Source organism: Salminus brasiliensis, chromosome 5, assembly GCF_030463535.1.
Source record: "Salminus brasiliensis chromosome 5, fSalBra1.hap2, whole genome shotgun sequence".
Classification (NCBI taxonomy): domain Eukaryota; kingdom Metazoa; phylum Chordata; class Actinopteri; order Characiformes; family Bryconidae; genus Salminus; species Salminus brasiliensis.
This window is the reverse complement of record NC_132882.1, coordinates 27,748,409-27,804,777: the sequence shown is the minus strand read 5'-3', so window position 1 is coordinate 27,804,777 and position 56,369 is coordinate 27,748,409. Positions and strand designations below refer to the sequence as shown.

The 56,369-nt window shown below is 41.2% G+C and overlaps 1 long non-coding RNA gene across 1 annotated transcript; it reads left to right on the top strand.

The window, feature by feature from the left end:
• Positions 1 to 2,066: 2,066 nt before the first annotated feature.
• LOC140555618 (uncharacterized) lies at positions 2,067 to 29,570 on the top strand. Its single transcript, XR_011979671.1, has 3 exons — positions 2,067 to 2,140; positions 3,462 to 3,547; positions 29,354 to 29,570. It is a non-coding gene; the product is annotated as an uncharacterized lncRNA (long non-coding RNA).
• The last annotated feature ends 26,799 nt before the right edge of the window (positions 29,571 to 56,369 follow it).

Below are 56,369 nucleotides of genomic sequence, written 5' to 3'. Positions count from 1 at the left end.
AGAGAGAGAAAGAGAGAGAGAGAGAGAATGAGTTTGTCTTTGTTCATCGAGCTGAGTGCTCAATGCTATACAACCAGAACTTCAATTACATTTTAATGGACTTGAGCCACAGAGTATGACAAATGCTGATCTGTCTAAAAATTATTTATCCTTTTTATCAGCTCAAGAGCTTCTCTACATAGAGAAGAAATGTAGGATTAATTTGAACTATGGGCCCTTACCCTATCACGTGAGCCATCAACAGGGTATTCAGACCAATGGATCTGTCAGAAATGAAATAGAAGAAAGCGCTGTGGGCGTAAATAACCGGTGACAAGCCGAACCTCACTATAACGTCAGTGTAGTTTCCCCTCGCCGACAACACCAAGGGGAAATGTTCACTATATGTCCAAAATGAGTGAATTCAGCTACTTTAAGCACCTGCAGGCGCTGACACAGGCGTTCAAAAGCAACCACAAGCATTTCCAATAGAATGAGACATTCTGGAACTGTAGCCAACACCAAGCATCTTCTGGAGGAAAATAAAGCCCCCCAGCTTTGTGGAGAGGTGGAGCCTCATCCAGTACCTTTGGGATGAGTTGGAGAGAGGTTTATGAACCAGAACTGATCATCCAAAATCAATACCTGACCTCCCTAATGCTCCCGTCGCTGAATGCAATGCTCAAATCCTCACAGCTATGCTCCAACATCTAGTGTAAGGCCTACCCTAGCCCTTACTGCACAATTCCCTTGATGTTGGATGAGCAGGTGCCAGATAATTTGAAATTTTTTTTGGAAGGTTGAACCAAACAGTTACAAGAGCTTAGCACGTGGTTAAGAGGGGAATGCATATTGCCTCTATACTGCATGTATGCCAACACCTTTTACAGTGACCTGCATATACACCCCACCCCCAGCTCATATTTATTCATCTTCTAACATCTCATCAGGGTTTTATGGAACCCTATAAAAGAGCTGCTTCACTTTATGGCGTGTGCAAGTGAGTGTGTGTCTCTGTCAGCGGGCACTTTGAAATTTCGTTCATGAACCCCTCTACCTAATTTCTGATCCCTAAATCACCCCTTCATCTTTTCATCTTCTTTACATATTTTCTGCTTCAAAATAAACAAATAAAAATGCTCCATTAAACTTTCATTATCTACCACAGATACCCCACTTTTATTCTGCTGTTTATTGGGAACAGGTTAGGAAAGTACACAAATATGTCCAAATATTTGTGGACACCCCTTGTCATGAATGCATTCAGCTACTTTAGGTTGTACCTATTGCTGACATAGGTGTGCTAATTCACACACACACACACACACACACACACACACACAGTTTAGCAAGTTCCTGTAGAGAGGTACTGCCAATGGAACAGGACCCTCCAGTAGATACACATGAACCTATTGATGCTATGCGTAATACCAGGCATGGGCTAAAGGGGTATAAAGCCCCCCAGCAACTTAACAAACCTCCACACACTGTGAAGATTCTGCATTTCGCATTTTTTTTCCTTGTATTTTTGAAGACGTATGTTAAGAACGGGAATATTTCATCTTCATGCTGGTTGCAGGATGTTGGCAAGAAGCTATAGATATAGGAGAGACCTAGATGGGCACATCACTGAAGCCACAGTGGTGCATATGGAGATAAGGAAAGCGTGTTTTTATGGGATATGGGATGTTGGAGCCCAACTAAACATAGTGTACAGTTACATTTGCATTTCCTACACTTTTAATGGAGTTTAAAGTTATACTGAAATTACTTTTTTTCGAATTACTTTACTTTGGGTGAGGAGCAACACCTTAAACTCCTCATCATTTTGGAGATTCTCTCCCTTTAGACCACACCATCCTCTCGCCTTTTTCTCCCTGAGGCAACAGAAGCTCATAAAATTCATACACATACCACTAAAGCACAACCCCCCCACCAAACAAACAAAAAAAATCTGTAAGATTTGCACAAAGATATTCATAGTTTACGATTCACAAGGAGCTCCCGTCCACTGGTGGCACTGTTTTGCCAAATAAACACAACCCAGCCTGTCATATACTAGAAAAGGAATTGAGGAAACAGTGGTGTCACAGCATTCTGCTTTTCTCCATTATGGAGCTTCAAAAAAGGGGATTAATGGAGGAAAACTCCTGCAGAAACGGTAAGACTTTCCCATTCTACTATGGTCTTGTTCAGCTAAGGGTAAGGTTTAGGTTAAGTTTAGGTTATGGTTATGGTTATGGTTAGGGCAAGGTTAATGTTAAGTTAAGCCTATGTTTAGGTTAAAAAATATTTTATTTATAGGTTATTTTGTAGTAGATTAAGTTTAGGTTAAGGTGTAGTAGGTAAGGTTTAGGTGTGGTAGGTTAAGTTTATGTTTAGGTTGAGGCATAGTAGGTACGTCTAGGTTAGGTTAAGGTTAGAATTTGGTTTAGGTGTAGTTAAATAAGTTTAGGTTGAGGGTGTAGGTTAGGTTAAGTTTAAGTGTAGTGGAGTAGGTTTAGGTTTATATTAAAGTTAGAATTAGGTTTAGGTGTATTAGATTAAGTTCAGTTTTAGGTTTAAGGTTAGAAATAGGTTTGGGTGTAGTAGATTAAGTTCAGTTTTAGGTTTAAGGTTAGAAATAGGTTTAGGTGTAGTTGAATAAGTTTAGGGTTGTTTAAGATAAGAATTAGGTTTAGGTGTAGTAGATTAAGTTTAGGTTAGGTTAATGATAGAATTACGTTTAGGTGTAGTAGATTAAGTTGAGGTTTAGGTTAAGGTATAGGTTAGGTTAAAGGTATGTTAGGTTAAGTTTATGGTTAGGTGTAGGTTACATTTAACTTATGTTAGGTTAAAGTTAGAATTAGGTTTAGGTGTAGTATTTTAAGTTTAGGTTTAGGTTGAGGTGTAGTTCTTCTTACACAGTGCAGTTTCCAAACTATACATGGTTTAAACGAAACATGTAACTGTAAGTAACATTACACAAAAATGCTAAGATGAGGTTTGGTATCCATTTATTCAAAGCATACAAACCGCTACAATCTCTATGATGAGAATGAAAAACTGTTCAAATAAGTCTATTTCTATGAAATAATAAAGCTGAAAGCTACTAACTTATGTCACAACCGGCTTGCCACAGTCCTTAAAGAGGAAATACTTGCAAGTGGCACACCTTTTGAGGCAGCTGTCTAGGTCTCTTAATAGGCATATCTATTATTTTATAGTATATCTATTCTTTTTGCAGTTGTCCAACAGCTGGGCCACTCTAAAGCTCCTCTTCATGGAGACACAACCACTCAGTCTTATGCTCTGCTCCAAACAACCAAAGCACTGAAGTGCTGTGCTGTCATTGCAGTGCAGCTGCTGCACTGTAAAGTGACTGTTTTCTCTTCAGCTGGTGTTTCCACACTGCCCTGACTGCCTGAATTATGGTGTAAGTGAAAGCTGGACAAGATTAAAAGTAACTTCTAACTTTTTGTTGTTGTTGTTGTTGTTCTCAGGCCCTCGTGACCAATCTACAATGAACTTGATTTCATTTAGGGTTCGCTTCCCCACTCCCCGTGAGCCAGTGCCTGAGGAACAGTGAGTAAGTTGTCGTTCCTCTGCGCTCATCCCTTTTTTCCGTTCAAAACCTGACTGCCCAGATTGCTAAAAATCACAAGCTCATAGGCTGACCTCTGAATGCATCATCTCTATCAGAGCCTGGGTTTATTAGAGCAAGATTGGGGTTTAGATCAGGGCTTTTTGTTTTTATTATTATTGCCGAGTTTAGAAAAATGCCACTGACTGGGCTCATCAGGAATTCGGAGGCGTCCCATCCCCAGACAGCAGCCAGCTTGGCGGGGCCTAATCACATTTCAGATGAATGTAAATATTTATCGGGGGCCCTGATTTAATCATCAAGCAGCGCAGTGAAAAAGTGCTACTCATCCATTATCTTGTAAATCTGGCCGCACGTTTCTCGTTTTTCTCCATTATAGCGCAACCGTAATAAGCTGGAGACTAGCTGAGAATGAATCGCACAGCATGCCAAGCGGACACACACCACCCTAAACAGTATTGTGTGTTTTTCTCCCATTTTTTTACAGTGTTCCTTTTTTGTCTGTCTTTGAGACGTGTCTCAATTCTGCTAGCTCCAAAGCGCAGAGTGCCGTGCCACATTTGCTTGTTCATCAACTTTGCAAGATGGAAGCCTTCACAGCCTTTCAGCTTCAATGTCTCTCGCAATGTGGAGGATATGCTGGCGGTCCTGTGTTTATGTAGAGCTGAAGCAAGTGCTCTCACGAATGCTGGGAGGGAGAGAAAAAAAAAAGAAAAAACAAGCCACTCCGGTGTCAGTGCTTTTTATGGCTGAAAGGGATATAGTTTTACACTGTCATGCTTATGGAGAGCACATTAAGTATGAGGCATAAAACGCCCGAAATGTCTGCTGTGCCGCCTAACAACTCATAACACTACACACTTCCCACTGTGTCACCTTGCATAACCCGCCGCATGTTCAGCGGCCATTTACTTCTGTTAATATTGAAGTAGTTTATTGCTAGTATAACCATTCAGGTATATAACTCATCTGTTTCATGTTGGCACCTCACTTCATGATTCAGCATAAGTCACTCGCGCTCTCTCACTTGCTCTCTCTCTCTCTCTCTCTCTCTCTCTCTCTCTCCGTGGCTCAAGTCCATTAAAATGTAATTGAAGTTCTAGTTGTATAGCATGAGCACTCAGCTCGATGAACAAAGACAAACTCTCTTGCTCCCTCCCTCTCTCGCTCTCTCTCTCACACACACACACACGTACAATCTTCCTCCAGAGGAAAGACACACTCCCGTGAGGGAGCGGGTGACTTTAGGTCTGTGGGCTGGCAGAAAATCACTCTCAGTGGGGGCCGCAAATCTGGAAATAGCTTTTAAGAAAGCGAGCGGATCCGGGCAAAGCCACTCGCTCTTAGATGTGGTGCCTCAGCAGCTCAAAGTCATTCCACCTCTGCTTTCCACCCCACAATAGAGTTCAGATTTTTTCCCCCTCTCCACTCAGCAGGCCTCAGACCGTCCTCCGACCCTCTAATCTGTTTGACTTAGCTACAATATTGTGGCTGTATTTAGAATATTCACTCAGGGAGGGACTTCAACGTATATCTTACTTTTCTCTCTCTCTCTCTCTCTCTTTCTCTCTCTCTCTCTCTCTCTCTCTCTCTCTTTTCACTCATTTCCTTCTGTAGATGCCTTTCAGGCTGAGCGGCTCCAAATGCTAAATCCAAATTGCGGGCTGAAATGGCTTTGAGAAGTTGAGAAGAGACGGGCTGCTGACATATAGAGTGTTTGACATATGTCCGAGCTGGAGACGAGTCTTGTCAAAGCCCAATCAAACTCAGAGTGGACAAATGAGATGACCTTTTAATGTCAGGGCTTGATCTTTCATGGAGTCCCGGCAGCGAGTGAGAAAGGTCAATTGGCGTAGAACGTAGGTGAGGAAACGGGAGAATAGAACTGGTTGAGTGCGTTTCGCAGGTTCTTTCTGCTCGTGACACATGCGCTTTAGCCTACATTAGTAGGTCCAGAAGCAGGACAGCATCTGACTAACAGAGTGAAGCGCTTTTATTTAGCTGTTGTGACGCCATGTCGTGAAAGGATCCTCATTTCACATTAGTGATGAATATGCTTTGAAGTTTTATAAGAGGCTTAAAGAACTGCATCAGAGATTCTGAATGCATTTCTCATGAATAGCAAACTACACCCAGCGCCTGTTCACTCAGTCTAGTCTGGACAACAACACATCAAGAGATGCTTTGATCCTACTCCAGGCTTTTGTTAATCCTTATTATTGAGCTTCAGAAGTAGCATATATGCTTTTTAATAGCGTCGGCTGCACAATTTATACGACCTGTTCGAACAGGACAGGCTGCAGTGAGGGTAAATGAGCTTACAGCTTTGGCACCTGGCAGTGTCTCAGCGCCTGCTTCCAAACCGATATTGACTCTGCAAGCAGCTCGACATCTGAATCAGGGTTCCCCTAATTGCAGGCGGCACCAAATTTACATTTACGACCTCCTCCCGATATTAATCCTCATAATTTTGCAATAGATTGATATTGTTATGAGGCCAGAGTCCAATAAAGAGTCGATCAGAAGGTCGGACGGGCTGCATCAAGGTCTAATTGGGATTTATTCCCTGGCTCCATGCGGCTCTGGCTGATGCCAATTTGGAGGTGATCAATTGGCTCCACTCGTTCGTGCAGCTGGTTCCCTATAGGATGCAGAAGTACCACCTGCTTGCTACAGAGCTAAAGATGCCATGCTCCACACACTGAAAGGATGTCGAACAAAGGCCCTGAGGATGTGTTCTGCTGGTTATGTCACTCGGACCCCGAGGACGTGTTTTGCTACTTATGTGCTTAATCTTTAATGGCTTCCGTGTTGAGGTGAAGTGTGAAAGTATGTGCAGCATTATCAGGAGCTGCTGGTGCAAGATGCTAGGTTTAATTTGAATACTCTAGCAGCAGCATTTAAGCCAGTTGTACAACATTTAAGGCATTTGATATTGTTGTGAGACCAGGGTCCAGCAAAGAGTCGATCAGAAGGTCGGACAGCCTGCGTCAAGGTCTTTCAGAATAGGCTTATTGATTTCTGAGAACTAAAAAAACACATTGTCACTGTTCAGTTTAGTTTGTGGACAAAAGGTTTCATATCTTGTAATAGCCAGTGGAAATTGTCCAATAAGGATTTTTTTGTCTGTATTATCTAGAAAAGTAAAGCTAAATAAGCTCTCTCATTGGTTAGGACTTTCAGAGCTGAACTGAAAACTTCAACGTGCACAAAAAATTTTTGTCCACTACAAGCTTCAAATTCATATCTATAATCTAAAATGGACAAAATGTGCTGACATGTGCTTGCCCATTGATGTCCATGGCCGAACTGAAAGCTTAGCTCTAATAGTAACGGCTTGCTAGAGTTTGATTGCTACGTGACTTACCTGTGTAATAACCATTTATTTGGTGACCACCAAAGTCAGGTAAAGAAACTAATGTGATCATTACAATTAGTCACAATATACAGTGTATTGTATATAGTATCTCAATATAGTATCTTGGATATAGTATTTAAAATATGCATTGATCATTGAAATTATTATCTAATATTAAAATGACTCATTTAAAATAGTTTTGTCTTGCAAATATTCACAATATTATGCTCATATCATGCATTGTTTTCTTCTGTATGCTGCTTACATCATGAATCTGCAGTACCAGTCCATTTTAGAATAACACTGAACTTTATACACTCTTGGCATTCTCTCAAGCAGCTTCATGAATAGCCACCTGGGATGCTTTTCCAGCAGGCTTAAAGGACTTTCCAATATGCTGTGCACTAGATGGCTGCTAAAGCCTACACGTCTTTACACTGAAATGTGTGTGAGATTAAGTAAATCTCATGAAAAATGTATACTGTATGTCCAAATGTTTGTAGAAACTTGCTCATCCGACATTTCTTGTGAAATCAAGGGCATTGATAGGGTCCTATGTCTCTGGGAAGGTTCTACAGGAAATGCTGGGACATTTCTGTGGGGGTTTGAATGTATTACAACACATTACATTACATTACACCCATCCAGAAGATGCTTAGCTTTGGGCATACATAGGTAAAACTGCATATCCCAGCATTAGAATAAATATGATCATGGAACGGTAAATTCTGGCTACATAATGCAACTAATGCTAACTAACGACTCAGTTAATGCTGCAGCTCTGTACACTAAGCAACCATTAGTTCATGTTCACCAAAGGTGCACAACCTATCACCCTACTAGCTCTGTGCAAACTGGACTATACAGGATATTCAGCCGTTTTTAAAGGTGGTTTTAAACCTTAGGTAGTAAATACATTCAGGCTAGAACTTTATTCTGTGAGCAACGACTAATCCCTTGCAGGAAATTACAGAAAAGTGTACCATCAGTCTTTTCATGTCTACTGAACAGTGTATTGCATTGTGCTCAATGATGACGTTGCAGAGCGCTCCCAATGAGTTTAATCAGATCCAGTTCTTGTCTCCCTCATGTATGGGGAATATGAGGGTGCTGCTTAGGGACACTGTAAAATGGAATGCAGCTTAATTCTTTAAATCTACTTATTAAATAGAGAATAACTATCTCCAACTGTGTTGCTGTTACTGAGAGCAGAGTAACATACACTGATACTAATCATAAAATAAACAGAAATGAGCCAAATACTACTGTAAACCTGTAACAGGGTAAATGTAAAGACGAAAGTAGCTAGGAAAGCAGAGCTAGGATTTAAATACACGATACACAGAAGTAAACGGACGAGGATGGACAAGATATTATCAATTGACGGGAGGAGTATAGAATAAGTGCTGCCAAGGACACACGAGGGATGTGTGTAGCTGGCCACTGGCACAGGTAGAGCTGAGTAACATGTAGCAGCAGGTTCCAGGATAGACGAAGCCTCAGCTTGGGACGATGAAAGCCCTTTGGCGCCAACTACGGGGGGCATTGAGTCGTTCGCCCCTGAAACAGCCCACTTCTTTAGACACCCTGTTTTCATCATGCTGTATTTCACTCACTGGTTCTCGGCCCAATGGGATTGTCAGCTTCACAATTGTTCTGCCAAACTGGGGTTTTTAAAAAAATTGCGGGTGGAAATGTTTGGGGTGAGTTGTGTTCGAGGGACTCAAAAGGATTTGACACCTTGATTTCAGAGCATGGAAATTGAAAACGATTGGTCTGCTGAGTGAATACTGATTCTGGTATTGAATATCTGGCAACCTAACAAACCAACAAATAGGTGGGTACAGTGACAGGGGCCTAATGGAAGGTCTGACGAATATTCCTGCTCTCTTGAGTTGTTACACTATCACATCTGGACCTGAACTAACATGGGCCCAGTTCAGCAAGCAGCATGGTCAATGTATGACCTAGCAATAAACACAAAAGGTAGCGTTAAGTAATAATTAAAGTCAATTAACATAATTAACGTGTTCCCGCATGATTCTGCAGGAATACGTTGGGCCCAAATCATGAATTAACCTAAGTTTTGGTGAATCAGGCTTTGCAATGAGTGGAGTTCAATTTTCCAGCCAAGTAAAGTTACATACAACCCATTAGTCTATTTTATATAAATCCAAAAAATATAAATCTAATTATTAGAAATTGATGATGCTCTATTTATCTCCCCCTCCTTTTTATTTCAGTAGTATGTTCATTCTATTCAGCACATTATACATACTGAACTATTGCTTATTATTTCAGTCTAGAATGGGGTTGTATTTGACTCTGTATGAGTCCAATTCTAAGGAGAGAGGCACGTGGCTCAGTGGTGTCACTGATGCAGAAAAAGGGAATTATCTGAGCAGTGCAACAGGCCCCAGCAGTTCTAATCAGCCCCAATGCCTCTCACTTCCATATAACTCCGACTCCGAAGACCAAGGCCTGTCAGTTATGATCCATCTGGCAAGATAAATGGGGAAGGTGAGCAGGCGCTGTGTTTGAGTGGATTTATGGCAATGTAATGCAGATTGAGGAGCCAGTGTGCCAGAGGTTGTGCCCTATAATGGAGCATCGTTAATGATGGCCATGTTTGCTGTGCGTGGGCCTTTGCCAGGCGTGAGCTCGTGGCTGTGCATTTGATACGCAGAGTCTTCTCTAGCCTGCGGCACAGGCCGAATGTGTGGTCAGATGAAAATGATTGTAACAGGATCTACTGCAGTTCAATGCCTCAGTGCAGCTCCCGCAAAGCCCGTGGCACACTCACAGCACAGGAGAGATGGGCGCCTCACAAAATGGAGGTTGAAAGAAGTGGGGCTAGAATTAGCTCTGGGTCAGCGCTGTGCTGCGCGACTTTACTTGACCACAGGGGACTGACACAGATCTATCAATTTCACATTTGTGAACTGGAGCAATCTCCCTAACCTTTGTTTGACATTTAAATTTCATTGCTTTATGCTCCATCATTTCGAACCCCTCAGCTCTTTACATTCTCCAACACTCATGTTTTTCAGCTGCGTAATAAATAAACTACATGGGGGAGAAATGGGGAAATTAGTTACTATTAAGTTCTAAGAGTGAAAAAGCAAGGGTGTTTTTCATTGTAGAGGTATCAACTCTAAGAATGTACTGTATTTAACTGCGGTGGTCATGTAAAAACCTTGAGAAAAATCTCATAATATGAATCTGGACATTGTTCTTTTACATTGTTTTCAAATTCCTAATGAATGGACCAACAGCAATTCCCCAAAATTGCTTGGAATAAAATCTTAACCACAATAAATAATATGCTTATTATTTAGGGCACTGATATGGTGGTATCTATTTAGCTGTGATTAAGTGATTATCTCAATTACAACACTTTAAATGGGACATTTCAGTCTTTTCAGGTTTCTGGGCTTATCATAGAACAAAAACAGCACTTTTATCTCAGTGGTTTAAAAATGGTTATTCAAGATGTTGGTGAGATCTGTATTAGGTCTTAGCGTGGATTGTGATAGTCAACCACATTTTATTGCTTAGCTGTTTACAAGATTGGGTTGGTCTCTCTGGCCCTGTCCTAAATTGGTTCCAGTCTTACTTGAGTGGCCATCAATGTTATTCTTCATCCAAGCTTCAGACTTTGTTCTGTGGAGTGCCCCAGGGTTCCATCTTGAGACCAGCAGTATTCAATCTCTGTGTTCTCTCAAAATCAATAAATTCAATATTTCCTTCCACCAGTACTCTGATGAAACACAGTTGTATATATCCCTACCCTCAGACCATCAAAGATACATCAGCATTCGGATATGTCATAATCACCTGCAGCTAAATAAGCATAAAACAGGAATCTTTGTTATTGGAATTGACAAGCTTAGAGCTGATGCACTTATGCACATTTCTGCCTGTTGAGGTTAAAAAAATAGCTCTGCCAGAAACCTAGTGTCACTTTTGACAGCAACTTTAGCTGAAAGATCCACTTAAATAATGTCTACAAAATGGCCCTCTGTCACGTTAGAAATATGTCCAAGGTCCACAATATTCTTTCAACTTATGGTCAGAAACTCATGGATATGTCTTTTTCTGGCTTACCAACGAGCTAATTCCATCTTGCAGAGATAGCAGAATAGAGCACGAGAATCCTGACATGCACAAAAATGAGGGATCGCATTACACCTGACCTCAAACAGCTGCATTAGTCACCAGTCATTTGAAATTGATTTAATTTAATTGATTGATTTTACTCATTTTTTAATGGCCTAGTCTTGCTCTACTATAATTCAGTGATTTGATTATTAGCCCTTAGATCTGCCTACAGGAATATGCTGGCCACCAAGCCTGGTGCTAGGGCTGGGCTTATGGGGCTTAAGACCCGAATTTTTGTCACAGTGCCCTGGATATCATGGTTACATAAAACATCCTCCTCTGCCTCTTCTGCTGCTTTTTTGTAGACTCATATTTTGCAGATGCAAATATTGTCAGAGTGGTCATTTTCATCTGGCTTTGAATTATTCACATTTATGCGCTTTTACTGCTCTAAACGTTAATTGTAATCCTCTTAAAGGAACTGTCTTTGGATCATTTTGTGAAATTGAGCAAAATGGGAAAGCAGGAACAATTTAACTATGGTGCAAAATTACATTTACATATACATAACACAATAGGGGCCCATAGATGCCACACAACTGAGATCTTAACCTGTAACACAACAGGGACCCACAGCTGTAACACAATTGAGATTACAACTGTAACACATCCGAGACCATGGCTGTAACACAATTGAGATTACGACTGTAACACATTCAAGACCACGGCTGTAACACTATTGAGATTACAACTGAAACACATCCGAGACCATGGCTGTAACACAATTGAGATTACAACTGTAACACATCTGAGCCCACACATATAACACAATTGAGATTATGACTATAACACATCCAAGACCACGGCTGTAACACAATTGAGATTACAACTGTAACACATCCAAGACCACGGCTGTAACACAATTGAGATTACAACTGTAACACATCCAAGACCACGGCTGTAACACAATTGAGATTACAACTGTGACACATCCGAGACCACGGCTGTAACACAATTGAGATTCTGACTGTAACATAACTGAGACCATGCCTGTAACACAATTGAGATTATGACTATAACACATCCAAGACCACGGCTGTAACACAATTGAGATTACAACTGTGACATATCCGAGACCACGATCTGTAACACAACTCAGATCCATGACCGTTACACAGCAGAGATCAATGACTGTAACACAAATCCACACAGATCCATGGCTGTGACACAACAGAGATTAATAGCAGTAACACAACTAAAAGCTATGACTGCCACACAGAAGGGACCCACAGCTGTAATGCAACACAGATCCACAACTGTAACACAACTATGGCCCACAGCAGTAACACAACCAAGATCCAAATTAGACAGCAATGCAAACTGCTGGCTAAAAATAGGGTTAAAGGGTCAGAAAAAGAAGTGCTGTAAAGATCTCTGATTATCTCTGATGCTTATTGGCTACTATAATTCAAACCTCTAGCTCTGTATAAATAAAAAGATGCATCTCAGCATGACTAATAAGAACAGTTGGCACCTTGTAACGGCCAGTGTGTTCCATTGCCTGGCTCTGCTCAGCTTTGCAGGCGGATAAGCTACATTGTCAGTGTTGGGTACATTGCCTAATTTGATTATAATCAATTCTAATCAATTATAATAGTATTCAATAAATTATGCATTCCCTTTTTGGCCTAAATACAATTATCATGCTTTTCAAACAAACAAATACAAAAAAGGGAGATTTCTTTTATTATTTTTGTTTTCCACAACTGATGAACATATCCCCAGGTCACTCATTTGTATATTCAGTTTAAGCTCCCTGAACAGGATGATGGGCTATAAATACCTGAGGGGTGTGTGACGGGATTCATAGATTGAGAAGAGGTGGTACAGTGCAGTAAAGGTCTCGCTGGATGTGTGGAAAATGGGTCACAAAGCAGATGTTCATGGTTGGCAAAAAGGAGTAATTGCGTTGGGGTTTGCCGAAGGCCATAGTGTAAAGGCAGTAGCTTAATTTGCAGGTGCATGGAAGTGTACGGTCATACAGGTCTACCAGCAGTGGCAAAAATTCCAGTCTGCAAAAAAATACTCACAATAATTGTAGCAGGGACTGAGGGACTGAGCAAGGATGGCTTGTAAGTAAAATGCAGTTCCCCGGTAGGGTTCTCTCTAAAATTAGTTGTGAAGGACCTGCATCGACCATAAAGCAAATCAAACCGAAGTGTAGGGACCACTGGTGGGTGTCCTGTCTTTTGAATGAACATTGTGTTGCTGCATTTTCATTTACAATTCTAATGAGAATTCTCCAAAATGTTCCAGTGTTTTGAAATATTAGTTTAATAAGTCAAACTTTTTGCATTCATTTTTAAACCAGAAAAATATTTTAACTCCCACAAGAGTTCAGTTTTAACTCCTGAACAGAGTTAAAAGATCAACTCCCAGAAGAGAATTACTTTCACTCTGCCATAGAGTGTATTCGATGGTCACACATGTACACTTAAAATGAGTTGATTTGAACTTGCAAGGAGTTTATTCCAAAAAACAGAATTTTCTGTGTACCACCTTCTCTCAATCTGTGAATCCCGTTGCACAACCTGCAGATATTCATAGCCTGATCATCCTCGTGCAGTGCCATCTGTGGGAGCCTGAAGTTACTACCACCTTAAACTTGCAAGGTGACTGATTTTCTGTCCGAGCAGCTTATTTTTGTATTGCATATCATACCCAAATATCTGAAATTAGTCCAATTCAGTGCCTCATGGTATATTGAGTTGTTTCTAAGGATCGTAGCTTAACTGAATCATTCTGAGGTCAGACATTTACACCCATAGGTCAAACCATTCACACAACCCTTTTAACAAAGTGAAATCAGTTTATAGGATTTCCAGCAGATTCAGCAGAGCAATTGTTTTGCACTCAGCTTTTAATACCTGAGCTTTAGCACCTAAAGCACAGGGTGGGAATCTGAAGCCGAGCCTCTGTGCGCATACTGATACCTCTACGAGGCCTTGGTGAGCCATTAAAACAGCATGGTGGAGGAATAATTGCTCTTGTTACAAATGACCGATTAGAATGGATTCACCTTGAAAAGAATTTACAGTTGAACAGAGAATGGGCTCCAGCAGATATTCCCAGATAGAGTCTAGGACTTTTTCTTTTTGCCTCTTTAATTGAACTATTATGAGGGCATATGTTAAAGTGCTGCGATAAGTTTGACTGACTGCTTTTGAACGATGGGTTCATTTTACTGCCATAGTCGTCGCTGCACTGTTTTATGTTCAGATAATGAAAAATTACAGCAGAGCGTGTTGTTGTTGTTGTTGTTGTTTTTTTTTGGTGCATCAAAGCGCTGATGTTGTGATAGGTCAGTGCGACAGGCAGTGTAAGGCTCATTAGAGGAACTGTCTGTGTGTAAGGAATAGCATTTGTTGGGAGTTGACAGGAGGCTACCTTAGCGCTGCAAGCACAGCGGGTGTGGAACAATCAGAGACGCTTCTGAACGGGAAGGGGTCCACTACGCTGCTATCTACTCCATTTTATATTCCTGCCTTCATCTCCCAGTCTGTTTTTTTTCTGTTTGCACATTCATCCTCCTACCGTCTCCCACCATCTGTCTGTTGAGCTGTGGCTGACTAATAATAATAATGCAATATGGCTGCCAGAATGTAACTCAGTCAGGTTATTCCATTCTATTCTTCTGAACAGGACGTCACCACTTTTTTGGGCATGTAAACACTCCCAAACAGTGGTAGCACAGTGGATCATGCATGGCACGACAGGCATGGTCTTTGAGACACACAAAACCTACACGCGACAGGCGTTTTCTGTAGTACAGTCTGCGGGACAGGACACCTGCCTGTAGAGGAAATCGTCTGCTCATCTCGACTCATTGAATTGGCTACAACTGGGTCCTTCATTCTTCATTAGAGGCTGTGGCCAGCGTTGTCCTGCAAAGAAGTCTTCTCCACCGCAGGGCTGAAAATTAATTGAGTTTTTAGTGCATGTATTATTAATTATATCAGTTAACAGGGTCAATAGTTTGCCAGACCAAGGTACTACTGTATGTTTGTGTGTACGTATGTGTGTGTGTAGGTCTACATATGTGTGTAAATTTAGCTTCTCTAACTAAACTAAAAATAAAGCTGCTTTAAATGGTTCTTCAAGAAATCCCATAGAACAATCCCTTTTGGTTCTATGAAGAACCGTGTTTATAGTAGAGATGCGCAAAAGTGAAAGACCTGTCAGCCCCTCTGTATCGCGCCCTCCCCCGCATCGTTTCCGAGCCACCGCCCACAGGCCCAAATAGTGACTTTCTCCTTGTTTGTGTTCATGTTTGGTTCATTGTGTCGATTCAGATTGATTTGGTTCATTAGTTCCACCTGGGATTGGGGGGTATTTAAGAAGAGTTCACGTTCAGGAGCAGGTCACCCTGCCAATCAAGTCATCAGCGAGGCTCGCTCGCTCATGGCCAGGATTTACTGGCAACCCACGTCTCAGCTAAGCGACCCACGCTCACGGCAGCAAACTGCGGTTCCACGTTTGGTCGGCCTAGCTGTTTTTGTTCATTAGCTGGTCCCCCAGCTCACACCCCCAGTCCCAGGTTCGTTTTTGGTTCGCCCTCTTGTTTGCCATGTTCATGTTTTTGTTGATCACTGTTCATGTTTTGCTGCTTTTTTGTCTCACTTGTCCCCTTTTGTTTGTCTCATTGTGTTAATAAATCTGCTTGCTTTGACTCCCGTCCCTCTGTGTCTGGCCTAGCATGCCATGACAAGACCATTAAATTGGTACCTTTACATCAATTGAAGGTTCCTTAGACCTTTAAAAGCTTCTACAGAGCCATAGCTCTTATCCATAATCCAATATCCTTTATCTATAATCTATAATCCATAATACATTATCCATAATGGACGGTGGTTGTCACCACTTTGTTCCTGATTAGGCTCCTAGAAAGCTGATATGTCCTCCACTAAGCTTTCCACTTCCTGCTGTTCTGTCTGGCCCTCCACCACCTCATCTCCATGACAGCTCGAAATCTGAACCCCCTTCCACAATTCTGAGTAACAGTCTTCTAACAGCTATTTCAGGAAGCAGAGCATCAAAAAGACAGGTAGAAATAAAGACAGGTAGTAAATCAAACCAAATAAAACTTTGTATAGCGCTTTTTACTAACTGGTGTTGCCGAAAAGCAGCTTTACAGGAATCAGTAAGAGGGCAGGAGGAAATCATCAAGAAAATCATCAATAAAAACCTAAAAAAAAAATGTGAGCAGTGAGCGGCCAAAGGCGACAGTGGCAAGGAAAAACTCCCAAGAGCTGGAGGAAGAAACTTGGAAGGAACCACAAGGAAGACTCCCAAAGGGGGACCCATCCTCCTCTGGTCAGAACTATTTCTAAATGATTAATAAAAGTCACAGAACCCCCACATAAGACTGTTCTACTGCTCAGATGTGCAAAAATAATTATTATAATATAACTAATATAAGCATAGTAGAGATATTAAGAGTGGTAATAATAATAATAATGGCAGATAGTTAGAGTAGTATGCCCTGCTGTTCACTACAGTGTTTTTTAAAATGGCTAAAACATACAGTATTTTTATCTTACTAAATAGAATAAATACTTTGATTATTAGCAACAGAATCGGCAAAACAATTACTTACCTCTCTTAAAATGAGAAAGCTGCAATACCTACCTAGAAGGTCCATGTGTTCTGTTAGCCATACCCCCACACCTGAGGCATCACTCAAAATAGGAAAAGTGTTTTATCTTGAAAGGTTATGCACTGTACCTCGCAAAAGAATTCAGATTAGATTAGATTATATTACTTCCAAAGATTCCTGATTGGATTGAGATCTGAACCTTGACTTAGTAATCTTGTCCTGTTAAAAGGTGAAGTTTCTCTCAAGTCTTAGTTTAGTTTTAGCTTGAGTTTGTTAAGGAATGGGCAGTTTTTGATTTGCTCCACACACAGTGTTTAGAGTTGTGGCCAGGAAGCAAAACTTATATCAAACTATAGATGCATTTTTATTATTCAGTAATGTTTTTTTTGTTTGTTTTTTTTTGTCACAGTTTCTCATACAGCTGTATGCAGAGTTCCTGATATCTAACTAGCACACCCTCAGTCCAGTCTTTCTCTGGTGAAGGCACTGTATGTGTAAGAGAAAACTGTTCGTAGCTGTTAACGGCCCATATCCTATATTTGTCTTGCATTTCACTTTCTCCCATAAAGTCTACTTATGATATTTGCGTAATTCATTTTGACGTGACATCATCAAATATCATTTCAAATTGACATTGTAGTTACTGTACCCCTAACACTGATGTATGTAAATGTCTTCTGTTCTGGCTGGCTGACTTATGTCATGCGGTTTGGGCTCAAATATTAGAACTTCAACTTGAATGAGTTGAATGAGGAGCTAAACTACTGTAGACAGAAGATATATGTAGATGTATGTAAATATGTAGGCTTTCGTGGCATAGCAATGTCATGTCATGCCACGTCATGTCAGTGTGTTCAAAGGTTTTTTTACTCCCAAATGTTCTTCCCATTTTTGTCACTTCCAATTCCCACCCAGTAGCTAGACCCTATACACACAGTGCTACAGGTGCTGGGAGGGTTGGACAGCTAAACATGCTTGGAGGAGAACCCTAACCTCCAGTTCTGTTATGTATTCGACAAGTGTACTGGAGACACAGGACATGTGGAACATGGTTAAGTAACATTAATGGAAAGTCAGAGAATCTCCATCATCTTCTACTTCTCTGTGGAAGACCTGGTCAAAACCCATACCTAAATCCACCAGCGACTCCTGGTCACAGATGGTTGTGACATCGCTGGGGAACAAACCTGCAGTGTCCCAGAACTGACCATTTGTTCATGCAGGGTACACAAGTGGTCCATGTTCATGCAAGGTAAAGGACAGCTTTTTTTTCATTATGTTAACACAACATTGTGTAACATTTTACCTTAAAATATCCGTTTCAGAATCATTGTGATGCTCCACTGACTTGAAATAGAGAGAATAGCATATCTATCCTTGCTGCTCTATGCTCTGCACACAGCTTACTGAAGAAACTGCAGGAAATCACTTGTGAGAACTTGTATGTAATGCTACATATGCCATAAACCAACCCCAATCATATTTGTCTAAAATCCTGTAATATTACTCCACTGCCTCAGTCCCACTAGATGCCGGTTCTGTATCCCTTAGTGTATCCAACATTTACAAAGTTAGTCCTTTAGTGATGGCTAAAGGACTAGCACAAATTACACCTTTTGACTGTAGAGGGAGCCCGGGAGCAAGAAATGCCAGTTCTTGCATAATGCTGCTTTAAATATTAGCAAGAAACACAAGTGTTTTAAGAAACATAAACATATAATTTTCCCTTTTTTCTAGACAGACAATATGGCAAAACGTGGCAAGGCATTGGTGTTTTGGGGTTAATGTTGCTCCTAGAGAGTGAGAGAAATACAATGCTCTTATAATGAGCATTTCAGACATAAGAAGTTTGTGTGTGTTTGTGTGTGTGTGAGTGTGTATGAGAGCAGAAAAGGTCACCTTGCCCTGCCATGCCTTGTTCTCCCCCTCAGAGCAGACTAATGGTGAAGCACACTGGCTTCAGACTCGTCAAGTCTGCCTTCAGAAGCAGTAGGAACAAGTCATCGCACCCAACCCCTACAGTCACTTTGCATAAACACACAGGCACGCATACACACTGGTATGCAGTCCATCTGGAACGATGCCATGTTTACACAGACTGATAAATAAATCTGCTTCAGTCATGAATATGTATTAGAGGCTTGATGGGAAGTCACTCTGGTTCTGTTTGCCCTGACAGGAGCTGGGTATGAAGACAAAGGTCAAGCTATGCCCTGAATGTGTATGTGTGGCAAGGCTAACCTCTTTTTAACGTCAGTTCAGTGGGTTTACCAAGTACTAGACTTAAGGGGTTGATTATTTATGCAAGCAGCATATTTCAGTTATGAATTTTGAAACAGTCGAATTTGAAAGCAGTATTTTAGTTGTTGTGTGAAATCATGTATTATTACTCTACTGCCTCAGTTCACAAGCTACCAGATGCTGGCCCTATATCTTTTAGCTTTTCCAATAATGCACATGTAAAGCTATTCCTTTAGGGCTGGCTCATTTTGACTGTAGGGGGAGCCCAGGAGCAAGAAATCAATTAAACCAATCATTGCATAATGCTGCTTTAAAAATTAGCAGGAATGAAAAAATGTTTTTAAAATAGGAAAACAGACAATTTTAGACACAATGATGTTGTTCCTAGAGGTTGGCAAGTGTGAGAAATTCAATGCTTTTACAATAGGCATGTTTACATTGTTGGCACTGCCTAAGAAATGCAGCCTGAACCAAACCAGCCAAGAAGAATGGATGAAAATCACTCCCAAACAGTGGATAAAGCTCATTGACTTTTGCAGCACACAGTGGTTGTACTAAGTACTGGATGCTGTGAATACTTATGTAAGCAGCATTTTCAGGGACCAGTTAAGGATTTCAACTTTAAAAAGAGCATTTTGGTTCACAAAAAAAGTCAAACTGATGATCTTTGTGAATGGTATAGTACCACTAAAAAGTATTGTATACTTTTTGTATACTTACTTTTGTATACTTATACATCGGTATTAATGAGAGTAGTCTGACATAGTGGAATTCCTTGCTAACTATTAACGTGGCTAGCTCAATATTTTGCTAATGTTAAAAGTCACCATGGTTTTCTTTTTTCTTGCTGTTAAAAAATAAATAAATAAATAAATGTACAGTATCATTTCTTCCTAAGTTTTAGTTGAAAACCAAGGGGTTAAATTCTTGAACCTAATGTGTCAAATTAAACACCTATGAGACCATTTTTTTCAGAGAAAGCATCACTGACTGTGAATGCAAGTGGCAGCTTAACCTGTATTGCTGTTAGCTTAGTGCTAACTTACTAGCACACATTAGCAAGCTCATAGGTGTGTTTTTTTATTTTTTTTATTTAATTTTTTTGTTTATTTATTTATATTTGTGGCCTAAACCGAAGGCCTGAGTCTTAATGGATATCAATAGATCTATTGCTCTGCACCAAAGAAGGTGGATATGGCCGTACCTTGGATATGCAGGAGCGTGAGGCAGTCTGTTCATCAGTATAACTGCCTGCAGGATGAAACTGTACGTGAGTCTGTAGGACATGACCCTGAAGTCTAACATCCAGATGGGCAAAGTGTAAACAGTCCGTGTGAGGAGTAAAAGAGAGCCTTCCTGATGCTGCTCGCTTTCTCTATACACTGTTAAGGTCCTTGGTGGCAGGAAAACATGACCCAGTAATGCAGTGTTAGAAACTATGTCCTAATACTAATGCCTTAACCCCTTAAACTCTGCAGAACCACCATTCCCCCCACCCCCGTATAACTTACAGGTTAACTACCTAACTACCTGTTTCACTACCTGTGAAACAAGGCTACAAGGTAACGCTATCCCAACAGGTGAAGCACCATGCAGAGACAGCCGGATCATATCTCTCCCCAGCCTTGGGGAAAGAGAGCTCCGCATGATGACTGTGGAGAGAAAGCCAGGGACAGAGAGCTGCCCACAATTGTCTAGAGAGCTAATTAAGCGAGGGGGTGCTAGCTGGGTGCTAACAGCCAAACCTACTAGACCCTACTACAATCTCTTAAGCTAGCTAATTACACACCATGCTGACTAGATGGACCCAGAGAGGACAGCAGAGATGGGGACATGAGTGAGCGTCTCAAGTCCGAGTCCATAATGACTCGAACCGACTTGTAATCAATGAGCGTATTTCCATTATCCAGACACAGTGTGTAAAAGTTAACGATAGGTACTGTATTTCATTGATTTAGGACACAGCTCCTTTCTTGTGACGAACCACAACATCCGGCTAGCGCAAGAGGGATAACGGTGAACAAGCGTCAAGTGTAAACAAAGCAGTGTAGCATGGCTTCATCTGGACCAGCGTATATGGTAGCCTTCTGCTACAGGGAGTTCAATCATGGGTTATAACAGAAGAGTCATCAACCTATTGATGACACAAAATCAAACACATAGCTTCCTGTAAAGACGTATTGGCAAAGGAATAGCACTTTCTGGAGCAGATAAACATGAACCTATTGGCACCATGTCTAATTCCAGGCGTGGGCTAGAGCATAAAGCTCCCCAGCATTGAGCTGTGGAGCAGTGCAAATGTGTTTTTTGGAATGATGGCGCTCCATCCAGTACTATTGGGATGAGTTGTTTATATTTATGCTATACTTACCATATATGCTTTGTCTTTATTAAATTGACTTGAGATTTTACTTGGTCTCTAGCCTAAAGACTCGTGACTTGACCTGGACTTGTATTTTGTGGACTTGTGAACATCTCTGGAGGACAGCAACACTATCCTGTAAGACTTGTTCTTCTTGTTACAGTAGAGTCAATTTTTTACCAGTATGCAAAGGCACACACACACAGCTTGTCTAGTACCTGTAAGTAACTGGCACCTTGCCTAATGCCAAGTGTGGGCCAGTAGGGTATAAAGCTCCCCAGTATTGAGCAGTGGAACTGTGTTCTCTGGAATGATGGAGCTTTACTCAATGCTTTTGGGATGAGTTGGGGAGTTGGAGGTGGGGTGGTGATCCAACATCCTGACCTCAGTAACGCTCTTGTCACTGATTACAATCCAGTTCTCACAGTAGTGCTTCAAAATCTAGTAGAAAGCCTTCCATGGACTGTAGAGACAAAAGTTACTCCAACAAAAGCAGGATACAGTTTTTTAAATATTCTTGATTTCAGTAGAAAGAATACACGAGCAGGTGTCCCAATAGATTTGTCCATATAGTGTACACAGTGATGCGCAAAAGATGAAATCCTGTTCTGTATAATAACACATTCTTTGATTTTCCTTTGATTCTTTATTTTTCCATAACCTGTTTAATCAACTCAACTGAACTCAACCGCACAGCACAAATAACACATTTGACCTGGCAGTAAAATCAGTACTGGCATAGTATCGGCATTCTCTTATACTGATGCTAAGCAGTCAATGGACTATTTCAGTTGTTTAGATCATCTTATCCTCTTTTGTTTGAGATTCAACAGGCATTTCCATCTGTCTTTCAAAAGGCTTCATATCACTGCACAAAATAGATGAGCACATTAATTGAGTTGTGCATCTGTCCCAAGGAGAGTGGGTGTACGCGCACAAAAAATCCCCTCTCGTTTCCAAAGATCTGAAAAGATGTGACATGCTATTGTCATCCTTCATTGCTGTCACTGTACCGCCATTATGTGCGTTAATGAAACATCAATGAGATATCGATGTCAAAATGTTTTACAAACTCCTCAAAATGTTTAGATTTGACTTGGCTCTTTCAGAGTGATGAACAGAAAGAAAAACAAGAGAAAATTAATTATGCCAATGCAATTAAACACAGCATTCCCTGGGCTTTATTCTGTCCCCTTTGATATTCAATCATGGAGCAAAATGGTTTCTGTCACTCACATATTGATTTAATTGTCTCCACTACTGTGTTAATTAACCAGCCTTGACAGGCCAGTCTGTGCCCCTCCAGCAGAGGTCACCAGCAGTAAGACAGGGGAATGCAGGCCAAAATTACACAAGCAAATGAGCTCTGGCCACACAGCACATCTGAGTTACTCACAAAGTTACTTACAAAATAAGTAAAGCATTTTGGGATGAAAATCTTTGAATATTCTTATTGAATATTCTTGACTCATAACTATGGGCTATCACTGAGGAAATATTTACCTAAGAAATGATCAAATTGCACCATGCCTTAATACTGCCACCTTTAATAGTAAAACCACCACATCATAGTGTTGGATAACAAAAATCTGCCCCTTAACATTTGCTATTATGAATATAGCCTATAGAAAGCATGAACCCGCTTGCCAATGCACTCTTAGCAGAAAAGCATACTCCATTCATCTAACCATCCACTTACCTTCCCATCCTCTCCCACATTCTCTGTACTTTCCCTCCCTCTCTCACTCTCCTTATGACCCCTTGGCTTTGCTTCCTTTATTCCTCTGCACTGTGGAGGTGTCAGGGGACGAGTCCAGATGGCACAGACAGGAGCTCCGGAGCTCAGCACTTTGCAGTGGCTGAAATTAATTGGAGTCTGTTTGGACAGGGCCGTTCCTCCTCTTGACAGTCATTTTGCTGGCTCCTTATGAACATCCTGACATATGCCACCCCATCACAGAGAGCATGATAGGAAAGCTAATGACTTCGTGACACGTGGGGTGACGGCCACGGGTTACCTGGGAATGACACACACACATCTGGAGCCTCTGTGTGTGTAGCATGTGGGAAGAAGAGATGTAACCATAGCAAAGTTGGGCTCAGTACCGGCAGTCAGATAAGACCGTGCCTGAATTCTGAATAAGACTGGGAGTGTTTCCCTTCAAAACAGCTCTGACCTGTGCTTGTTAATGTGGCGCAGATCCTTATGTTCCCACTCATGTTCCCACTAAACAAATATAACCAGTCCTGCTCCTGCTGGATTTAGGGCTTGTCAGTTTGTCGGGGAAAGTCGGGGAAAGTCGGGAAACGCACAAAAGACATATACAAGTCTCATTAATCATGGGTGTGTTTTGGGCATAACGTGTAAAAATTGTCACTTGTCATTCCCTTTAAGAGCCAGATGCGGTCTGACTTTGGCGGATGGCTATTTTAATGGCGCAGCTACCTGACAGCGGGGCCGTACGCGCGCTGGGCACGCGCCTGTGTTGACAACTCACTGCCAAGATATCAATGAACGTCTGACTGCTGACGCCTGCCTGGGTTGTTTTCAGTCAGTGGCGCACCTGTATGTTCCATTGTCAATAAAGCAATATGCCAGAAATGTACCTGAACACGCCTCATTTCGAGACCACCACGCCCATCGTCATAGATATAATCACAAGGACCGTTGCTATATAAATGGCGCAGATGGAAGGCGTAAAAACTGGGTGTAAGATACCTATGAGCATCGCGACGTGCCTTGCGCAGGGTGTAAAATCGAGCCCATAGTCTGTTCATGAATTATAACATAAGGATTGAGGCTGGGGATCCCTAACAAAAAGGAAGTTTATTAAATGATGATATGTATGATATTAGTATACTTCTTTTAAAGTAATCAAGTAAGTATATTTTTAGTGTACTGTGTATTTACTTAATGGAGATGATACCTGATTATACCTAAGGATCTTTGGTGTATACTGACTACAGGAAAGAAAGAATACAGGAAAGTTGAAGTAAATTTAGCCTAAACTTATACTTATAACAAGGTTCTCTTGCCTTATACATACATTTTTAGTACATGTGGCTTGTGGTTTGGAGCGATTTCAAATAGGCATCATGACACAATTTTCATTCAACTTATCAACTTTATTTCTTTGCATTGGATACAATATTTGTTTGAAAATGCTGATTTATAAAGAAAACAAATAGGTTTTTAATCCTGAGTATGTGTTATGATTTTTATATGCGTAGCGCCCTGGTGTTTATAATAGTTCACTTTAAGTGTACAGTCCAATATTTAAAATATAGGAAAACCCCTAAATACCTAAAGAGAACCTAGTAGTGTTGCATTCTTTAAGTTCACTTAAAGAAATATTAGCAGTATCCTTGCAGTGTAAAAACTGTTGAACGTGTAGTTTACAGTGAGTATAGCTAAATGCATGGGATAGCAGTAAATAACAGTAAACCTAACAGCATACCTATAAGTTCACTTTTAGTATAGTTGCAGTGCAAAATAAAATGTGTTTAGTCACAATTTGTGAGGTGTTTAGTGTGTTCTTCAGCTGGGCACTACGGTTTTCTTCCTAGATCTTAAAAATACAGGTGATCGTTAAACTGGCCAAAGTCGTTGTTTAGCACTCAAAATGCAAGTGAGCCAGACTGGACTTTAATTTCGTCTCTCAAATATTGCACCATCTCTTTCTCTGTGCTGTCTCCATTGTGTTCTTCTTCATTATCGAACGTAGACTGCATCAGCACTGAAATTGCGTCGAAATTGTGGTGGCACTGTAGTCTCCTCTTCTCCATGGCTTGCTGCCAGCTCAGTTACAACTATTTTTGAAGCAAAATGCACTCATGTTTTATCATGTTTAACTTGACTATTTAAAGCAACATTATGTAGCATGTTTACTATTAAACAGCAGCTTCAAATTAGAGAGAAGAATAGCTTCTCTATCATTGCTACTCTAGGCTCTGCTAACTGCACAATGTAACTTTGGTGAAGCGGGCAGGCACAATGCTCACAAGTCATATTTCTGTGTAAAATCCTGTAATCTTACTCTGTTATATTCTTGTCTAAATGTTTGCGCTTGTGGACCTGTGAAATGTCATCAGTTGCAGCTGAAGGTACAGTTTCAACCAAAAGTTCACATCTAGCCAAGTACAGTGCAAATGCCCCAGATAAGCCAGAATGCATTACGCACCACGCTGCTGTTTCAGTTGCAAAATTACCGAAAGTGCCCTCCTGAACTTGCCAGGTCAGTACTACCAGTCCAAACTTGTCACAATTTGTATTGAGAATTCCCCTATGATTAAAGTAGTGGGTCTCTGACTGGGTATGGAGCAAAAACGGCCCTTTTTTTGAGTGCTGTGTAATAAAATAGAATACGGAATCTAATTAACCTCTCTTTAGAGCAACCACTAAACATTCAACGTCACAAAAGCCCCATTCATTACTGTGCAAAGTGTGAAATTAAATCGCAATGCAATACCAATAGCTAATTGCATCACATTTAAGCAGCTTCAATACGCCAACAGAACAAATAAAATACAGCATTTATTTTCTTTATAGGCCTCGAAACACATAAGTAGTTGTTTTGAGCTGCACAGGAAATGAAAAATTACATGAATAACCTTTCAGTTCCCAGGTTTGTTATATACTATGGCTTCTTATTCAGTAACTACATGGACAATATTACATACTTAAACTATAGGAGTCCAGACTGAAAGCCTGGTCTTGCCAGAGGACTTAGATTAACGTGCGTGTTCTGAAATCATTGAGGATGATTAAATTTCAGTTTCATTTTTAGTCACAGCCGTATACTGTTCGTCTCCAGTTTTCGCTATCTTTCTTCTGATCGCTTTGGAGCCCTGCTTTGGCCATTTATTTCTGTAGCCAGTAATAGAGCAAGAGCTGAAATATGTCTTTTCGTTCACTGGAAAAGTGCTGCGGAGTGGTGGGGTAACCTTGTCAGTAAATTTTGCTATAGCCTTTCCAGCAGCTTGTGCACACTTATCCCACTCCATTCCCCAACACGTGCACACACACATTCCCACATCTGTTTAATTACTCTTCACTCTAATTGAGAGTATGGAAGAATTCAATTAGTCAAAATCCGCGGCCTGAGCACACACGCAGTTCCACAAAAGCAAAGGTTCCCAGACAGGCTCCAGCAGCAGATGGGCTTCATTCACTGCAAATGGGCCCTGCTATTGAGGTGAGACTGCCGACATATCACAGCTAACAGGTTCGCACCAGCACCCACTGCACATCATTCACATGCTAATCAGGACGGATTGTGCGCGGACTTTTCTTCAAGCTCTTATTATCCACATGTATTCAGTGCCATCCCTGTGCTAAAGCTTTCATTGACTGAAGTGCCAATTATTGTTCCCAATAAATCACCCCTGCTTTTGCAGACAGGGCACAACAAAACGGAATATAGATATTAGCGCAGATGATAACATAGCAAAGTCTCGCTACATTCGCGGCCGTGTACCCACATGCGAGCCGCTTAACCGATGCAAGGTAAAATCAGATGAAATATTCATTGGAATGCAAAAAACATTCAGATCTGTCACGCAAAAACCTCCTATCATCAAACTGTCAACTTTATAGACGGGAGAAAACTTCTTAACTTCAATGGAAGTGGATGTTGTCCCCCCACATTTCTTCCTCTTTTCTACCTCACCTCTCACACATGAGCATGCAGCCATAGAGACTACATACTGTCATCAAACAGAGCTTCCTCTGGAAATGAAAGCTCATAAATCTTTCACACCAAGTGTCCCCTCGGCTGGTTTCTTTGAACACTGCTCTTCACGCTTGTGTTGGCCAGATCAGACCTGAGAATCAGCTGCCTTGTGTGCTCTACAGCAGCATGACCTACATTCACCTCCATCCATCTTTAATGGCTGGCGTTTCAAAGGGAAACACCTCCAGGTAAAACCATTTTTGGGTTCTTTGGCTTGTTCTTGTTGGGACTTCCCTTTTAATAATGGTTTAGTGAATCCTTAACCCAAAAGCATGACTTTTGCATTGCGCTTTCCTCACAAACTATGGACATGGCTTAATCAAAAACAGAGTGAGGATGAACATCAGGGACATGCTCAACAGTTATGAAATGACTGTCAGTAATGGATCATTTTGACAAGACACTAAAGGCTAAATCATTTCAAAGAGGTTCATACAACTGCTGACAGGGATGAAAATAAAGAAGTACTTGATTATTATTCCAGTCAAGAGTGGTCCATGCTGTAGCCCATTGCAGCCACTTTTAGCTGGGTGGCATATGGCTGCCTATCCTTTGTCTTTTGCAGTGATTCCCTGGAAGTCTGGTCCTGGCTTCCCTCCTACCTTGCACATTATAGCATTGTCCTTACTAATTAACTCATTAACCACACATCCCTGAGATGCTCATGAGGTTATGTGGTTGTGTAAGAGCAGGGGATGCACTAAAACTGCAAGGCAGGAGTAATCCAGGACCAGGGTTGTGGAACCTGTGGCCAGTAGTTACGTTTATTAGATTTGGTGATTTTTGGCATGCATTAGTTTACATATACAAATCAGTGTACTCCAGTGTAAAATGCATTTCTCAGTGTGGCTTAGTGCTAAATGAACCCTGCAACCTGCAAGTGCTTGTATGTGAGACCATAACTTCATTTTTAGGACCTTAACAGGGTTTTCAGGGTTGCAGTAGAGGACTGTATGTAAGTCACTTTTTATACTGCTGCCATAAATACAAAACAGTGTGCTTTGTTGACAAGCTGAAGTAAAAGATACATGTGGGCTGATGTGGTAGAGTAATATTGCAGGATTTTACACTAAATTTACACACAGTTCCTGTGAGAGGTCTTGTGCAGCTCCACCAACGTTACATAGTGTAGCTTTGGTGCAGTGTTCTGGGTCCAAAGTGGCAATTACAGAAGCGCCATCCTCCCTATTACAAGCCAGTGGGGCATCAAAATGATTTTTGTAAGCTGTTATTTTTGGACAACAATGCTAAACTATGTTTGCTTTAAAGCTGCCTTGAAATGAGTTGAATGAGTATAAACACCTATAATATAAAGACTATTAAATTAAAAAGACACATTGGAAGTGTTTTTCCGAAAATGCTGTGAATTGTTATACAGGAATAAAGGAATGATAGATTCTGAATGCAGAATTCTCAATGCTCCTCCTGTACATCTATGCATACACCATACATCTGTATCACTAAATGAAGAGGGTTCAGTAAAGTGCAGCTTTGGGTGAACCTGCTTCAGAGAAATATATGTAATACTGATCAGCTGCAGTTAATAAATGAATGAGCTAACGCAGGCTAACTCCTGAAAGATAATTACAAACGTATTAGACAATGAACACACTCAACTACTCTCACAGCAGCAAAATTGTTACGGGCTGAATTCTTGAAGTGTTTGTAAAGTTATAATTTCAGTTTGGACACCATTACACCCTTTAGACACAAAGACCAAGTAGAATTTGTAGAGTAAGTGTCTTGCCTAATGCTCCTGTACCTTGCCAGAGTGGTTACGGTGTGTATGTGTACCCATGCTGGACACAGTAAAATGATTGAATGTAGCTTTGGAGGATTCTGTGTGTTACTGTGTTTCCTGCCACTTGATAAAGGAAACACATGGCTGGTTTTTATTGTTAGATGGACTGACTTTATGAGAATGGGAAGACACTTTCCAGACAGGATTCATATTGGTCAGCACTTACCATTGACTGGTTCAATCAGAGGAGCAATAAAAGGTCCCAGAAGTGTGAAGTACATTTCTGTTCATGTGTTTTCTTGCCCCAAATAGGTAGAACCTTTGAATTTTTGTTTTTGCTCGATCACCTTCTTTACATATTGAATACACTTGACTATAGTGCTGACACAAATGGGCTACCTCCTAGTTAGCAGAAGTGGGATAAGGTAAGTCAAAGTTGTCAATGGTGATTTAGGCACTGGCAGTAAAGTCAAAAGACATGCTTTGCTTCGTCTCAGTGCCCAATAATGCATTTTGAGGTTTACATTTGCTTGAGGGGCTTTATCGCTGTTGCTTGTGGGCTCTTGCAGCATTTATAATAAGCCGTTCTCACCCTGACAGGAGACAACACCAGACCAGCCGCAAAGGGATGTGTTTGTGTGTGGATTTAAAAAGATGAAATTCCCATCTGCTGCTGCATCTTGAGGGACTGTAAAGGAGTAGACGATGACAGCTGGAACAATTCTGGAGGCATGATCCTCTTAAACAATGCTTGCTGATGGCCTCAATGTTACATGCGTCAAATTGGCCTTACGAGTTTAGAATGGCAGGCATTATTTCTGATTAGGAAGGATATATATATATATATATATATATATATATATATATATATATATATATATATATATATATATATGTGCAAAAAAAGAATATATATATATATATATATATATATATATATATATATATATATATATATATATACGTATAAATAAAATATATGCCAAAAATATGATATATGATTATTGATTGATTATTGATGGATGGAGGGATGGATGGATGGATGGATCTTTTACAGCTTAGATGCAGCTCAGAACTCAGAGCTCATTTGTCCTTATTTGTCCTTTATCATGTTATTTTGTCCTTTATCATGTTATTTGTCCTGTGTACCCTAAACATCCAAGGTACAGTATATTGCAGTTTGTATCATACACCTAGATGATTGTATAAGAAAGCATTATCCAATGTAGTAACCCTCACTATTTCCACCTTGTAGTTCTGACAAGGGGTACTGTAAGGGTTTACCTCATGGACTAAAGTACACTGTGGCTGATGTCCATCCATAATAATCAGGAACAATCACCAGTTGTTCATAAGAACAAACATTCTTCTTAAAACCCAAATTACACAGTTTTCACAAAGATTATTATTTAGTTATTATTAATTTAAGTTTTTTTTACAAGGGCAATGTAATCCATAATTATAAGATTACAGCTGTGAACAATTCCGCAGTTTAAAAACACATCATGAATCTGATGTAGACCTTTTGTTGTTGTTTTCTCAGCAACATATTTACGAAAAGTCTTAGAAAGATATTTGTGAATGAGGCCCAGTGTTTGTTTACTTTGACCCATTTTATTGAAGTTTTTTTTCTAATTACAGTAACTAGTTTATAATGATAGAATAATATGAATAGCAAAACAAGTGTAAATTCAGTCTTTCAGCACAAGACTTGGCAACATTAGATGTGTGTGTGTGTGTGTGTGTGTGTGTGTGTGTGTGTGTGTGTGTGTGTGTGAGCGCACAAGTAGGCATGTGTGCATGCATGGGGCTGACGAGGCTGAGTAGAGTGTGTTGACCCTAATGAGGGTTAATTGCTGCTGTTTTGTCAGAACGCTTCTCTTGATTAGCAGTGCACTCCTCACCGCAAGGGGCTCAGCACCCCCAGTTGAGACTCACAGATCCCTCATAATCATGAAGCCTGTCTCTGAACACGGTTCATGCCTGCTGTAGACCTACCACTGACAAACATGGAGAGAGAGAGAGAGAGAGAGAGAGAGAGAGAGAGAGACAGATAGGCAGAGAGGAATGAGGTTAATTATAAAGTAAAGGGCTCTGGCCTTGCTGACATCAGAAGGGCAGGACAGAACAGATGGATGTGAGGAACAGTTACACAGGGTTGCTAGCAGAGATATCATACACACGAACCTAGGCAGATCTTGCCTGGGCAGATGGTTTCAGTGGTGGATGGTAGGTCATTCTCTAGTTTTTGCCAGTTTTCATGATCAAACTTCATGTCTCAGAAATGAAAAAGGAAAACTCTTCTTGACCTTAACGTTCTTTAATGTGATGATTTTATTCTATGTAACTTTTCAGAAGACAAAAAAACTTTAGCCAAAAGTTCACCACATAGACACTGGTAGTAAACCCTCACCTTTGCTAGAGGTACATCAAAGTGAACTATTTGATGAACATGTTGAGGCAATGTGATTGGCCCAACTATGTCAGGTGACCCTGATTTAATACGGCAAAATGCGTGGGTTAACGTTAACAAGTTTTGTAGGAAATGTGTAATACCTCAACCTTAACATACGTACATTTTTTATTATCAGTGTGGAAGCAGGGCAGAGGCTGGGTCAAATGTCACATGCTTGATGGAGAGTCAGTATACAAATCCTTGTATACAAATACAGTATACAAGTCCTCGAAGCTGAATAAGAGGACACAAGTCCTCGAAGCTGAATAAGAGGACACAAGTCCTCGAAGCTGAATAAGAGGACACAAGTCCTCGAAGCTGAATAAGAGGACACAAGTCCTCGAAGCTGAATAAGAGGACACAAGTCCTCGAAGTTGAATAAGAGGACACAAGTCCTCGAAGTTGAAAAATAACACAATCTTTGATTCTGAAGCAGAGGACAAGTCAGTGAAGCTGAATAAAAAGACACAAGTCAGTGAAGCTGAAGGAAGAGACGCAAGTCCTTGGAGCTGAATAAGAGGACACAAGTCCTTGAAGCTGAGTAAAAGGACACAAGTCTGTGAAGCTAAAGGAAGAGACACAAATCATTGATTCTGAAGCAGAGGACAAGTCTGTGAAGCTGAAAAAGGGGACGCAAGCCTGTGAAGCTCAAGAAAAAGACATAAATCCTAGATTCTTAAGCAGAAGACAAGTCTGTGGAGCTGCAGAAAGCGAAACAAGTTCTTAAGGATATTTGGCAATTCATGTATGGCACTTATTCTGCCAATAATCCTTATTTATAGTCTTGAGTATTGATTTAACACAACAAATCTTTTCACAATCCTCCATATAATTGGAGTGATGTCTGTGGCTTGTACCCAATCAGGACTTTTTTTCTGTGTGTGTGTGCATGGCTAAGTGGGTGAGTGGGGGATGGTTGTAATTAACTGTATGTTAAATGTGTCCATATGGGCATGCAGTCACTTGAGAATGTGACTGTGCAGCATAAAAATGGGCATTTAATTCAATGTAATAAGCAAATAAATAATGATCATAGTAAATACAAAATTAATCAATTTTTTACATAGAGAAAATCAGATTAAATTATTCTGTTAATTGCTGATATAGTGTACCATTTATAGTACAAATATTAGAAATATTACAGGTAAAATTGCACATTGATCCAATCACAAACATAAAATATTCCTATCCACTAGTCAAATTGAATAGTTCCAAATAGGAATTTTAGGTCAGGATATTTCTTCAGTTCCCTGATGTGGTCTATACAGTATACTATGTGATATAGCACAATAATTAACACCAATACCCTCCACTCAGCATATCGGGATTCTGTTCTCTATCCAGGAAAGTGCAATAAGGGCCTGTTTACCATGCAGTTTGTATCTTAATCTACTTTGACCGATTCTGTTTACACTTGTCATTAAAATACGTCCCCAGCGTGACCAGATGAGATCTGATTTTCTCATTAAGATTGTCCTGCTCTGCGAGACTGTGAACAGTTTAGAGGAACGGTGGTGGTTTTATAATGCAGTGGAACAATAGATGGTTAAGGGCAGTGGTGACTCGGCGATTACAGCTCCGGGCTGTGGGTTCAATACCTGGGCCCGGCAAGCTTGAGCAAGGCCCTTCACCCTCTATGTACGTAATCCGATCACATTAAATCTTGTGTGTGTTTACACAGGGCATTTCATGCGGACAGGTGAAATCCAAATATGATTCAATCACCAAAAATTCATGTTAACGCCAGGCCCTAAGAGTCTTTAGGCAAGACACCTCTTTAATGTCATTTCGTACTTCAAAATGGCAGTCAAATGGAAAGCAACAGGGTGCAGTGCTTGGATAGGAAGGAGGAATGCTTCTCTTTCTTACTGATTACGGTGTACTCAGTTGTGTGACAGAGAACATTACAGCAGATTTATGCACATCATTTTCATAATCTTGGAAAAAAAAAGAAAACAGCTGGAGACATAGCATAAATGCATGGAAGCCGGAGATTGGAGTCATGCACCGTTCCTCCTGGAAGGCTGGAGATATTATGTGCAGCACATTCTTTTCTAACACGCCTTCGCTGTGTTTGAAACAGAAGAAGCTCAGCATCCCACTCCTCATAGGTCTCTTTTTAGATCGCCTGCAGCTTGAGACGCCGGCCTATGACATGCACATGCATGAATCTGTACACGGACATTTATGTACATTCCACACTAATGCAAATACACACACACATGCTCTGAAGGTCCATTAGCATCACTTCCAGTCTAAACTGGGTCATGCACATCACACATAATCTGGTTCACAAAACACCTCACATCCTCCCCGCTTCACCTTCTACAGCTTAAACACATGAATACATTAGATACTGTCACATTAAATATGGAGGACCTACAACTCTTCAGAGACCATTAGGCAAAAGCTATGTCACACAAAACAGTCTACAACTATAAAACACAACAGAGTGGTATGGGGAGCAGAGGTGAGGGTCCATCTGTTGGGGTATAAGGAATACTCCAGTGTTTTTTAATCTAATCCCTGTCTGAGGCTTCTGTATCATGCAGCTGGCTGAATGCATTGGGTCAGGCAGGTGGCATGTGCAGAGTAGCTTTTTTCAGGCCAATCCAAGACTCATCACCAGCACAGACAAGGGTCATGTCACAGGTAGGCAGGAATAAAACAGGCATATCTAAGGTCAAAATCAAAGACCAAGGTTCAAAGCACAGAAATCGGCTCAGAACTCACGTGAGACACACACTGCAACCCTAGAGGTATATATTAAAGTCCCAGTAGTCTCAAAGGGGTTGTGGACTGGTGTGACAAGGTGGGGTCTGGGAGAAGGCCGGCCAAATGACAAAGCCTATGGTCATGTGCGGTACACAGTAGGTCCAGGAGGGTCCCCCCACCCCACACTCAAAAAGCGAAGATTTGTGTCCATGGGCACAGGTTGGATACTTGGAGGCCTTGGGCAGGGCTGAAAACTCTGAGGCCTTGGGCAGTGTTGGAGACTTTGAGGCCCTGGGCATGGCTGCAGACCCGGAGGTCTTGGAGGTGAACTGGAGGCAGTTCCTTCACATGGGCACATATTGTTTGACTCCAATGTTAAAATGCCTTGTGCATGAAAATGCCTTGTGCATTTTCAACTATTCCAACTAGTAAGTATTACTGTTCAACATTAAAAGTGCAAGTGCATTTGTAACCTATTGTAACCTGTTTGTTGAGGGCCATGTTTTCATGGTAGTTGCTGGTTTTCAGCAACTGCCCACTGGCTTCTGTTCAGTATATATACTGTGTTATGACGGGATGTCGTAGTTGTAATGGTTGCCCATGATAATCAACTGCAAATAAATCAGATACAGCCTCTAAAAAGGTGCTACAAAGGGTTCCAGTTTTGTAAAAAGATGTGTGTATGAAGATCCTTTTTAGGGTCTAAAGACACTGATGTAAAGGTTGTTCACTATGGATGTCCCAATCCAATCCAGTGGATCAGGATTTTAGCTGATCCAGGCATACTGTAATGGATCAGGTATTGGCTATTTTAATCTCAGTCCAGTTCCGACTCTTTGTTTTAACCACTGTGATCAGAGCGCCATCAGGTGTTCTCATTAACAGACATTACTGTCCAGTCGGCAGCAGTGAGAAATGTTCTCAGAAGGTAAATAAAGGAGTTTAGATTCTGCAGTGTGGAGCTATTTTACAGTGGAACATGAAAACAGACCATAATATCTGAAATGCCTTGTTTTTACCGGTGGGAGAACCGCTCACCTTTCTTTATTTTTAAACCAGCGCTGAAGAGCACATTCAGAACCGAGTGAAAGCTAACGCTAATGCTAACATGCACACACGAAATCTAAATCAATCAGCAGAGTATCTTTTTTTTTTTTTAGGCTAATCTAAGATTCAGGCAAAGGTGAAGTCACAGGCAGGCAGGAATAAAACAGGTATATCTATAGTCAAAATCAGAGCACAGAAATCAGCTCAGAATTCAAGTAAGACACTTGGCAAACATACACTGCGAGTCCAGAGGTATATGGGATAGTCGCAGTCGTCTCAGCGGGGATGCAGAGCGGAGTGACAAGGTGGTGTCTATGGGTAGGCCGGCCAACTGACAGAGCCTATGGACATGTGCGGTACTCAGTAAGCCCAGCACCCCCCACACACACACCTGAATGGTCAGGGAGATGAGTCAGACTGGATTATAAGATATTAAAAACACAATAAAACATTTTAAGAAAAGTCTACTAAACTAAATTAATCAGTCCAAAATCTCTCATTATAGAAACTGCTACTAAATAAAGGGATTTTACTGAAAGTATTAATTAACAGCTCATCTTGTCTAAACTGTGGCACTGTATTATTTATAAAAATCAGCTGATACTCATTAAAAGATGTGGATCAGATTAGGGGCAAAATAACCTGTTTATTAAAGATTCTTCACATCTCTTTTACAAAAATATTTTTTTACGCAACCACAAATGGTTTCTTTTTAACACCTTTTTGTATTTAAGATAAAAAGATAAAGAAACTATGCTGCATGTCACTTGCCCATATGTGCCTTTAGAAGTATGTGTGGGGTTCGTATGACAGGCCTACCTGTCATCCATCTCCAGATGTTCACATCTGACGATACCAGCTCTCTCTCGCTTTGGGTCACACACACAACACACACACCAGGTGAGCTACAACTGCTTTGATGGATGGGTATGTTTGTGTGAGTGTGTGTTCCTCACTCTTTCTGTTGTCCTGATCCTCCTACAGTATGCTGATTATGTGAGAACATGGCAGATGCTCGTTTGGATTGAGCTGAACTCTCCCACGCAGTGCAAGAAAGGCTTGCCCAGCCACAAATAGCACACAGCAAACCTGCGCTAAACACATCCCCCACAGACAGGCAGGCAGCGTGCTCAGCTCCATCTGCATCAGCAAACTCATCTCCCAACTTTCTCCCAGCGCTTACTGTATGATTCACACTTTTAACTATTTACTGATCTGGAAAAAAAAAGGTCCCACTCCCCAGATCCTCATGGAACAGTTGACGAGGGACAGAGAGAGGCCCTGGCAGCCTTCGGTTCTTGGGCACTGTGCTAACGACAGGATAATAAATGGAGGGATAGAGGAGGCAGCCGGGCGGCCGAGGGTGGAGAACAGTGATGTGAAGTGACATACGCGTGGTGAACTCATAGAGGAGCGGATGAAATATTCACGTGCTCATCTGTTTGTGCCCTGAGTGCCATACAGGAGAAGTCGCTCATCAGCTCATCACACGGAAAATACAAACACCCGCGGCCAAAGCAATGAACCAAACACATAGGACAGCCCGTCATCTGCTCAGTGTCTACCTCCCACACATGCACGCACATACACACACACATTTGCCATTAGAGAAAGCATGGCCTCATGCTGGGCATGTTTCACACACCACATATCCACTCTGGATGACATCTTAAGTGTACATGTCCTGCAGTGCTTCCTGGCTTATCACCTTTTTTTTTGCACCCTTAATATTATATAGTAATATTATTGTAATGCAAAATACTGTATAATATTATTATAGAGTAACTACAATGTAATTTAATAGAGGTTAAGCCTTTCATGAAATGCTGTAATGCTGTAAATACCGAAATGCTGTAAACCATGGCTGAAGGTCAAATGGCTTACTCCCTATGTATTCCTCTGTGTAGAAGAAAGCCATATAACAGACCAATTCAAGGGGTTATTTTAGGGAGCAAGTGAACGGTCAGTTCTTAAAGTTAAAGTATAAGAATCTGAGCCACACTAACAATAGGCAAGAAGTCAGAGCATCTTCAAAACAACAGGTCTTGTGGGGTTTTCACAGTATGCAGTGGTTAGTACCTACCAAAAGTGCTCCAAGGAAGGATGACAAGGGGCATGAGTGCCCAAGGCTCAAACCTAATGCATGAACTGCTATGAATTATTTGGTAAGCATGGAGACCCATAAGGTTCTATTTTAGGGCCTTTAAAACTGATGTCAATTATGACAATAATGAATTTATGAGGGCAATGAACTTTAAATGCAAGATATTCAGAATAGCGTCATTGCTTTCCCAGTCCATATGGTCCTTACACAGTTTTGCATAAATTATTTTTGTGATGTCCAAAGCATGTCCATATTCAGCCCACAGAAAGTCAGCCCTACTCACACATGCTGAAGTTCCGTACACTGTACAGCGATGTGTGTCCTCCACATTCAACCCATCTGTGGTAATGAACACACACACACACACACACACACACACACACAGAGCAGTGGGCAGCCAACTCCAGCGTCCGGGGAGCAGAGAGGGTAAAGGGCCTAGCTCAAGCAGCCCAACAGTGGCAGCTTGCCGAGCCCGGGAATCGAACCCACAACCCTGTTATCAATAGCCCAGCGCTCCAACCACTGAGCCACCTCAACTGCCCTCAGATGCCATTGACCATTCTTAAAGGTACGGTAAATAAAATGGCCCATTCTAAGGGATAAAGATAAAGAGAACTTAGAAAGTGGTTGTGTCATCGATATAATCATGCTAGTCGTAGTAGATTTAATAGACCAATAAAAATACAGGAAAAAATGCCCCATATGGACCCTTTAAGTTCAACAATACAAGGTGTTTCTTTGCTGCGATGGGAGAAGTTTTTTTTTTTTTTTTTTGTGCAGATCTGATGAGAGCCATACTAATTTGAGGTGGAGAGAGAGAGAGAGAGAGAGAGAGAGAGAGAGAGAGAGAGAGAGAGAGGGAGAGGGACAATCCTGTTCCTCATTATCTTCTCATCTTTATCTGCAAGCCTGTCCTTCTCCATGTCACTGTTAGCACCAGTCGTTTCACACACATCGAAATTTAACAGATGCCTGAAAAATCCAGGCTGCTGGTGGAGATTCAGGCCTTTTTTCAGAACTTTGCAGCACGCTTGTCTGTTTAAACAGAGAGCGAGAGCGGGAGAAGAAAAACAAGCGTACATGATAAAAGCGTCTCACTCGTTTCTCATCGCAAAAGGTGAGCCGTTGTGATCATTGTAAAGGGTGTACGCACATGCAGTTGTGTTTATGTGAGTATTCGAGTGTGTGAGGCGGTGAAAAGAAAGAAAAACAGGCTGGGTCATCTTACTGGGGCTTCAGCTTTGTAAACCACAACAGCTAAAAGCACCAGCAGCCCGTATAGCCGTATCTATGACACAAAAGGAGAAGATACAAGAGAGGGTGTTAATTCCAGTGCAATCTTGATTACAGACATCCAGCAGTGTCTAATTGGCTGCTCCTTCTCATTCGCTGTCTCTGTCTTTCTTTTTCCTTCTCATTCGCTCTAATGCAAAAGCATTTTCCCATAGGAAGCCAACACAATACAGAGGGTTATCGTTGTTTTCATTTCCTTTTGATTTCTAAATAAACGTCCCAAACGTTTCACCCTTCCCTGGTCAGATCGAATGCAATTGCCTTTATAACGTCTCTGATTTGAGCCCCCAGAGCACAGACGCAGTGTTTCTCAGATGTACTAACGTTTGGTGCCGTCATAAAACCCTATTTTGCCATTAAAAATGACTGCTTTGATTTACTAAATAGAGACAACTGCACTTTAGCCTCCATAAAAATTGAAAAAATAGGATGGTGCTGTGTGTTTGCTTGTTTGCCAATCATCCAAGACCCAAAACCATGTACTGTATTCTGAAAACTGCAATTTCACATGAGAATGTAAAAAAAAAAACCCATTAATTTAAATGTAATTAAAATGTGACAGTTATTTAAATAATTTAAGTTCTTTTCTGTTGTTCTGTCATTTTTTAATATATATCATTTTGACAAATTCTTTAAGAGTTTTTATCTTAAACATTTCAACAAAAGAAAACGGTAGGACATTTTTCCAACCTATTTATACACGTGGACACCTGCACTTCACCAAAAAGATATAAACAAATAAAACACGTATCCAGCCCTGCTGGGTTATCAAGTCAAGGTCAATTTTTTTATTATTAGTCCTTCAACTTTATTGTCATTCCTGCTCACCACAGAGGTGTTGAATGAGAAACAGTAAAATACAGTTCCCCCAGGATATGGTGCTACATTTGGTTATGTGAGAAACCAAGGACACGCAAGGTCAAGTCAGGTTTATTCAAATAGCACATTTCACACACAAAAGATAAAAGATAAAGAGATAAAAAAAGAAAAAAGAATAAAAGAAAATACACTGTCTGGACAAAAGTATTGGGACACTTACACATTACAACTACAGGAGCTTCTATGACATTCAATTCTAAATGCATAGGCATTAAAAAAATGTTTCCTCATGGTTCGCTGGAATTCTGGTTTGTTTGCATACTGGGAAAAAGTCGGATGATCCTATTCAGCCTTGCCTCTGTAAATGGGAAATATACACAGTGGCTCGGGTCGGGCCACACAACACTATTCCAGCCAGTCAGCAACAGGGGCGGTCATGCTCGTGCTCAGAACGGGGAAGGGAAGGGCAGGGGAAACTGTGTGGCTGGTTAACTTGCTAGGGCTAGTGAAAAGGGATGAGGAACAGTATTTCTTTCTGCTCGATATGTCGGTAGCATTGACTTATTTTTGCTGAAATAGGTCGGTGTAATTTTGTCTGTTTGAGAGTGTTTGTGATGGATGATCATTGAAGCTAACCTAGCTAATGGTAATTACTTGCACTTTAACATTATATTTTGGTATGATATCGTATATTTGTACATACAGTTTTATGGCCACGAAGATCTAAAAAAGATGTTTGCTTGCAAAGTAGGTTTTTGTCGATTCATGCATAATTCAAAATGCTATGCTAGGTAACATGCCTCATACAATAGTGATGTCACGCCATTAGCACGCCAGTCACTGTGGCATACCTCATGCTACTTGCCAGCCTCATCCATATATTTTGCAAATCTTCACTGCCAATGCTAAACAGCTTATTTTGCTGTTGCTATTGACACTTGTTTTGAGCTTCTGCTACCCCCCAGGTGCTGCCAATCAGGTGCCTGAATTGCCATGTTTGACTGATCTGAATAGGGCCTGTGCGAAAACCAAGTTGCAGCATTATTTGGAGTGAGCCCAAACTGAAGGCCAAGTTCTATATAACAGGGGATGTCCGAGACAGGCCGCGAAGTGGGTGTCCCAAGAAGACAACACCCCAAGAAGATCATTTCCTTACCCTGTCAGTACTGTAGACTGTTTTCTACAGATTTGCAGTCAAGTTTGCAGGCCGAAATGGCCGGCGGCTCTCTGCCCAGACAATCCGGAACAGACTGCACGTGGCCAAGCTCCAGTCTCATCGGGCTGCCAGAAGGCCTGCCATGACTGCATTTCACCGTCAGGCCCATTTGCGCTGGTACCTGAACATGTGGACAACAACGTTATGTTCAGCGATGAGTTCAGATTCTGCCTACTGCGGTTTGATCGTAGGGTCAAAGTGTGGAGAAAACGCAGAGAACGCTATGCTAATTGCTGCACCAATAGAGTAACATCTTTTGTAGGAGGCAGTATGATGGTGTGGGGCGGCATCTCCTTCACTGGAAAAATGAGGCTTGTCATCATTGAAGGCTCATTCTCAATGAAGTTCTATAACCAGTGTCAATCCCATATCTCCACACCCTGGGACCGAACTCTATCCTCCAAGATGTCAACAATCGACCCCAGAGAGCAGGGTTTATTAGAATACCTCCAGAATTTAGGCATGGGGAGGACCCCAACCCCAGTGAACACTAGTGGGATCAGCTTGGGTGTGCTGTTCATGCCAGACTGACCAATCAACCCTGTTGGCTGACTTATGACAAATGCTGGTTAAAGAATGGGATGCCAACCCACAGCACTGTGTGAACAGACTGGTGACCAGCATGAGGAGGAGGTTCCAGGCTGTTGTGGCTGTGTATGGTTCTTCCACACACTACTGAGGCCCCTACCTCCACTCCCCCCCAAAAGCCTAAGGGGCAGCCGCCGATTAATCAGGTGTGCATCCAGCACAGTAAAAATCGATGTGTTGGGAGAAAAGCAGCGAGTGTTTACGGGCCACTCCTGGCCTGCAAAAGCTCATCATTTTTATTGACTCGGGTCTATCAGAGGACAGCGTCTGTGTTTCTTTATTGGTTTCAATCTATCTGTAAAGAGCAGAGGGGCCATGGTGGCTGCATAGCTGATGAATAAATCATGCACCCAGTAGCACACACACACACACACACACACACACATATTCTTCCTGCACACACACTGACACACACATGCGCACACACATATAAAACTGCCAAGGGTGAAGATGAAGATGATTTAACAGATGTTTCTAGTTGTTAAATAAATTGTTTTCAAAGAGTTTTTAAAGCTCTCATTTTATAGCATTTTATTTATAATTATTCATGTATAATAATATAATTATGCATTTTTCTATTTCCTTCTAACATTTTTCTTGAGGACTATTAATGCTTATTGAAAATGTGAGAGCTGTACAAAGGGAAGGGAATTTTTAGCCCACTAGCTTTCTTTAAATATACACAGATATTCAGTACTACTGTACTGTAAGGTCATCTAAGAAAATAATAATATGATATATTTAATGCAACATAATGCAAGAATTTGTATTATTTGCTACTGGGCTCCCCCTGCAGCTAGAGAGTATAACTGACTTTTTAAGCTCCATCTCATGGAGAGCTTTACACATGCATTTGTTGACAAGTGGACAGAAAGAAGCAGGCGGACTGACAAGGTATTTTGTAATATTACAGGACTTTATGAAGTTAGAGATCTTTCCCAACAGCAAGCCAGTTACTGGAGACCTGTTTTAACATGAATAAACATAGAAGTAGAATTCCCCGGGATCCTGGTTCCAAAACAGTAGCAGCCAGTGCAGTTGTTCTGGACAGAAGGGCCCATGGCCAGTCCGTAGAGGGGGGATCTGTGGGAGAAAACACCTAGGGAGAGAAAAGACTAATATAGTGAAGCGATAACCATTGAAATCTAAACACGTTAATAAACCAAATTCAGTATTAATATATTTCTGTAACTTACCTGCCTATAAAAAAGGGTTAGCCAAACTAAGGCTTCAGGTATATAGAGAGCTGGGAAGTAAAGGTAAGGGAATCTTTTTGGTGACCTGTTGAAGAGTGAGCCACTAGCTCTGTTTTAGTCCAGTACTAATTTGTAGGACTGCAGATTAAAGTATAAGCTTGTGTTGAAGTCCTCATAACCTTTCCTGTATTTTAAGTTAAATAAGTTATTAATAATTTAATAAAGTAAGTTATTAATATTGCTTTTTTTGTACTTTTTCTTTAATAAAACTTTGCACGCTGAACGTTGGACTCCGGATCTCCTTGCTTGGCACCACTATGCATAAATTTGGATCCCATTGACACAAAGTAGCTAAAACTTGGGTTGCATGCTAGCTGACAGTTACTATTGTTAAGACGTCTTGTCAGAACCCATGTCTGAGTGTGTTATCTAGCACATTTGCTAACATCACTCTGAGATGTCAAGCTAATAGCTAAACTTCTGATCTAGCATATAGAGTTGAGAACACAGCAAAACATCAAGTAAGCGCAACAACACAAGACAAGGAAGCAGATAATGTGTTGTTACTGACTAGTCTAACAGGAGGGGGACCAGCTCAGCCAATTACCTCTTTTAGCTCTTACAAATGAGTAGAAACCAGCCCAAGATCTACCCATGTCTCATTTTTTTCTTTCTCATGCTCTTCCTTTTCTTTGGAGTCAGCAACCAAAACGTTGTTCATCTAATTGTGTTCTTCTACAAAGCATATCAAAACAAATAATTGTTACTTTTTAGTGTATTTATGTTTGTATATGTATTCATTCTAATACCATACAGTAGGGTTGGGTAGTATAACTTTAATACCGTATAACTCCATATTTAAAAATGTTGACGGCAACGTATCTGATTTGCCAGATTGTGTCAGATCTCTACAGGTCTCTATCTAGTCCATGGCCAAATAAGCTTATTTATATGGGGCACTATGGGAGCACACTGATAGGTGATGTCACGTTCTGAAAACAGGTGGGGAAAAAACTATTTTTTTTTTTCAGTTAATGATTCACTGAATTTGTTTGAAAGGGACAATCAAGCAAACCTAGATGTCAAGTGTGCCTGAAAACAGACAGACAAATTGTGTGCTTGTCCACATAGTTTTTCACCCTGTGAGCAAAAATATCCTTGTATTTGAAGCCACAGACTATTTGCGCTACCCGCCCCAGGTAACACTGTATACCACGGAAATACTTTGAGACGGTATGAAAAAAGTAGATACCGCCTGACCTTAGTATACAGTTAACCTTTTATAAAAAAAAAATGAAACCAAAATTGTCCGCCATCTTGTAAAATGTGCAGCCAGAGTCTGCACAGTAGAGACCAGAGGCAGAGCCAGAGCCAGACACACCTACTCATTTGATTAGACATGCCTTCTTCTCTGCCCTTGAGCTTACAGCACAGGGTAAAGGCTTCTGTATGGGGCTTTTCTTTGAACAGTGAAATACTCCACAGCGCATCCAGCTGTCGGTCCCTGGCTGTGTTGTTTTGACAGGTAATGATCTCACTGCTCAGACTGTAAGATGTAATATGTCAGACTGTCTTGGCAGCAAAAGCCACAGACCATTAAGATTCATTAAGATGAACAACTCAGTCATGCAGTGTGAATCACAATTATTTACTAAAACCCCTTTTATTGACAAATATGGACATATTTCCTCTGTCAAGTTTATTTCAGTCATATATGTTGAATATATTTTTAATATATTTGGTTTATTGGATGTATAATTTGCATCTGACTTGCAGTGCATCTATGGTTTGCAATGCACTTGTATCAAAGACAAAAAATAATGGTTATTTTTAAGATTGCTGTTGCTTATATCAACAAACCTCACATATAGAGCACAAGGATATGCTGCTACTTCGAGAGAGTCAGCATGCACCAGTGATGATTAAAAAAGAAAAATAATGTTTTAAACCAGGGGTGGACAATTCCAGTCCTACAAGGCCGGATTCCTGCACAGTTTTGGGCTGCACAGCTTTTTCCTGCTCAAGCACACCTGATATAACCTGTCAATTGCAAAGTAATCTGTATTTGGACCAGAGCAGATTTGACATTTGATGAGAGCGCTGGCCAAGGCAGAGTACAAATACTACGGAGTCAAGCACGTCTAACTAGGCTAACATTAGCTGTCTGACTAACAACTTATTAGATGAACACACAATGAGACAGCATGTGCTCTGTGACTTCTAGCACTGCTTCCTACTGAGTTCCTCTGAACACCACTGTGCACCTCTCAGAATTTTGCTATTACAGCATTAGATTAAGATTAAGAACACAAACAGACACATTATATGGCATGGCTTGAAATGTCATCTAGTAACACACTTAGTCTAAAGTCTTCAAAGTAAACATACAGATTTCATCTGTCAGATTCTTATGTAACCTCAAGGCCAGTCCCAGCTCAGCCCATGGGTTTCAGCACAATGGCTTATTTGCGACTTAATGTAAAGTGTTTAAAAGGAATACACACCATCAATATCGGAGGGGTCTACCATTCTCTCAGCACATTGGAAAAATGCAGGGGCTTATAGTGGCATATAGTAAAAGGTATGGAAGGAAGCCAGTCTGAGGCATGTATGCTATGCAATCTGCCACAGCAGCCAGCGGGGCATGGGACAGGGAGGCACTGAAGCTGGGGTTTGCCCATGGTGTCATTAAACCTGGACCTGCAACTGAGTAAAAGCTTGAAATGGCCTATGGAGGCATGGATTCATATGCAGAGATACATACACACACGTACACACTCTCTCACACTTTGAGGGATTGACCCTGAGGTTACGAGCCCAGGAGTTGAGCGCTGACACACTCGGCTATCTGTTACTGCTATCTGCAGGAAGAAAAATGGGGAGGTCCAGAGACAATGGACTCCTTTTCTGTCCTCTGTGATAAAGAGAGACACACAGAGCACACACAAGTTCTCGTATTGATCGCAGACAGCTAATCGTGTCTTTGGAGAGAGGGGCATGCTACTCGCTATCGCACTGTTCATTTGGAGTCCTATAATCTGTGTAGCACAATTGCTCTTTACTGCACACTCCCAGACGCTGCTTTTGCGTTTAGCTTAGGGTGTACAGTTTTTTACCATAACTACTTTAGAGAGAGTTCCACCCCATTTACACCTGGCCGGTCTTTGTATCCACATCGGGATCATCCACATAGTAAATAGGTTTAAATGCGTGCAAGATGCAGATTTAATTCCATTTGCTATAACCACTTCAGGAGGCAGTATGAGACGCGTTTTGGCCAGAAGCTCTACAAGTGTAAATACATCAGACACATTGCAGCCAGATGTTATGGTGTAAAACCATCTGACTCTCCAGGGCACATTTGACCACCAAACCCCCTTCCAACACACCATGCATACCATCCTCATCTCAGAGTGCACTGACTGAGGTCCCTTAGACCCTAGATTTATTATTTCGCTATTTTACTTTGCGGAATGTTGGTAAACAGACAGACCATTTTTTGTTTATGGCTATTTATATTAACCTTTTATGCACTGTGAGATTTGTTACACCCAGAGGATCGATCAATATACTACACTGGTGGTTCCGAGGAGGTTAGAAGGTTAAAATCGAACAATATACAGCGATAACAGAACTGTGGTATGATCGCAATAACACACTGGAGGTTATAACGTGAGCTACTGGCACTGGTGTACTGACCTTCGGCACTTGGCCAGCCACGGTACTACTGTTATGTTATCTGTTGTGCTATCCGGTGTCGAGCAGAGGAGGATTGGTTCCCCTTTTTGAGTCTTGGCTCCTCCTAAAGTTTTTTGATCCTAATCATAAGAAGTTTTTTCTATGCCATGGTCGGCACTGGCTTGCTCAAAAAAGGCTGGTATAGGAATCTCTGTAAAGATGCTTTGTGGCATTTGTTAAACTGCATAGATTAGCTGAATTTGATTTCATAGAATTAAACTGAATTGAATAGATTTGATAGAAACGTAGGAATACTAGGTAACTGACTGAAATGTTAGACAATGAGATATTGAACAATCCTCCAGTAAATGAACCTGTTGTGGAAACTTAGTAACAAGGAATAACTAAGACTGCTAAATTCCCTATTATACAGTATGTGTGTATTTCAATTCCACTAAACATATTTGACCTAAAGTGTAAATATATGTAATAAATGTGGCTGAAATTGATTCACTAGGCACAATCCAGACCCACGTCACATGAAGTGACCAGTAGTAAAAAGTGTATATGATCAGGACAATGAGAGATCCCTGAAATCATCTCAGTAAAAACATTTTTGATTTATAGCGGTGGCCGGTGCTGTTGACCACACAAGATACCACATTGTGGAAGAGCCAGTGGTGCCATAATGGCATGAGGCTGCTGTCAGCATGAGGATGGATGAAAGCAGTGATGATGAGAGAAAGTAGAGGTCTAACCACAGGATTAACCTATCATTCATCCACTGCCAGCTAAATAGAGGCCTGTCCAATGTGGACAACAGTCTAAAAGACCTCTGTTAAATTGTGTGTGTATGTTTTTTAGTGTGTGTGTGTGTGGGTGGGTGGGTGTGCATCCGCGCACACATGTGACTAGTGAAGAGTAGATTATCGAGGGCCATCTCGGCTAAATCTTTGTCCTTTAAGGCAAGGGTAAGGCCCTGCAATTTGATGGACGAGAGAAACAACAGAAATTGACATCCATATCTGCAATCATTCTTCACATGGGCTGCTCAGTGTGTGTGGCTAAATGTGTGTGTGTGTGCACATGTACCTGTAAAATACGTGCACATTACAAAGGCCTATTGTAGCTAGATTGCAGATGCCTATGAGAGACAGTAAAGAAAAACATCATAGAGCTGTCTATGCTCTGCTCTGGATATGGTATTCTGTAGCAAATGGTTCTAGGTTGGAGAAGCTATTACAGAAAAGTCCCATTCCCCTGATGAAAAAACAGCCTGGCCTGGTTAAGCTTTTGACCAGCATATGTTTCCATTTGAGTTTGATGGTTTAGCTGGTCTATGAGCATGACAAGCAAGACCAAACTGGTTGACCAGCATGACCAGTGTGACCATCAAATGCTATTTAATGTATTTATTTTTGCTGTGGCCCTGTAAAATGTTTCTTATTTCAGCCATTTATTTTGTGTAGTTCTGTATGTATGTTCATGTATGTTAGCATGCTAATAGCAGGCAAATTTGTTTGTCTGGTTAATTTCAATTAGCCGCAACAACATAGTACATCTAAGTAGCATAGCATTTTAAACTGCAAACTCTTAACAAAGTGCTCTTCTATTTTTTTTCATAATAGGGGTTTCCAACCCTTTCCAACCCTTCAGTGTTTACAAAAGAATGTTTCTAAATTCAGCCATGTCACTCCACTGCTGCGTTCCCTTCACTGGCTTCCTGTAGCTGCTTCCCGCATCAGATTCAAAACCCTGACGCTGGCCTAGAAAGCCCAGAACGGACCAGCCCCTCCATACTTGATGGCAATGGTCAAAGGCCGATCCGCACCCATAGCCCTTCGAGCTTCAAGTACGGCTCGGCTCGACCCACCATCCCTCAAAATTCGCGGAAGACAAGCGTCCAGGTGTTTTCACCTCTTTAAACGCAGACTGAAGACCCACCTCTTCCGAGAGTACTTGGATGAATAGCAGAGTACTATGGTCACCTTATTGACTTGTGTTTAGTAATGTCTAAAGCTTAGAGGTATCTTTGAACTATTAGTCTATTCTAACTAGCTAAGGTTTTTCTTGGGTAAATAGTAAAGCACTTTTGTAAGTCGCTCTGGATAAGAGCGTCTGCTAAATGCCATAAAAGTAAATGTAAAAGAGCACATATGGAGGCTGAGCATGGATTGGTCAAAAGCAGAGAAAATCAGCAATCCATGCACATACATGTACATTTTGTCACTTTCATCCTTACATCGAGCTGCAGTGGCCAATAGAACCAGCTAGGTGTCTGATACAGGCCTGATAAAGTGGCAATTCTTTTTTAGATGATTAGTCTCCGAGTATGTGAACGACGGACGGGGCTGCCCAGCACTGTCTTCCTTCACAGTGGCAGACTAAAGCCGGCCACTAATGAGCTCACTTAGTCAAACCTCCACACAGTCCAGTGCTACAGCGAGCGCCAGGCTCATTCTTGCAGCATGCAGGACTCTGCCTTATAACAAGCTCTCAGAGAAACAAGCAGGTTTTGAACAAGCAGTTCAGAAAGTTTAATGAAAAGTATGGACGAATGCTGTTTGGTGGTTCAAGTCGGAAAGTGTAATGCATTTAAATCTTGGTCAGTAAATGCTCAGTGGTTTAAATTGGCTGAAAACACAATCTATAATGAAAGGCAAAGCCCAGATTTGCACTGTTGAAACTCATTCTGTATTGCAAACAACACAGCCAAATGCTGCCATTTCTTGACATTCTATTAAATGGGCTTGTGCTGCCTCCACTCTCCGAGCAGGCTTTGAGGAGGAGATGACAAGGGGGTAAGAGAGAGAAAGGAGAGAGAGAAAAAGAGAAAGAAAAAAAAAACACTGGTGGCACAGTGCCATCTAGTGGAGCATGGTAAAGATTTCCCAGTCTATCTCTCCCTTTCTCTCTCTCTATCTCTCCTGAGTTGAATAGTTGAATAGAGGATCACCCTCTAGCAGAGACACAAGTCTCTGTTTTGCATGGCTTGCTGTGTTCTGTTCACTGTGCTATATGGGAGTGTTATATAGCAAGCAACATCCAAGCAAAGTCTCCAGGGCTCTGTCCTGACAGTGACAGTACATACAGCTCCACCACATTCAGTGCAATACATCACTCAAATACTTCATAGCAGTGGTAGTGTAGTAGCTGTAGCAGTGGTATTATTATAGAAGCAATATAGAAGCAATATAGAATTAGCAGTAGTGCAGTAGTTGTAGCAGCAATAGTAATATAGAATTCATAGTAGTGTAATAGTTGTAGCTGCAGTAGTAATATAGAATTAGCAGTAGTGTAGTAGTAATATAGAATTAGTAGTAGTGTAGTAGTTGTAGCAGCAGTAGTAATATAGAATTAGCAGTAGTGTAGTAGTAATATAGAATTAGTAGTAGTGTAGTAGTTGTAGCAGCAGTAGTAATATAGAATTAGCAGTAGTGTAGTAGTAATATAGAATTAGTAGTAGTGTAGTAGTTGTAGCAGCAGTAGTAATATAGAATTAGCAGTAGTGTAGTAGTAATATAGAATTAGTAGTAGTGTAGTAGTTGTAGCAGCAGTAGTAATATAGAATTAGTAGTAGTGTAGTTATAGCAGCAGTAGTATTATATAAGTAGTAGTAGTAATGGAGTAGTTGTAGCTGCAGCAGTAGTAATATAGAATTAGTAGTAATGGAGTAGTTGTAGCTGCAGCAGTAGTAATATGGAATTAGTAGTAGTGTACTAACTGTAAATGCAGTAGTGATATAGAATTAGTAGTACTGGAGTAGTTGTAGCTGCAGCAGTAGTGATATAGAATTAGTAGTACTGGAGTAGTTGTAGCTGCAGCAGTAGTAATATGGAATTAGTAGTAGTGTTGTAGCAGCAGTGGTAATATAGGATTAGTAATGGTGTAGTAGTTGTAGCTGCAGTAGTAATATAGAATTAGTAATTGTGTAGTAGTAGAAGTGGTAATAGCAGCAGTAGTAATATAGACTTAGTAGTAGTGTAGTAGTTGTAGCAGCAGTAACAGTAATATAGAATTAGTAATAGTGTAGTAGTAGTAGTAGCAGCAGTAGTAATATAGAAGTAGTAGAGGTGTAGTAGTGGTTGATGCAGTAGTGATATAGAATTAGTAGTAGTGTAGAAGTTGTAGCTGCAGCAGTAGTAATATAGAATTAGTAGTAATGGAGTAGTTGTAGCTGCAGCAGTAGTAATATGGAATTAGTAGTAATGGAGCAGTTGTAGCTGCAGCAGTAGTAATATGGAATTAGTAGTGTGTAGTCGGTGTAGCTGCAGAAGTGATATAGAATTCGTAGTAGTGTAGTAGTTGTAGCTGCAGTAGTATTATATAAGTAGTAGTAGTAATGGAGTAGTTGTAGCTGCAGCAGTAATAATATAGAAATAGTAGTAATGGAGTAGTTGTAGCTGCAGCAGTAGTAATATGGAATTAGTAGTAGTGTACTAACTGTAGATGCAGTAGTGATATAGAATTAGTAGTACTGGAGGATTTGTAGCTGCAGCAGTAGTGATATAGAATTAGTAGTACTGGAGTAGTTGTAGCTGCAGCAGTAGTAATATGGAATTAGTAGTAGTGTTGTAGCAGCAGTGGTAATATAGGATTAGTAATGGTGTAGTAGTTGTAGCTGCAGTAGTAATATAGAATTAGTAATTGTGTAGTAGTAGTAGTAGTAGTAGCAGCAGTAATAATATAGAAATAGTAGTAATGGAGTAGTTGTAGCTGCAGTAACAGTAATATAGAATTAGTAATAGTGTAGTAGTAGTAGTAGCAGCAGTAGTAATATAGAAGTAGTAGAGGTGTAGTAGTGGTTGATGCAGTAGTGATATAGAATTAGTAGTAGTGTAGTAGTTGTAGTAGCAGCAGTAGTAATATAGAAGTAGTAGAGGTGTAGTAGTGGTTGATGCAGTAGTGATATAGAATTAGTAGTAGTGTAATAGTTGTAGATGCAGTAGTGATATAGAATTGGTAGTAGTGTAGTAGTTGTAGCAGCAGCAGTAGTAATATAGAATTAGTAGTAGTGTAGTAGGTGTAGCAGCAGTAGTAATTTAGAATTAGTGGTAATGTAGTAGTTGCAGAAGTAGTAATATAGAATTAGTAGTAATGTAGTAGTTACAGCAGCAGACATATAGTGATATAGCAGAGTGAGTTCTTTACACTCTTCAAAATCACACCATGTCACAGAATCACACCAAGAGGGTGAATAATGTAAAGTGTGTGAATTCCTTAACTCTTTAACCAGACTGAATGCTGAGAAACAGGGGCGTGGCTAGGCCAGTTTTTGGATGTGTACAGAAGGTTCACAGGTATACAGGCAGATGCCTTCGTGACCAAAGTAGCAGCTGGTTAGAGACCTATGCTATATGGACAAAAGTATTAAGACACCTGCTCATTCATTGTTTATTGTTTCTTCCAATGCATTTGTTGGAGTAACTGTGTCTACTGTCAAGGGAAGACTTTCTGCCAGATTTCGAAGCACTACTGTGAGGATTTGATTGCATACAGAAATACAGAAAAAGAGAGGATGAGAAGGAAGCCGAAGGTGACTGACAGGGCTGGAAGAGCAGGTCTGATCAGGTACCAGTCTATAGTTTGTGTACCTAAATATGCTTGAGAGGGCCTTGCTGGATTTCAGAACCTTTGGTGGATCAGTGTCTGTTTAAGTCTCATCTGCGACTAATACTAACTATGAAGGCCCAGATCTAGTGTAAGTCCAATGCGCAAATTACGCCTGTTGCTACTCTAAACAATCATGAAGCTCAGACGTTTTAGAGGCTTTTTATTTATTCTAAGAGATGCCTGCACCAGACCAGCTAGCACGAGTAAAATCTTAGCCCTCCTGTTCATAAATGTCTAGTGATGCTGAGTTGAGAAATATCTGTCAAAAATATCTACAAAGATATCTCATAAAGTGAAAGAAATCTCTGCTGCATAGAGTGTGTTGCAGGGCAACACTCAATGTGGATGAACCTACAGTTTCTGATGCCTTTATAAGCCACGGTTTTGAGCATTTGCAGTAGGCTGTAGTGTCAGCTTAGCCTGGGGGCAATCTCATGATACACTTCCACACTTCAGCTAAATGGCTGGGGTTGGCCGGCGCGCTCAGGATACAAGTGTAGCTCTTCGCCTTCTGTTTCTCAGATAGGGCTCATCTTTTTGGGAGGTCAGAGAAGATCAATGTTGACGGCGCAGTGTAATCATCGGAGGAATACGATTAGCATATCTTAGCGTGAATTGAGTTGTCGGGCTGATGTGGCCGAGGGAGGCGTGATTAGGGATTGATTGTCCTGGTTGGAGAGGCAGTGAGATTGGAGAATGGGCCGAACAGGAGAATGTTAATGAAGGCTGATCTACAGCCCCACCGCTCCCCCTCCCCCCCCTCAACTCACTCTCTTAATTACCTGAGCCTATCTGCATGTCCGAAGGGCCTGGCCTGCTCGCTCTATGTGTTATAAACAACTGTGACTGTGTGTGTTTGACTCAGACTGTGATTAGAAACTTCTGCTTACAGTCCTTCTCATTTTTAGTACTCCTCTTTCTTTCTCGCTCTCAGGGCCCTATTTTAGCTGTCAACCACACTCAGCGGAGCTGGATTTAGGGTGTGTCAGTGTGTCTTTGCTATCGAAATGATAGGAAAAGTGTGCCTTGAATGATTAAATGATTAATTAAGTCTCTTAATCATGAGTGTGTTTTGGGTGTAATGTGCAATAAACCAGTTACCGTGTCACTTGCCATTTCCTTTAAGAGCCAGGTGCCGGCTGACTTTGGTGGATTGCTATTTCAGTGGCGCATTTCAATTTCTGGGAAGGCGCCCCACCTCTAGAATAATGTTATTTTATATTGTTTTCTGTTTATTGTTGATGTAATTCAGGCAACTATCAGATCAGCTATCAGCAATTATATAACATCCGTGCATTGCAGACAATTATGCCGTTGCAGGCCAGCAGGTAATGTTCACCATGAGTTATCAAAATCTGGAAAAATGTGTTATATCAGTAAATTAGAGAGTGTTATGATTGTTGGTGCCAGAAGAGCTGCTCTGAGTATATCTGTACCTTTTTACTCAGAATGGTGTAATAAAGAATCCGATGAGTGCTCGGATAGTGTATATACACTCTGTCAGCCAAGAACAGAAAGCTGAGGCTGCCGTGGCTGCAGGCTTACCAAAACTGGACAGCTGAAGACTAGAAAAACTAAGGCACACCTTTGGTAGGGTCAGAATTTGACACCAACAGCATGAATCCATGAATACAGTGCCACAGCCTGTCTGAGTATTGTTGCTGACCATGCGCATCCCTTCATGGACACAACTGACCCATTCTTTAACGACAACTTCCATCATGATAATGCACCATGTCGCAAAGCAAAAGTCATCTTACACTGTTTTCATGAACATGACAATGAGTTCAGTGTTTTTCAGTAGCCTTCCCAGGCACATTTTTGGGATTTAGTAGAACAGGAGATTCAGAGAATGAAAGTGCTCCCTGCCCAGCATTAGTCATGTTTAAAAAAGTGTTCAGAGACCATACATATACACTACATGTCCAAATGTTTGTGGACACCCCTTCTAGTGAATGCATTCAGCTACGTCAGGTTGCACCCATTACTGACACAGATGTACAAATGCACACAAACCACTTGTATTGCCAATGCAATAGGACTCTCTCTGGAGCAGATAAACCCTGAACCTGTCAGCATCATGTCTAATGCCAGGTGTGAGCTGGAGGGGTATAAAGCCCCCCAGCATTGAGCTGAGATGAGGTGGGGTGGTGATCATCCAACGTCCTGCTAAATGCAATCACAATCCTCACAGCAAAGCTCCAAAATCAGAAATCACAAAGCCTTCTTTGGACAGTAGAGACAGTTACTCCAGCAACACCAGGATAAATCTTTGCCCACATAGTGACTACATCTCTCTTTCACACTACCTCTCTCTGCCTTTCTCTCTCTCTCTCTCTCTCTCTCTCTCTCTCTCTCTCTCTCTCTCTCTCTCTCTCTCTCTCTTTCTGTCTCTCTGTAATGATTTGGAGTGATCTGTGGAGCAGTGATAGTGCTTTGCTTCCTCCTCTCAGCGCTCGTTGTCTGACTGCATGCCCCCTCTGGCAGTATTTCACAGAGTGCTCCTGAGGGACGCACAGCTTTCTCCCTCCATTCAGGAAATTGGCCTTACAAACAGACAGCCACGGCGCCTAACGCACAAACACCGCCGTATTCCCCCGCCGCTCTGCTTTTCGGCGCAGAGCTGATGCCGATGCTCATAAATATTTATCAGCTCTCATCGTGATATGATCTGTGACGGAGCCAAAGACAATGGCTTAATGCGCTTGCTGCTTTTAGACATCCGTGGAAATAAAAGGCAATAAATGCTGCCAAATGGCTTTGAATTTCATTAGGAGGCCTTCATAGGCGTTCTTTGCAAAAGTGGCTCGTGAAGGCCTCCCCTGGTGTTGCAACTTCATTTCTTACCACCATAATCGTTCTCTTTTTACCGGTGCTCGCCACACACAGCCCCCACTTGGCGCAAGCCGTCAGGGTGTGACTGACAGATGTCAGATGTGATTAGATTTAGTGATGTGGATGAAGATGGGTCAGTGCTGTACTGTACACATGACTGCAGGTTTCGAATGTCAGCCGTGAAATGAAACAGACATCTCAAATGAGCGAGCTGCTAAAGCTAATATCCTGTTACATGTACAGCTCACTCTGGATGTCTGGATTTAGTCTTGCTGTCAGTGCAAGGAGAGCCAGAATTGCTCCACAGCAGAGGAGGCAGCATTCCCACTGCAGTAACTGGCTGCCACACACACACACACACAGACCTCATCATCTGGCCAAAATTAGCCCAATGCACTTTTTGACTAGTGACCCCTGATATTTGGCTGTGGCAAGCTGCCACAATTTCCACTGTAAGCCAACTGTGTGCTTAAGTACAATTGCTGGGTTCATTGTCCTTGAGATCTGGACATCATTGCCACTTGAGAGTAGATCATCACTATCACATTAAAATCATGTGTAACCTTTCATGACAAACAGAGTAATAGAAAAATTACATGTACAATTGGCCTTTGACCCTATCTGCTCTCTTATACTCTTAAAACAAAGGTGCTACATGTTCCCAGAATCATCAGACACATCACTAAAGCAGTCATCACAGAATCATCACAGAATCATCAGACACATCACAGTCATCACAGAGTCATCAGACGCCATCACTAAAGCACAGTCCCACAGAATCATCAGACGCATCACTAAACCACAGTCATCACAGAATCATCAGAGGCATCACTAAAGCACAGTCATCACAGAATAATCAAACGCATCACTAAACCACAGTCATCACAGAATCATCAGAGGCATCACTAAAGCACAGTCATCACAGAATAATCAGACGCATCACTAAAGCAGTCATCACAGAATCATCAGACGCATCACTAAAGCAGTCATCACAGAATCATCAGACGCCATCACTAAAACACAGTCATCACAGAATCATCAGACGCATCACTAAAGCAGTCCTCACAGAATCATCAGATGCCATCATTAAAGCACAGTCATCACAGAATCATCAGACGCATCACTAAACCAGTGTCATCATAGAATCATCAGACGCATCACTAAAGCACAGTCCCACAAAATCATCAGACACATTACTAAAGCACAGTCCCACAGAATCATTAGACACATTACTAAAGCACAGTCATCATAGAAACATCAGACACCATAACTAAAGCACAATCATCACAGAAACATCAGATGCCATCACTAAACCACAGTCATCACAGAATCATCAGACACCATCACTAAACCACAGTCATCACAGAATCATCAGACACATCACTAAACCTCAGTCATCACAGAATCATCAGACACCATCACTAAAACACAGTCATCACAGAATCATCAGACACGCATCACTAAAGCACAGTCATCAAAGAATCATCAGACACATCACTAAACCAGTGTCATCACAGAATCATCAGACACCATCACTAAACCAGTGTCATCACAGAATCATCAGACACCATCACTAAAGCACAGTCATCACAGAATCATCAGACACATCACTAAACCAGTGTCATCACAGAATCATCAGACACCATCACTAAAACACAGTCATCACAGAATCATCAGACGCATCACTAAACCACAGTCTCACAGAATCATCAGACGCATCACTAAACCACAGTCTCACAGAATCATCAGACATGCATCACTAAAGCACAGTCATCACAGAATCATCAGACGCATCACTAAACCAGTGTCATCACAGAATCATCAGATGCATCACTAAACCAGTGTCATCACAGAATCATCAGACGCATCACTAAACCACAGTCTCACAGAATCATCAGACACGCATCACTAAAGCACAGTCATCACAGAATCATCAGACGCATCACTAAACCACAGTCATCACAGAATCATCAGACGCATCACTAAACCACAGTCATCACAGTATCATCAGACGCATCACTAAACCACAGTCATCACAGAATCATCAGACGCATCAC